General features: G+C 50.5%; 1 protein-coding gene and 1 long non-coding RNA gene across 2 annotated transcripts; one reads left to right on the plus strand and one right to left on the minus strand.

Moving 5' to 3' along the window:
* The first annotated feature begins 21,817 nt into the window (after positions 1 to 21,817).
* LOC109272644 (uncharacterized) lies at positions 21,818 to 23,582 on the plus strand. Its single transcript, XR_002082542.2, has 2 exons — positions 21,818 to 22,054; positions 22,801 to 23,582. It is a non-coding gene; the product is annotated as an uncharacterized LOC109272644 (long non-coding RNA).
* Positions 23,583 to 58,626: 35,044 nt separating this feature from the next.
* Positions 58,627 to 60,475, minus strand: LOC109272231 (protein FAM209). The gene is made up of 2 exons (XM_019458095.2): positions 60,147 to 60,475; positions 58,627 to 58,977 (listed from the first exon to the last, which is right to left on the minus strand). Exons 1-2 carry the CDS (start codon positions 60,393 to 60,395, stop codon positions 58,714 to 58,716), a joined length of 513 nt encoding a protein of 170 aa, XP_019313640.1. The 5' UTR covers positions 60,396 to 60,475; the 3' UTR covers positions 58,627 to 58,713.
* Between the last annotated feature and the right edge of the window lie 473 nt (positions 60,476 to 60,948).

The raw sequence follows: 60,948 nt of genomic DNA on the forward strand, positions 1-60,948 counted from the left end.
GAGGTTATATATATATGTATATATAAGAGGTTATATATATATATGAGTTTATATATATATATGAGTTTATATATATATATATATATGAGGTTATATATCTATATAAGAGGTTACTCACCTCTTATATGCCATATGTTACTCAGGCATATAAGAGGTGCTTAATGAATATCTGTTTTGTGACTGAAAACTCACCTGCTCTCTAAAATGTAAAACCCTTGGGGTACCTGGGTGCCTCAGGGGGTTGAGCGTCCGACTTTGGCTCAGGTCATGATCTCACAGTTCATGGGTTCGAGCCCCGCATCGGGCTCTGTGCTGACAGCTCGGAGCCTGGAGCCTGTTTCAGATTCTGTGTCTCCCTCTCTTTCTGCCCCTCCCCTGCTCATGCTCTGTCTCTCTCTGTCTCAAAAATAAATAAAAACATTAAAAAAAATTTTTTAATAAATAAAATAAAATAAAATGTAAAATTCTTGAGGGCCAAAGAATTTGTCTGTGCATTCCCTGCATACAGGGATTAGCCAGGGATTAGTCACATCATACATACTGGTTTACTTTTCCTATAAAATCTCTCTGGCTCTACAGTGTGCCCATGAGTCAGGTCTCAGTTCCCTGGCCACTGAGAGGGGGGTAGATCGAGGCTCAGAGAGGCTGCATAACTTGCCCAAGGCCACACAGCAAATGAAAACGGGAGCTGCAGCTTCGGGTTCTGAAAAGCCTGAGCTTAGCTGACACATTGAGCCTCCGGGGAAGGCTATACAGTCAGCCAGAGGAACAGAAAGAGGAAGTTTGGGGAGGAAGGTGAGGAGGGAAGAAATGGAGAGGAGGCTGAGGAGAAGGCCCCCGGGCCCCTGAGGCTGGTCGGGGACCCCCAGCCCCATCTGACCCTGCCGCCCTGCCCAAAACCAGACTGCAAGCTCCTGGAACCTGTCCCCTTAGCACACGAGTCCTTCTCAGAGGGTCATGAGGACACAACTATTTCATCACAGGTCATTTGCCGCTCTCACTCTGGGCAGTGGAATTTTCCAGAGGCTACATGCTGTGTGATACCACAGAGTGAAGACAGAAGCAGACGCGAGAGGGGAGTGGCAGAAAAGTAAAACGCAATACCACCGTTCTCATGAAAAAAAAAAAATTTTTTTTTGTAGTTTTGGAAAATTCGGTTATTTTTTCCGTGAATTGTTTTTAGGTTAATATGTAATGGGTTTATTGTTACTTCAAATACATGTTTTAAATGTCTCAGCAACTCCTAATACGGTAAGTATTGATAACCCACATCATCAAGAGCTTTTTGAGAATTTCAATAATTTTTTTAGGTTTATTTCTTTATTTTTGAGAGAGAGAGAGAGCGAGAGAGAGAGAGAGCACATGCACAGCACACATGAGCGGGGAAGGGGCAGAGAGAGAATCCCAAGCAGGTGCTGGACACGGGGCTCGAACTCACGAACCGTGAGATCATGACCTGAGCCAAAATCAAGAGTCGGACGCTTAACCGACTGAGGCACCCCAAGAAGTGCAGTAATTTTCAAAAATGTAAAGAGGTCTTTCGACCAAAACTTTGGGAATCTCTGCCCTTTGGTGTCTTTGGCCAGGCACCAAGCAGGTGCTCATCTACAGCCGGATGAAGCAAACGCATGAAGGACAAGTGAGTTCGTAAATGAATCAGGAGTTATGGTTTTGGATACATTTGAGGATAGATCTGCAGAAGGAAGAAAAGCAGAGAGGGAGGAGAGCATTCTCTCTCTCGATAGTTTCCTCCTCTGTGAGTGGACAGTAATTGGCCTCCTATCCGATGTTTTGCTTGGATTCTTTACTAAGAAGAAGAACATTGGAGAAGGAGACCAAGAGGAACCCTCTGGGTCGTCTGCTGTCTTGCGCCTGCTCTGGGTAGGCCTCCAGTAGAAGGCCCACATTCTGCTGGCCCCTCCCTCTCTCCCCATCCCCCCCAACCCCCTCCACCCCCCCACCCCCCCCCACCCCCCCACCCCCCCACCCCGATTTGAGGATCTCCCATATGACTGAAGGGGAGGAGATAGGTCAGGAACCATCGAAAGGAAACCCAGCAAGTTCTGGGGAGAACAAGGGGTCGGCTTCTTGGTCCCCCCAGACAGCGGGGAGGAGGGAGAAGGCAGGGGGAGGCAGGGTCTGGTCTCCAGTGCCTGGCTGATCGTGGTGGCCAGTGTCCTGGGGTTACTACCCAACCCCGCAGAGTTTTCCCTGTAGACGGGGGCTGGGGAGGAGGGTAGGACACTTCCTCACTTCCCAGTCCTAGGACTTGATGGGACCTGTGACACTGGGGGGCTTCGGTGCCCAATTCCACCAGGAAGGTCCGAGGTCAGACGGTGGAGGGAGCAGAGCGCCCAGTGCCGACAACGGGAGCTGAGACCTTCGCTGGGTATGAGGGGCCAGGCGTTCCCAACCTCTTGGGACCTGGGGGAAGGAGGAGTGAAAAGCGGTGTCTGCAAAGCCCTTGGGGCAGCGCCCGAAGGGAGAGCTTGGAGCTTGAAAGGGTCACTCTGCCGGGTGTCCAGCGTCCACGAGTCTCTGTGGCATCGCCGCCCGGCAAGGTCTGGCTCTAACTGGACGGTGTGTCAGTCATACAGGTCACACCTTCTCAAACTGGCCTTTCCCAGCCACCCGCGTCCACAAGGTCCCCTCCACCCTGTGATTCCTTATCTCTGCCCGGAGTTGTCTCTTTCGCATTCCTTCATTCCACAGGTATTTATCGATCGCCTGCCAAGTGCCAGGCTCCCTGCTGGGGAGCTCACGGTGGTCCAAACTGAGGCCCAAATCTCTGTCTTTGGTGCCCTCCTGTCGCCAGTGGCAGACAAACCTTGGCAAACGATTACACAGCCAACTGAAGCATTTACAGAGGGGGTGCTTGGAAGAAACCGGGGTTCTGCAGGGCCGGCAGCCTGGCCACGTCCAGGGATGGGACAGATGTCCACAGGAGGCAACACTGAAGTCACGAGGGTCTCGCAGGACAGACAGACCTTTAAAAAATCTGTTTCTTTAATGTTTATTTTTGAGAGAGGGAGAGAGAGAGTGCAAGCAGGGGACGGGCAGAGAGAGAGGGGAGACCCAGAATCTGAAACAGGCTCCGGGCTCCGAGCTGTCAGCACAGAGCCCCATGCGGGGCTCAGACTCACAAACTGTGAGATCATGACCTGAGCCGAAGCCGGACGCTCAACCGACTGAGCCACCCAGGCGCCCCAGGACAGACAGATCTTTAGAGGAAGCAGAGGAAAGGGAGCTCAGGGCCCTGGGACATCCTGAGCAGGAGCCCAGGTCCTGAATTGGAAGCGAAGGTGGGGTCGGGAGCTCAGTTATGCTGTCCACAGACACTCCTCCTGTTATCTATTATCTACAGGACTCAGCAAAGCACAGACCTGCAGCGGGTGTTTGGTAAAATAAGATGGTCTTCAACCGCATGGGCGGTGGACGAGGTCATCCTTCAAGCCCGGATGCGCTCGGAGTGCCCGGGTCCCCGGGGGTGGGGGTGGGGGGCCAGGTCCGGCCAGGGGGTGGCGCACAAGAAAAGGAGCAGCCCCCTCCCCCCACAGAGCTTACCAGGGCGGGTGGGGGACAGCGGAACACCCGCAAGCCTAACACCTAGGACAGGTCAGGCATGACCAAGAAGGAAAGGCAAGAGATCGGATGGGAAGGGGTGTGATGTCTCAGGGGCGACTCCCCTGAGGGATCCCAGGCACACGGAGGTTTCAGACTCCTGGCCCTCAGGGCCCGGCCTGCAGCTCGAGTGTGAGAATCTGACCCCCGGTGGCAAACTACTTGTTTTAAGGCGAAACCTTAATTGAGTCACCTTTTAACACAGTCAGTGGCCCAAGCAGAAGCCACCCACGGCCCTTGGAAGTCCTGGGTGACACGAGGATCTGGAAGATTCCGAGGTATGGAATTTAGTGGATCGCGCACCCCCACCCCCACCCGCCCCCGTAGGATCTATGGCACTTGCAGAATCACGCAGGTAGCAGCGTAAGTGCGAGAAGTCAAGGCGGGCGTCAAGGAGGCGGTAACCACTGCTTCTAGTCCCCCAAAAGCTTAATTAGACACCCCAACGGTGCAGAGAGGCCCCAAGTCCTCACAAGGTCACCTGCCATGGCCAGCCGACCCGGTACATCCTAAAGAGTAGCAGCTTCCTAGCTTCTCCCCAGAAGCAAGCCCGATGAAGAAGTCGGGTGAGTGTCTGCGGAGGCCTTTGTATTATAGATTTAAGTCCATACTTCTGCACGCAGCTTTGGTGAAGAAGATCTTACTGCTTTTGCTATTTTACGTGAACTGACCACGTAGCCACGATCTCCGCTATTTTTCTGCACGAGCGACCGTGCGTCTGTAGCCATCTCTCCCGGCCTCGGCACAGTCTCATGGCGGAGATGACACGACGGTCGGCAGCATTTCTCGACTCAGTGACCCCTTGTGTTTCTTCCCCCGTGAGCCGCCCGGCCGTGCTGTCTGCCCGCGTTTCTGTCACGCCAGCCTCTTACCTGTTTCGAGCCGTGTCTCGGAACCTGTTGAACCCACATGGGACTGTGCGTGTTTGAGCGGGAGACTCACGGGCAGCGTCCGAATGCAGGGAATCCCGCCAGTTGCCCCAATAGCATTTATTGTATTTTGTTTTCGTTTATTTTGTTTTCAATTAAAATTTTTAAAAAATCGTTAGGGAGAGAGAGGGAGTACGAGCAGGGGCGAAGGGAGAGGCAGAGAGCGAAAGAGAGAGGGACAGAGAAAGAGAGAATCCTAAGCAGGCTCCACACTCAGCAGGGAGCCCAACGTGGGACGCGATCCCATGTCCCTGGGATCATGACCTGAGCAGAAATCAAGAGTTGGATGCTCAACTCACCCTACCACCCAGGCGCCCCAGTAGCAAGTATTTTAAAATCCCTCCCATTTGAGGGGCGCCTGGGTGGCTCAGTCGGTTGAGCGTCCGACTTCGGCCCAGGTCATGATTTTGCGGTTCGTGAGTTCGAGCCCCACATCGGGCTCTGTGCTGACAGCTCGGGGCCTGGAGCCTGAGCTTCGGATTCTGGGTCTCCCTCTCTCTCTGCCCCTCCCCCGCTCGCACTCTGTCTCTCTCTCTCTGTAAATAAACATTAAAAAATATGTTTAAAAAAATCCCTCCCACTTGAACCTCTGCCTCTATCATCTGTTAGGCTCCCTCCCAGGCCTGGTTCTACTGTCTGTCCTGCCCATTTGGCCACACGGCATATTCCTACACGGGTACCAAGGGGTACACAAGGTGAGCAGCCTTGCGCTTTATCTTGCTGCCTTCATCCTGCCCAAGAGCTTCAGGGTCTCTTGGTTCTTCTCCAGCCCCCACCCCGGCTCTAGCCCCCCTCCCCCTCCCCACCCCCCAAAAATCTTGCCTTAATTTTGAGTGGAATTACTGTGAACGCATAGACTCATTTGACAATGCTTGGGATCGTTACACGAATGAGACCGGGATTAGGTCACTTTTAGGCCCAGAAGAGACAGAACAAAACAAAACAAAACAAAACCAGCTTCTGGATGCAGAGCCCTCAGGTTATAAACATAAAAATCCAGACCAGTGACCTGTAGTGTGGCCACAAGGGCATAGAGTCCTCAAAGGTCTGGCTTCTTCAACCTTGACACAGCTCGGGGGCAGGGGCGTGGCAGCACCCACTCCAGGGTCAGGGGCAGTTTCTTCTCTGAAGTTCAGGAGTTGTTTGGATCAGCCCCTTTCCTCAGAGTAACTGTTCCTATAAGTGGGGTCAAATAGATTTAAAAAAAAAAAAAAAAAAGCGAATTCACATATTGATCGCTATTAGGTATTTTCTTTTTCTGTTAAATTTTTCAATGTTTATTTTTGACAGAGAGAAGAGAGAGAGACAGAGCATGAGCGGGGGAGGGGCAGAGAGAGAGGGAGACACAGAATCCGAAGCAGGTTCCGGGCTCCGAGCTGTCGGCACAGAGCCTGACGCGGGGCTCGAACCCACAGACAATGAGATCATGACCTGAGCCGAAGTGGGAAGTTTAACCGACTGAGTCACCCAGGCGCCCCACTATTAAGTATTTCCATTGTTCAAAACATGTTAGTAGACTTTCGTTGAGCAAATATTTAGCCCCCACTTCACATCCTAGCCAGGGAGGAAAGCCATGAGCAAAAAAATCAACCACAGCCAGGTCCAACATCTGGAGATGAGGTCCACAGAACAAGGGAAGCAAGAGGAGGCAGGCAGGGTGCTGGGGTGGTGGGGACAGACCTTGGAGCCGATGCGATCAGAATCTGTCGTCAAAGGGAGGTGTCTCACCCAGGCGATATACTGAGCGAGCACAACTCGGATTAGCTTATTTATCTGCAAACTTACTCTCTGTCTCTTCCCCTGGTGTGAGAGGCTCAGAACCGCTGGGACCCCACATCTGTCCCCAGGAGCCTGGTGGACACCTGCTGCATGGTGGGCTGTCCCCGTTGGAAAGACTGGAAGGAGAAGCAGGATCTACGTCTCAGGGAAAAAGTGGGTTAATCCAGAGTGGGCTGGCTGCTGCGTTCCGTGCGGTGTAGATGGATAGCCTCGAACTTTACTTACCCTTGGTTTTCCTTAAACGGCCACTGTGGTCTCAGTGGGTCCGGGGCAGGGATTTTGTACTTTCTAACAAGCTCCCTGGGCGACATGGTGGCCTTAATCCCCGGATCTCGCTTGGCATTAAATGACAATGGCATTTGCCAGTTTTTCAAAGCTTTTCAGGTTTTCCTTCAGGTTTTCCTTCAGGAAGATTTGAAAACCACTCCATTGAAACGGGTCTGGTTATCAGATGATAGGAAATTATTAAATTCTTCTGGGAGTGACGATCCTGAGGGGTTAGAACAACAAATAAGCAAGCAAAAAAGTATCTGTTCGGGGCGCCTGGGTAGCTCAGTCAGGTAAACGTCTGACTCTTGATTTCGGCTCACGTCATGATCTCACGGTTTGTGAGTTCAAGCCCCGAGTCAAGCTCCACTCAGGCAGTGCAGAGCCTGCTTGGGATCCTCTCTCTCCGCCCCTCCCCCACTCAGGCGCGCGCTCTCTCTCTCTCTCTCTCTCTCTCTCTCGCATGCACGCTCTGTCTCTTAAAATAAATAAAATAAACTTTAAAAACTAAAGTATCTGTTAGAGACACACATTGAAGTAATTCTGGGTGAAATAATATGAAGTCTGGGGTTTGTTTTAAGACATTGGGGGCAGGGAGCACCTGGTGGCTCAGTCGGTTCAGCGTCCGACTTCTGCTCAGGTCACGATCTCGCAGTTCGTGGGTTCGAGCCCCGCGTGGGGCTCTGTGCTGACGGCTCAGACCCTGGAGCCTGCTTCGGATTCTGTGTCTCCCTCTCTCCCTGCTCTTCCCCTTCTCATGCTCTCTCTCTCTCCTTCAAAAATAAATAGACGTTTAAAACAAAAAAACAGCACAAAATAAAACATTGGGGGCAGGAGAGGGATGAGGCGTGGAGCTGTGGGAAGGGGCGGCAGAAACAGCAGAGGGTCCAGGGTGAAGGGTGGGTCGCTGGACAATTCCCTCCCCCTAAGGATGTGTTTGAAACATTCTATAATAATAATAACAACAACAACAAATAAAATGGAAATCAAATGTGAGCCCCATTCTCAAGCGCAGCAAGGCTGTTAGGCAGATTGAAGCCTGGCCAAGCACACAATAGCTTCTAGTATTATTCTAATGAACAGCATTATTATTTAAAAATCCGGTGGTCAGCAGTTGCGTCCGAGCTCCTGGGAGCAGATTCAGAAAGACGTGTTGGCTTCACCGGTTCTTTCCTCTCTTTTCTCTTTCCTTTTCTTTTTTTAACAAAAAATTTTAATGTTTATTACTTTTTGAGGGAGAGAGAGACAAAACATGAGGAGGGGAGGGTCAGAGAGAGAGGGGGACACAGAATCCAAAGCAGGCTCCAGGTTCTGAGCTGTCAGCACAGAGCCCGATGCGGGGCTCGAACTCACGAACTTTGAGATCTTGACCTGAGCTGAAGTCGGACACTCAACCGACTGAGCCACCCAGGCACCTTCTTTTCTTTCCTTTTCTTCCCTCCGGCCCCACTTACCCTCTCTGTCTCTCTCTCTCTCTCTGTAGGTGGTGTGTGATTTAATTCCCTTGTCCTGTGGCCGGACCCAAAGCAAGACCTACCAATTTTACTGCAGAAAACTGCTAATAACAATTTCCCTTAACACAAATATTCACTTACCAAGGAACAGTTACAGATCTAAGGAACCACACTGTTGGGGGTGGGGGGAAGGGAGGAGGGCAGGAGAAAGGGTGAGGACAGGGATTTGCATTTTTCTCACTTCACAACTTTCTGTTGGCTTTCTAGTTTAATGTACTTTTTTATTTTATTTATTTATTTATTTATTTATTTTTAATTTTTTTTTTAACATTTATTTATTTTTGAGACAGAGAGAGACAGAGCATGAACAGGGGAGGGGCAGAGAGAGAGGGAGACCACAGAATCCGAAACAGGCTCCAGGCTCTGAGCTGTCAGCACAGAGCCCGACGCGGGGCTCGAACTCATGGACCGTGAGATCATGACCTGAGCCGAAGCCGGACGGCCAACCGACTGAGCCACCCAGGCGCCCCAAATGTACTTTTTTAAATGGCCCAGAAACGCGTGGGTATATTTTAGCTTTAGAATGTTCCTGACATGTGTACAAATGTCCAGCTACAGAACACAGAAATGTCTGTCCCTTTCCCTCGCTTTTTCCCAGAAGCAAGCAGCAGTCCTGACGCTAACCAGTTCTCTTCCTCAGACTCTGCTTTTCAGTGCCCTCCCTGGGACGGTGTTGAGGAATTTTATTTTTGCTGCACAAGCAACCACGATTCAGAAGATGCTTGGAGTCCCTTTTCTATGTATCTGAGAGATCTCTGCAAACAGCTTTATACGTATCTTATTCTTTCCTATTTGACACATATCTACCACCCCGCGATATTCTAGGCCATTCCTCTACATCATTGTCTATAGCTAGATCTTACTTTCAAATATCTGCAGAACAGTATTTCCTCAATAAATACAGACACTAATTTTCTTCTGGGGGATAGAGGGGCCCAGGATGAAGACCAAGACTTGAAGGTTTTGTTATTCCAGTAACTGGGAAGCTATTCCAGAAGAATCCAGAAGTCTTATCTTCTGAGATGGAGGTGAATCTATGAGCCAGTCTTCACCCTGTATGTGTGGGGATTAAAGCAAAGCCCAGCCCGGAGGTGAATCAATGGAACGATGCACGTGAGCGGTGTCTGGGAGAGCCTGGCGTGTGGACGTGACCCCCTCCACCCCCGCTTCCCGGCTCTAGCTGACCTTGGCTGGTTACCAAAGTGTAGCCACAGTGATGAATGCTCTGTTACCCACTGACTCCGCGTTACTTACTCGTACAAACAGGATCGTGGCACCTAAGCGGACGGGGAAGTCTTGTCTGTAGACTGAAAGGCACCCCATGAAGCTATCATCTTGAACACCCTTGGAAGGAGGCTGTGGCAGCTACCTGCAGACTGCCTGCTAAGAGAAACTCTCGCAAATGTAATCATTAGCATGACTTAAGCCTTTCCTAGGCACCGGGCAGCAGGTGGAGGGTTACCCTACCGATCCCCCCCCACCCCCCAAATTCCACCGCCCATGATTCTAGGCATTGGGCGTAGAGCAGCGAACAAAACAGATCTCCTGTCTTCCCCCCCCCCCCCCCCACAAGGTTTCGGGTCTATTGGGACACACAGCCTCCGTCAAGTATCCAGAGCTGCAAGGTGTCAAAGTGTGATGGAACAGAGAAGATGCTCCCGGAAGACACAGCAAGGGCCCTGCTGTGCAACCCAACTTGAAGAACATCACCCACGGACCAGCAGGACGACCGGGACAAGACAACTAACTACTTAGCACTTCTTTTTGTCCTCTGTAAAGTAATAGCAGGCGCAGCTCATGTGAGTGCGAGCCCCAAAGGTATACCATCTTCAGCTCGAGCGTGGGGATCTCCCAAGAAGGTTGAGGTGACTCAGCCCCCCCCTGCCCCCCACTGCCGGTCAAAGGTCTGGGCACAGCTGCCTTTGAAATGCGGGCACCCCGGGCTGGGGCTGCGAACCCTAACCTAGACCTTTATCTCCGGGAGATGGAATCCGTGGTGGCGGTGGAATGACACTGTCCATGTGTCCTTCCGACATCCTTTACCATAAACATCTTCCGGCGACAATAACAGCAACTTAATTTTCTATTAAATGATCTGGTGTTGGCACGAGGGCAATCAAAAAACTTAACGGACCTGAATAAGACCTTTCATACCCTGTCCCGTATTATATGAGGGTTCGGTAAAGGGCAAAAGGTTTCCTTTCACATCAGTGGAGAGAGACCAGGTATTTCATAAGTGACATTTAAAAAAAGCATTTGAGGGCACCTGGGTGGCTCAGTCGGTTAAGCTCCTGACTTTGGCTCACGTCATGATCTCACAGTGCATGCGTTCCAGCCTTGTACTGGGCTCTGCACCAACAGCTCGGAGCCTGGAGCCTGCTTCGGATTCTGTGTCTCCCTCTCTCTCTGCTCCTCCCTGACTTGCACACTCTCTCTCTCTCTCTCTCTCAAAAATAGATAAACATTAAAAAACTAATAAAAAAAATGAAGCATTTTGCAGCAAAACCTTCACTCTTTATTCCAAAAACGAGTACAGTGGAGAGCAAAGAATTAAAAGTATAAAATGGGGGGCGCCTGGGTGGCTCAGTCAGTTAAGCGACCGACTTCGGCTCAGGTCACGATCTCGCGGTTCATGGGTTCAAGCCCCGCATCCCGCTCTGTGCTGACAGCTCGGAGCCTGGAGCATGCTTCGGATTCTGTGTCTCCCTTGCTCTCTGCCCCTCCCCTGCTTGCGCTCTGTCTTTCTCTGTCTCTCAAAAAATGAATAAAAACGCTAAAGGAATTTAAAAAAAAATAAAAGTATAAAATGGGAAATGAATTCACCAGTTCAGTAGTGGACGTGACTTTGACACCAAGACATGAAGGGTAATGCTGGCAAGATCTACTACGTAAAAATCTCAACTATGAGATATTTCAGATTTTTAAAAATGGAAGGAGGGGCGTCCCGGTGGCTCAGTCAGTTAAGTCTCTGACTTTGGCTCAGGTCACGATCTCAGGGTTGTGAGTTCGAGCCCCATGTCGGGGTCCATGCTGACAGCGTGGAGCCTGCTTGGGATTCTCTCTCCCTCCCTCGCTCGCTTCCCCTCCCCCACTCATGCTCACTCCCTCTCAAAATAAAATAAATAAATAAATAAATAAATAAATAAACGATAAAAAATATTTAAAAAATGGAAGGGGAGTAGTAGCCTAAGCACCTGCTTCCTGCTGGGACTGAGCCCACTCCCCTCACTGGCCCTGTTCCCGGACTCCAGAGCAGGCTGCCCAAAGCAGGGTTCCCCACAGGCAGCGTCCGCTGGGGACGTGAGAAGACGTGAGAAATGCAGGTTCCTGGGCCCCACCCTAGACCCCGAGTCGGACACCGGCCCGGGGTCCCATGAGGCCTGGAGATTCTGACGCAAGGTCGAGTTCACAGCCCTCGGCTCCGCCTGGAAGGGGAGCTCTGCGGGCCGCTTCCCGTCCAGGCCGGGCTCAGCGGCGAGCGGCACATCACAGGCTCTCGTGAAGTCAGTCATCGTGAGACAAGCCAGCAGGTGCTGCATAAATGTGGCTGATGAGTCCTTACACAGGCTTTTCCCGAACGCCCCCCACGTGCTAGGGGCTGTGTACGGGGCCCTCCTCCTGCACACCTGGAGGTCCGGTCCCTCTAGGACCAAGAGGTCCGGGGGGGGAGACCTGTGTGGCAAGCGGCCCATTCAGGCGCCTGGCTCGGACAGCAGGACCCTGACCCGGACGGAGTACAGCTCATGCATAGGGAGCAAGGAAACGGGTCAGACATGGAGGTGGGCTGCAGTTTCTGCCAGTCTGAAATGCCTGGTTTGTTTGTTTGTTTAGAAATGCTCATGTTTAAAAATATATATATTTACGCATAATAAAATAATTCATTTCTAATGATAAAAACAAGACATACGCATGCCCCGCCAAAAAAATGAGAATAGCACAGAAATGCAGAAAATAAAGGCTTGACTTCTCCATTCCCTAAGCCATTCACCTCCTCATGGTTATATTTTAAAATGTTGACATGTTTTATGGATTTGCAGAACAGAGGGCCTGCTCTGTCTAGCGTCCCCATGGCTGGAATGCCTTCTTCGTTGCTGTGTTAGTGTAACTTTGTGAACCAACCATGTCAAAGTACAAAGAAAGTTAGAATGCCCTTCCTCGGGCACCTGGGTGGCTCAGGCCGTTGAGTGTCTGACTCTTGATCTCAGCATCCAACTCTTGGTTTCAGCTCAGGTCATGACGTCGAAGTTCCTGAGTCTGAGCCCCACATCAGGCTCTGCATTGGCAGCACAAAGCCTGCTTGGGATCCTCTCTCTCTCTCTCTCTCTCTCTGCCCCTCCTCTGCTCACGCTGTCTCTGTGTCTCTCAAAATAAATAAGTACACTTTTAATAAATAAATAAATAACATTCATCGGGCAAAGGTACCATGCCGGGCACTGTTGCTGGGGTTCGGGGTGCAAGGGGGCCATCATCTCACAAGGTCCTCCCTTGACCATCCTTTCTCAAATAGCTTCTTCACAGACATTCCCACCCACCACCCTGTTTCCAAGTCTTAACAGCATAAGCATGACCTAAAATTACCTTATTAATTTATTTGTATCCGTTTACCCTCCTGGTAAGAGTTCTGGCTTCCCCTCATCCTGACCAGCAGTAGAGGTTTTCAGGCTCACTGGTTTGTGCCAATCTGATAAGTGAGAGGAATAGATTTGGGTTTTAATTTGTATCTCCCTGACCATCAGCAAGACTGAACACTTTTAAAGCTTTACAGGACATGGGGATTTTCTTTTCTGTGAATTCCTATTCATGTCTTTCGCTTATTTTTTCTACTTTCTCTGGTTCTATTGCTTGCCTTTTTTCTTGTCAATTTCTAGAATTTATTCTGAAGCATTGCATCTACCTGATCTTAATCTATGGATGGTCTTTTCACTTACAGTGTCTTATGTCTTGCCCTAAGAAACTTTTCTTGAACGCAGTTAAATGTGACAACATTGTAGGGGCACCTGGGTGGGGCAGTCGGTTAAGCATCCAACTTCGGCTCAGGTCATGATCTCACGGTTCGTGGGTTCGAGCCCCACGTCAGGCTCTGTGCTGACAGCTCAGAGCCTGGAGCCTGCTTCAGATTCTGTGTCTCCCTCTCTCTCTGCCCCTCCCCCATTTGCACTCTGTCTCTCTCTGTCTCTTAAAAATAAATAAGCATTAAAAAAATTTTTTTGAAATGCATCAACATTTTCTTTCATGGTTTTGTTATTTTATCTTGATTAGGAGTCCTTCCCTTCCGTGATATCATGATGCTATTTCCTGTTTTCTTCTAAAACTTTTCGGTACTGTGTCTTCACACTTACTTTTTTTTTTTTCTTAATTTTTTAAATGTTTATTTATTTTTGAGAGAGGGAGACAGAGTGTGGGTGAGGGAGGGGCAGAGAGAGAGGGAGACACAGAATCCGAAGCAGGCTCCAGGCTCTGAGCCATCAGCACAGAGCCCGATGCAGAACTCAAATTCATGAACCATGAGATCATGACCTGAGCCGAACTCGGACGCTTCACTGACGGAGCCCCCCAGGCGCCCCAACATTTACTTCTTTAATCCATCTGAAATTCATTTTGTGGATGATCTAATAATAAGGATTTAACTTAACTTCTTGTGATAGCCAGTTTCCCAGAACCACTTGTTGACTGATTCGTTTCTTCTCCAGCAGGTTGGCAGCCCACCCCCGCCCCACACGTCCCCACGGGACAGTGGTCTTCTCCGAGCTCCCTTCTAACACTTCGGTCTGGTGCCACACTGTTTTGCTTGTCACCGTTTTAGAGGAACAGTTAAAATCTTTTAAGGTATATCCCCTTTCATTTTAGTTTGCAAAACTGTCTTGGCTTTCCCTGATCTTTTACAAAATGACGAGTTCCAAAGTCTAAAAGCCAGACTCCAAAATCTGAAATCCATAGAGAGCATATGGGTTTTAAAATCATCCTTGCTAGGCTTATTGGTCAACCCTTTATTTATTTTTTTTAATTAGCTTCCAGTGAGTTTAAAAATTAACTTGAGGGGCGCCTGGGTGGCGCAGTCGGTTAAGCGTCCGACTTCAGCCAGGTCACGATCTCGAGGTCTGTGAGTTCGAGCCCCGCGTCAGGCTCTGGGCTGATGGCTCGGAGCCTGGAGCCTGTTTCCGATTCTGTGTCTCCCTCTCTCTCTGCCCCTCCCCCGTTCATGCTCTGTCTCTCTCTGTCCCAAAAATAAATAAAAAAAAAACGTTGAAAAAATTAACTTGAGTAAAATTGACCTTTATGTAAAACTACCTTATAGGTTTTTAGTAAACCGCTATAAATTTATCCCAAAAATTGCACATTGTTAGATTAGATTTGTTCCTTATCATTTTTTTCTTGCTTTTATATACCTTTATTTTAACTATAAGTTAAGTTCTTATTTCCTTGTGTATAGAAGCTCCATTGCTTTTTAAATATGAATCTTTTCTCCAGTAATCTTACTGAATATCTTTATTTGTTGTAACAGTTTGTTGAATCTCTTGGATTTTCGATTTAGTAATATCATCAATGAATAATGACAGTTTTGTTTCTTTCCTTTTAAACCTTAAATTCTCTCAATTTCTTTTTCTTAAAAAAAAATTTTTTTTTTAAGTTTATTCATTTTTGAGAGACAGAGAGTGACAGAGCATGAACAGGGGAGGGGCAGAGAGAGAGGGAGACACAGAATCTGAAGCAGGCTCCAGGCTCCGAGCTGTCAGCACAGTGCCTGACGCGGGGCTCGAACTCACAAACCATGAGATCATGACCTGAGCCGAAGTTGGCTCCTTAACCGACTGAGCCACCCAGGGGCTTCCAGATACATTTTTTAATGTACTTTCTAGAGTCTTGATGGAGATTTGAACACAGCTTTATAAAGGAGCCTCCCTCTGGGGCGCCTGGGTGGCTCAGTCGGTTAAGCATCCGACTTCAGCTCAGGTCACGATCTCACGGTCCGTGAGTTCGAGCCCTGCGTCAGGCTTTGGCCTGATGGCTCAGAGCCTCGAGCCTGCTTCGGATTCTGTGTCTCCCTCTCTCTCTGCCCCTCCCCCGTTCATGCTCTGTCTCTCTCTGTCTCAAAAATAAAAAAATAAACGTTAAAAAAAATTAAAAAAAAATAAATAAAGGAGCCTCCCTCACGCCCGGGTGTGGGGATAAGGATAGTGTGCCATCACCCATTTGCAAATTAGCTAATAAGATACTTGAAAATTTACAAAATCATAGGAAATAAAATCAGGGGGTGAATGACGTAGGATAGAACTTACCTTTTATTTTCGACCTTTGTGTGCCCTTGGATTTGATTTATTTGGATCACGGGCATATCTTGCTTTTATATCTGAAAAACAATTATTTCATTAAAACTAAGACCAGGGGCACCTGGGCGGCTCAGTCGGTTAAGTGTCCGACTCTTGGTTTTGGCTCAGGTCACGATCTCACGGTGTGGGAGTTCAAGCCCCGAGTTGAGCTCTGTGCTGACGGTGTGGAGCCTACTTGACATGCTCCGTCTCCTCTCTCTCTGCCTCTCCCCTGCTCTCGCTCTCTCAAAATAAACTTTCAATAAATAAATGGGACACCTGGGTGGCTCAGTCGGTTAAGCGTCCGACTTCAGCTCAGGTCATGATCTCCCGGTTTGTGAGTTCGAGCCCTGCGTCGGGCTCTGTGCTGACAGCTCGGAGCCTGGAGCCTGCTTGGGATTCTGTGTCTCCCTCTCTCTGCTCCTCCCCCACTTGCACTCTCTCTCTCTCAATAATAAAGATTAAAAAAAAATTTTAAAAATAAAATAAAACTAAGACTAAAGAGACCAATCACAAGGGCATAAGAACCCATCAGAAATGGCCTTAGCACATGCCCTTCCCCGAGCCCCAGGCATGCTCAGACTCAGGCAAGCGCCCACTTTTGGGCGGGGGGGGGGGGGTGGCAGGAAAACGCACCTTTGTGCTCCTGAGTCTCCCCCTTAGGTCCCAGCTTCCCTGAGTACAGAGAGGGTCTCTTCTTCCTCGTTTCCGTAAGGACCTACTTCATGCCAGAACCTGTGCTAAAAGGCATCTGGGCTTGTCCTGTCGAGAGGTACACTCAGAGAGTACTGGGTGAGTGTCCGCACAGACTGGGTCCTCAGGTCAGGTAAATGGGCTAATTCCCAGCAGCAGGGCTCCGTTCCTGCCTTTTCCCGGCTGACTCCGCCCACTGCTGGTCCCATCACCCACCCGGGAGCACGTCCTGCTGAGCCCTGTTTTCCCCAAATCTCTCAGATTAAAAAAAATACATATATATATAAAACATTAACCTATACACAACTTAGGACAAAGCCTTTAGCTTTGATGCAGGTTTTAGGAGAAAAAATGATTATTGATGAGTGAGGGGCAGGGGCTGCCTCTTCGAATGGAGTTTCCAGTTGACATCTTGGCCTCAGTCACTGCGTCTGTCAAATGGGGAGCACGAGGGCACCAGCATCACCGAATGGGTGTGAGCAGTCAAAGTGAAGTGACGTACGTGGGGAGCTGGGCACAGGGCTGGCAGGTGCTTCTTCTGACACCCCCAGCTACTATTGAGGCTGGAGGCGACGAGAAAACCTTCCTCACCTTCGGAGGGTCTCCGGCTGAGCTTGAGAATTCTTCTGACCTAAGGCAGATGATCAGGAGACAGACACAAGAGTTCCAGGAAATTTTTCCATGTCCTTGGGGGGTCTTCATCAGGGAATGAAGGCCCCCTAAGAAGGGACCAGAGCAGGAAGCTTTTACACCGTTGTAATAAACGATAGAGTCAGGAACAGATGACAAGACAAAGAGGTTCGAGCCAGCCAGCTGCAGGAAGTCGCTGGGAGGTACACGGGGAGGAGGGGCCCGCAGAAGATAAGCTGATGTTAGTAGGCTTGTTTGAACAGATCCATTTCGGCACTGATTCCTAGCCTCCGGAATGTTCTCCTCTTCCTAGTACAGGGACGGTACCTTCCTTATGGGAAATTTCACGGCCTGTTTTCAGGTAGGAAGGAGGAGGTCAGGGAGCCCTGCCTGCATCTGATTCTCTAAGTGCCGACAGCTCAAAAGAATCAATAGGCCAAAGCAGCGTATTTTGGGGCGGCACGTTCCGAACTCTATCAAGGCCTTACGTGCTTCTGTGGCAAAGCCACACATAGGAACACAGACACTGGTAAGGCAGATCGTTGCTAAGAAAAACGTTTTCAACGACTTTGCACGCGTCCCCCAGGGCGGTGAGGACTGGACTCTTTGGGACCCTCCTTGTTGCCGGTGGGAACGCAGAACGCTGCAGCCACCGTGGAAAAGCCTGGAGGCTCCTGAAAAAGTCAAACACGGAACCACCGTGGGACTCAGCGATTCCGCTTTTAGGTATATACCCCAAAGAATTACAAACAGGCATTCAGGGGCCTGTGGGGGGCTCAGCCGGGTGAGCGTCTGACTTTGGCTCAGGTCATGATCTCACCGTTCTTGGGTTCGAGCCCCACGTCGGGCTCTGTGCTGACAATTCAGAGTCTGGAGCCTGCTTCGGATTCTGTGTCTCCCTCCCTCTCCTCTCTCTGCCCCTTCCCGGCTCGCACTCTGTCTGTCTGTCTCTCTCTAAAAAGAAATAAACATTAATAATAATAAATAAATAAAAACAGGCATTCAAACAAAAACGTGTACACAAAAGTTCATAGCAGCACTATGCACAACAGCCAAAGGTGGGAACAACCCAAATGACCGTCAGCGGAGGGATACACAAAATGTGGCACATCCATCCAAGGAAACGAAGCGTGAAGAATGGCTACCATAGGGATGCACCTCAACAACATAACAGCGAGTGCCAGAAGCCAGTCACTTGTGCTATCATTCCATTTACAGGAAATATTCAGAATAGGCAAATCCACAGGGTGACTGCTTAATGGGCCCAGCGTTCCGTTTCAGGGTGACGGAATGTTCTGGAACTAGGGTTGCCCCACATTGCGAACGTATTACACGCCACAGAATCGTACACTTTAACATCGTTAACATGGTGGATTTTATGTTACATGAATTTTACCTCAATGTAAAAATGTGATATCCGTATGATAGCGTTTTTATCAATTTTATTTTTTTTTTAAGCTTATTTTTTTGAGACAGAGGGAGAGAGAGAGAGAGAGGAAGGAGCAGAGAGAGAAGGAGAGAGAGAGAACTCCAAGCAGGCTCCACACTTCCAGACTCGGGGCTCAAACCCGCGAACCCTGAGATCATGACCTGAGACCTTAACCAACTGAGCCACCCAGGTGCCCCTATGGCAATTTTATTTTTTTTATTATTTTTTTTAACGTTTATTCATTTTTTTGAGAGACAGAGACAAAGTGTGAGCAGGGGAGGGGCAGAGAGAGAGGGAGACACAGAATCCGAAGCGGGCTCCAGGCTCCGAACCGTCAGCACAGCGCCCGACGCGGGGCTTGAACCCGCGAACTGCGAGATCGTGACCCGAGCTCAAGTCGGACGCTTAACCGACTGAGCCCCCCAGGCGCCCTGCCCAATAGCACTTTTAAAACCTGCAGAAGAGGCATCAGTACCTCCGCAGGAAACACAAGGACAAAAACAGGAAGGGGAAGAAAACTCCAAATTCAGTCTGCAGCGGGAAGGCTGGGCAGACGGTGTAGGGTGTGGAGCTCGCAGGGTTTTGGGGGTGGCCTCTGTCGGGAGCCGGGAGCTGAGCAGACAGCAAGTCACGCTGTGTATCGTTCCCTCGTCTTGCTTCCTGCCTGAAATATTTCACATTTGAAATCCTTCTGGAGTGAAATGGGCCAGCCTTTCCCTTCCCCTTCCTGGTGTTTCTGTGATCGCTTCTCTTTTCTTCCTACCATTTTCCTAGGGAGATTTTGCATCACGCATTTACAAACTTGCCCAACCTATCCTTTCTTTGGGACTAATGAATAAAGTGTCTTTTCTTTTCTTTCTTTCTTTCTTTTTTTTTTTTTGATGTCTTTCAACATTACCTTTTCAAATCACCAATTCTCCACTGACACGAAATGACACCTTTTACCCTTTACCAACCCCCCCACTGCGTTGTCTGCTTTTCCTTTTACTAACAACCACATTATGTTCCTTTCGATCAAACACTGGAATGATCGGTATTATTACCAAAAGGACATATGCTCAGGGGCGCCTGGGTGGCTCAGCTGGTCGAGCGTCTGACTTCGGCTCAGGGCATGATCTCGCACTTTGAGAGGTCAAGCCCCGCGTCGGGCTCTGTGCTGACAGCTCGGAGCCTGGAGCCTGCTTTGGATTCTGTGTCTCCCTCTCTCTCTGCCCCTCCCCTGCTCGCGCTCTGTCTCTCAAAAATAAATAAACATTAAAGAAAAAATAATTAAAAAAAAAAGACATATGTTTGTAGTACACAAGGTTGAAACAACACATAAAGGGTGCATAGTTTCCCACTGCCTGTGTAATCCCTTCTCCAGGAGCTCTGGGTTAGGGTTTACAGCAGGATTAGGGAGCAAGAGGTTAGCTGGGGCACCAGCCAGCAATTTCGTGGAACTTCTAGGTGGTTCTGACTCCTTCACTGGAGAAGAGGGCCTCTTGGACAGCTGTCTCCCAGTCTGAACGCCACATCTCTTCCTCCTTCATCCAGTCCACTTGTACTCAGGGACCGCAGGTCAGGGGACTTGGTGGGGGTCCAAGCCAGCAAAAGTCTGCATGGACCCGGGACATTGGCCCCCATGATACCCAGAACCGATCGAGTGTGCAGGGATTCAAACCCCATTTTCGGCCCTCACTGGCAACTTAGCTAAAGTCTCCATGCCTCAGTTTCCACACATCTAGAAAGGAAATGACATTCGCAAGCTCTTGGGGTTTGGGCGAGGGAGACGTGAAAGGCAATGTCTGCAAAGCCCTTGGGGAGCATCCAGAGGGGAAGCCGTGACCTTAAAGAGGGAGTCAGTTTGTGGGGAGCTCGGAGCCCACGTTTCTGGGGCCCTGGCCCTGGAGAAGGCCTGACTAACTCTCAGAGTGGCGTTGAGTCATATCTGTCACCTTCTCAACCTGGCCTTCCCCAGCCGAGGTCCCTCACCCTGTGATTCCCTATCTCTGCCCCGAGTTGTCCCTTCTGCATGCACTCATTCCACAAATATTTATGGAGCACGTCCTACGTGCCCAGTGCTGTTCCAGGCATTGGGGATTCAGCAGTGAACAGAACGGACTAAAAATCCTGTTCTGTGGAGCGTCCCTTTGGCTGAATGAACCAAGTAAAGAGTCGGATACATAGTGTCAGAACCTGCCAAGAACCCAGGAGAAGGATAGGCAGGTGAGAGGGGCAGGGACAGTCATGGGCTGGCATTTCAACAGGAGAGTTTCGAGGGCCTCCCAGGAGGCATTTGAGTTATTACAATTTGCAGTATTTCTTTTATTTGTCACGTTCTTATCGCCTGTTGGGTCACTGTCAACACCCACGCCCACTGGCCTCCACGGCAGCATAAGAGCCCCTGGGGGGCGGGGAGGGGATCTGTTAAGTGGTTCACTACTGTGTCCTTAGGGATCACCTCAGTCCCGGGAACAGTCACGCACTCCATACTTACTGATACAAGGGCAAGGGAGAAACCACCCTTCTAGCAATGGTCAGATCTTGAAAAACAATTCTGTTCAAGTGGAAAAATCCAGAACTGGCTGACAGCCCCTGGGGAGAATCTCATTCAAATACCTTCCGGGGCTTTGCCCACTGCCCACAGCTTCCCAGTTTTATTTTGGCCTTAAGGAAAAGCTGGGAAATACAAGTGGACCACGGAAAGAAGAATGCTGGGTGCCTAGATTTCACCAAAAGTGGCAATTAAGCTGCAAAGGCATGTGATTCAGGCTCACGGTGTTAGTTATTACGGGTGTTAATATATATATATATATATATTTTTTTTTTTTTAATGTTTATTTATTTTTGAGAGAGAGAGAGAGAGCTAGTAGGGAAGGGGCAGAGAGAGAGGGAGACGGAATCAGTAGCAGGCTCCAGGCTCCGAGCTGTCAGCACAAAACCCGACACGGGGCTGGAACCTACAAACCGTGAAATCATGACCTGAGCTGAAGTCGACGCCTAACCGACTGAGCCACCCAGGCGCCCCTGGGTGAAATTTTTATCGTAATTTTAATTTCCTTCTGCAGCCGCCTAGCCCTGGAAAAACGACAACAGCGACAACAACAGCAACAACCAAACCAAAAAACCATCTAACTGAACCCGGGAAGCTCCCGAGTTGGTTACACCCGCATTTACCCCGGATGGAAGGCTGCCGAGCTAAGCGCCCCCCCACCCCCCTCCGCCCCCCGATTTAAGGTTGCCACCTTCCCGTTCGTTTCAATGCTGTGTGTTTTTCAAGTGACCGAGTCGTACCTGAATACAATCTTTTTTGTTACTGCCGAGGAGGTAACAGATTCAGCGAATTTGCATTTCTAGGCCCTCGTCGGGGCAGTTCCATGAATATCAATGCGCCAACGCTCGCTTTGTTCTCTGCGCTCGGCCCGGGACGTCGTCTTCCCTGGGCCTCCTTATTTTTGGCCCCGGGGAGGCCCTCCATTGTGTGCATATACCCTGATGTTCGGTCATTAGCCCCTTCCCCCCTTAAGGGACCTGAGGTTCTTCCAGTTTTTCCTGTTATTACAAATAAAAGATAAAAGGGGCGCCCTCGCGCACACCTGCTGGTCCGGAGCGTTTCTGCCGCGGACCGTCGGGGACGGAAACTGCCGAGTCACGGGGTCTGCTCAGATTTTAGACTGTTTAAAAACTCTGCGCGGTGGTTGAAGTTGCAATACCAGAGCCGTCTATTATCTTAGCCTAAATAAATGCATACGTATGCGGGTTAATTTCCTCCTGGGAGTCAAAGGAAGACCAGGCATTAAGCATTCCTTAACGTCTGTTACTATTAAGGAGAGAGACACTGTTTTATCAGAGCCCAAACCTCCCGTCTGATTGCACGGCGATAACTTTGTGAGGGCCAAGCCTAAGGTATGGTAATTACAGGAAAAAATCCTGTTTGCTGGGGACACTGGGGTCAGGCCCCAGCCCGGCACATACACCGCGCCCGAGAGAGCCCAGCGTGTGGGCGCTTTTCTCCTGCTTCCTGTGTCTACCCGACTGTGGAGGGTGGATGGTTATCAGAGCCCCGTCGGGTGGAGGATGGTCGCCAACTCCCGGGTGCTCACTGGGAGGCGGCTGGTGGGTGATGGGACAGCTCTTGACTACTGTGGAGTGTCCGGGCCGGGGTGGTGGACCCTCCCAGAACTTTTGGGGCGGCACCTCTGAGGCTGGGTCTGTCTCTAAGGGGAGAGCTGCCCCTGTTAAGTTACACCCTTTCTTTTGAACACTTACCGGGCAGCAGGCTGAACGTTTGCATGCAAATGACAAGCATCTGGGGAGGACAAGAGCTGTCCTGGGCACCCTGTACTGTCAGGATGACACAGTTTTCGCACTCGTGCGGGGCTCCTGATCGAATAGGAAACATGGATTTAATATAAAAATCACACAAATATGTAGTCACAAAGTGTGGCGTGGGGGAGGGGGGGGACCCATCACTCCCAGCAAGAATGGCACTTGACCTACAAATGCACCTTTACTTGGGCAAATTCTGCCCCCTCAGACCTGGAAGCAGGGCACCGGACCTCTCTGCCCCTTCCCCTTGTCACCTACAGAGTAGAAATAATGACCATAGCTTCACTGTACTGACCTGTGCCCGTATAATTTATCATCTACAGAAGAACACTTTTGAGAATCATACCAAGGCACTATTGATAATGAAGCCAGAAGGGTAGGCGTGAACCAGGTCTCCTGCAGGCAGACGGGGTGCGTGGCCCCCCCATTCATGCGGACCCACGCTGTGCACCCAGCCAGAGCCCCTGGATACATGCCTTCATCCTGGGAGCAGGAAGTACCATCCCGATTTTACAGATGAAGAAATGGAGCCTGGCCCAGAGAATTCACCTGTCCATATCCCCCCTGGAAAGTGGGTGGACGAGCCACGAGTTTTATGCAGGAGCTTTTGACTCCCGGAATCCAAGGAGGGAATTACTATACCGACCTGAGGCTGAAATGCTTGCCTTTAGGGTTGTTTAGTTGCTGAAAGGTAATCGAGCTGTCTGGCCTGCAGGAGGTGCTTCAAAAAATAAGAACTATTATTATAGCGTAAATAGTGAGAACTGCAGCCACCGTGATCCTTTGGTTAAGCAATCCTGGGATCAGGCAAAAGTCACCACACTGCTTGTTCCAGGAAATGCCTGCTCCTGGGAGATAAGATGATGCCTCAGCTCTCACTTCCAAACCCCACCTCCCTGGCCCACCATTCCAATGCTCTTATGTCAGAAACTCTGCCCGGTCCCCACCTGTTCCTTGCTGTGCAAGACCCACTTCAAAATCCCCCAGCCAGGGCCCTAAAACCCTATAAATACCATCCCTAATTTTCCTAATTTGAGACTCTGTGGAAGCCAGTGTTGTCCTTTACTGCAGGAGGTCTAATAAACCCAGTTTTGCTTGATCAACAGGTTTTTCTGGTGGAATCAAAGTCTAGGAAAGCATTTGAAAATGTTTCTTGTTATTTCACTCAATATAAATCACTAAATGTGCTAGACGTGATCATGCCCCCCCCCCCAAAAAAACATTCACATCCAAACCCCTGGAACCTTGAATAAAGACACTTTGCAGACGTGATTACGTTAAGGATTTTGAGATGGGGAGATCATCCCGGATTATCCAGGGTGGGCCTGGTGTCATCACAAGAATCCTTACAGGAGGAGATCAGAGTCAGAGTCAGGTGGGATGGAATCAGAGGCTGGTAACTTTAAAGGTGGAGGCAGGGACCCTGTGCCAAGCATGCAGGCAGCATCCAGAAGCTGGAAAGGGCACAGAAATGGGTCTTCCCCTAAAGCTTCCAGAAGGAGCCCTGCAACTCATTTTATTTTATTTTATTTTATTATTTTATTTTATTTTTGGGTTTTTTTTTTTTAATCTTTAAAAAATGTTTATTTTTGAGAGAGACACAGAGACAGAGCATGAGCAAGGGAGGAGGAGGGGTAGAGAGAGAGGGAGATCCAGAATCCGAAGCAGGCTCCAGGCTCTGAGCTGTCAGCACAGAGCCCCACACGGGGCTCGAACCCACCAACCATGAGATCGTGACTGAGCCAGAATCAAGAGCCAGACGCCCGACTGACTGAGCCACCCAGGCACTCTAATCCTTTTCCAATTCTAAGTCAGTTCCATGGGATTCTTTGTAGCAATTCCTTTCTTCCGTTTTGGACCTCTTTTCCTTAATAGTAAGAAACATGGATCCCCTGGTTCTCAGTGTATTCATTTATTTTCCCAATCCCCTGTTGTGCAGTGAATCTCCTGAACCACTGGCCCTGACTCTCAGGCACCCTCCTTAAGTGGACACCACCCCCTGCTGGGCTGCCTCCCCACCCTGTTCCAAGGCATCTGCAGGAGGTCTCCACCCATTTTCTCCTATGTTCTACACCCTTAGTTCCAGTTGACGTGATGACACTTTATGTAGGATTTTTGAACCTATTGGACATAGTTTTTATTTCTTATAGTTTCTTCTCTGGTGTCACATCCAGGTAAATCTAGCCTCAGCAAAAGAGATGGGCAGTTTTCTTTCATTTTTTTAATCTTCTGGAGCCATACAAGGATTATCTTGGGTTTGGTAGAACTTTCTCTGGAAATCATTGGGGTCCTGTGCAGCCTCCACTGGCTGGATGTTAAGCTACTGGCACAAGTGGATACAGTAACGGATAATGTAATGGACACAGTAATGTAATGGATACAGGTTTATTGTAGTCCTCTTAGGTGATTCCAGAAGGTTCTATTTTCCCAGAAAATTGTCTATTTCCCCTAAGTTTTCACATGTGTTGGTATAAGTCTGACTCACAGTGTTCTCTTATTTTTAACCCCTAGAGTATCTGTACTGCTCCTTTTTTCATTCCTAAAATTTCTATTTCCTTTTTATTTAATTTTTTTAAATTTAATTTTTTTTTAAATTGACATCCAAATTAGTTAGCATCTAGTGCAACAATGATTTCAGGAGTAGATTCCTTAGTGCCCCTGACCCATTTAGCCCATCCCCTCTCCCACAACCCCTCCAGTAACCTTCAGTTTGTTCTCCATATTTAACAGTCTCTTCTGTTTTGTCCCCCTCCCTGCTTTTATATTATTTTAGCTTTCCTTCCCTTACGTTCATCTGTTCTCTGTCTTAAAGTCCTCATATGAGTGAAGTCATATATTTGTCTTTCTCTAACTGACTCATTTCACTTAGCATAATACCCTCCAGTTCCATCCACATAGTTGCCAATGGCAGGATTTCATTCTTTTTGATTGCCAAGTAATACTCCATTGTATATATACCACATCTTCTTTATCCATTCATCCATCGGTGGACATTTGGGCTCTTTCCATACTTTGGGCTACTGTTGATGGTGCTGCTATAAACATGGGGGTGCATGTGTCCCTTCGAAACAGCACCCCTGTATCTTGTGGATAAATGCCTAGTAGTGCAATTGTTGGACCGTAGGGTAGTTCTATTTTTAATTTTTTGAGGAACCTCCATACTGTTTTCCAGAGTGGCTGCACCAGCTTGCATTCCCACCAACAACGCAAAAGAGATCCTCTCTGCATCCTCACCAACATCTGTTGTTGCCTGAGTTGTTAATGTGAGTCATTCTGACAGGTGTGAGGTGCTATCTCATTGTGGTTTTGATTTGTATTTCCCCGATGATGAGTGATGTTGAGCATATTTCTTCATGTGTCGGTTGGCCATCTGGATGTCTTCTTTGGAGAAGTGTCTATTCATGTCTTTTGCCCATTTCTTCATTGGATTATTTGTTTTTTGACTGTTGAGTTTGATAAGTTCTTTATGTATTTTGGAAACTAACCCTTTATCGGATATGTCATTTGCAAATATCTATTTTCTTTTTAAACAATAAATGGTATCATTGAAGTTTTATCTATTTGTGGGTTTTTTTTAAGTTTATTTATTTATTTTGAGAGAGACAAAGTGCGTGAGCTGGGGAGAGGAACAGAGAGAGAGAGAGAGAGAGAGAGAATTTTAAGCAGGCTCCATGCTCAGTGCAGAGCCCAATGTGGGGCTCGATCCCACAACCCCGGGATCATGACCTGAGCCAACATCAAGATTCGGATGCTTAATAAACTGAGCCACCCGGGTGCCCCTATCTATTTGTTTTTATTTTGGGAGAGTCAACTTTTGGTTTGTTGATACTCAGAATTGATTCTAATTAATTTTTATTATTTTTTCATTCTCTTCTTCCCATTTTCTTTGGGTTTACTCTGATATTCTTCCTCTGATTTGTTGAATAGAAATCTAGCTCATTAATGTGCATTTAAGGGCATCTACCCCCCGCATAGGGACTTAGCTGCACCCACCAGGATAAGGAGGCGGGTTTTCATTGTTGTTCAGTTGTAATATTTTCTCATTGACATTATGATTTCCTTTTTTTTTTTTAATGTTTATTTTTGAGTGAGAGAGAGAGAGACAGACCGTGAGTGGGGAAGGGGCAGAGGGAGAGGAAGACACAGAATCCGAAGCAGGCTTCCGGCTCCGAGCTGTCAGCACAGAGCCTGATGCGGGGCTCAAACCCATGAACTGTGAGATCATGACCTGAGCCAAAGCTGGATGCTTAACCAACTGAGCCACTCAGGTGCCCCTATGATTTCCTTTTTAACTCGTGAATTATTTAGAGGTTTCTCGTCACATTGCCAAACATACAGGAGGTTTGGGGGTTTTTTATACAGTGTTCCATATAAACATAATAAATTTGAAACCCAAAGACAAAGTGAACAATGTGTCCTAGCAAAACTCAGGGATCCATTTCTTTTCTCATTTGCACCAAGGAAAATGTTTTAAACGTGTGCAGCAGGTGCATTTCAACATGCCTTCTACTCTGCGGTGTGGCAGTAACTGAAGCGTCAATGCCTGGGCCCTACGAAGACCTTTAACTGGCCCCGCAGAGGTCGACATGGTCTAAGGTGGACACGAGGTGCTGGGGGGACAGAAAAGATGCCTCCTGGTTCCAAGGAACCTGGAGACCACGGGGACCAGGAAGGAAGCATGCAAGTTCATCATCCATCACATATTCAGCCACTGAAAACCTTTCTCCCACGTCCAGTCTGCTCTCTTCGAAAGGATGCCTGAAGTTACTGATCTTCGGGCGTGGTCAGAAATACTTCCGAGGACACACAAAGACAATGGCAGAGTCAAACAGGGACTTTCCCATCCACAGGGTTGAGGATGACATTAGGCATAGGCCGTGACATGGAGTAGCCCAGCAGCCAAACGCTCGGGAAGGCCAGTGTGTGGTTTGGGACCTGCCTGTGTTGGGGGTTCCGGCCCAAAGAGCCTCAGATGGCCTCTGCCCCCGTCCCCCGCTCCCTCCCCAGGCTCTCCCAGGACTCCCAGGACAGATTTGTGTTCTCCATTAGTGATGGGGCTGCCATCATCCCTCAGGGAACTGGGGTATTTCCAGCGAGGGATGCCCCTACTCCTTTTCCCAAGGGTATACTGTTCAGGGGGTAGGAAGAAATCCCCGGAGGCATTCACGCTTCATACCTTCTTAATTTTGGAGGCTTCCTTCACGGGGCTCCTAAAGCAGGTGGGAGCTGGGTTGGATGAGTGGAGGAAATGTCTTTATTTGGGCACTGGGTTTGCATCAAGGCACTGAGGCAGGAGCGTCATGCCCCCCATTTTGTAATTTCCTTCCTCAAGAAGTGATGAGTGAGAAGAGAAGATCTCAATAACCTGTGAGACAACACGTCCCTCCTCATCAGCTCTTTATACCCACCCCCAAAGAGCTCAAAGCCTCTTCTTCGCTGTACACTTTAGTGAACATGAACCCAGTTTCTAGAGTTAGGCAGAGAAGGGTTCCTTTCTGGACCCACCACTCACTAGTCTTGTGCACCTCACGACATTTCCCTGAGCCTCAGCTTCCTCATCGGTAAAATGGGAATAAACCTATTCGCAAGGCTGCTGGGAAGGTTTAACAGGATAATAAGGTTATAAGGTGCCTTGTTTGGGGTGCCTGGGTGGCTCAGTTGGTTGAGCACCTGACTTGGGCTCAGGTCATGATCTCCTGGTTCTTGGGTTTGAGCCCCGCATCAGGCTCTGTGCTGATGTCTCGGAGTCTGGAGCCTGCTTTGGATTCTGTGCCCCCTCCTCTCTCTGCTCCTCCCCTGCTCGTGCTGTGTCTCTCTCTCTCAAAAATAAAAATAAACATTCAAAAAGTGTTTATAGAGTGCCTTGTGCCACGAGCCCTCTAAGAAAAAGGGTCAGAATTAGACAAAGGGTCACAACGGCAGCCACACAGTTTGCTGGGATGGAGAAGCCACTGAAACCACAGAGTGCCCTGGGCTGCCCCTGCCTCCAGCCGCGTCTCACTTTCCTCTTCTGTAACATGATGCAAAGTGACCAGTGTGGGGCAGGAGTTTTCCCTAAATGCCAGAAATTCTGCACAGCTGGGAGCCAGGAGCCCCACTCACGCTTGCAGGTTCTCCGGACGCCTCTTCCACGGCCCAAAGACGGACTCGGCCCCCGAAGGGCCACGATCTCCATGATGTCTGTCCTCTCCGGCCTGGTTCCCGAACCCCATTCTGGGTGCCCACCTGGGGCCTTCTGTCCCCGCCCAGCGAACTTGCCTGAAGCCAGCGGAGCAGCAAACCCACATCCTGAAGTGGCGGCAGCCTTGAAAAGTCTTGACTTCTGCTTCCCTCTCTTCGTGAGGCTGTTTCTTCCTTCGTCTCTAAAATAAGGTCACCCTAATGCCCCCCAAGACCCTTCCGGTGCAAAACATCCAAACCACCGAGGCATCTTACTTTCTCGTTTTAAGGTAACACTGAAGAAAGATGCTGGAATTTCATCCTCAGAAAAACCATATCCAGCTACCAAACCAGGAGAGCTTATAAAAGCCTCTGATAACAAGAATCTATTTCTCACTGGGTCTTTACAGGGAGACAAGAGAGGGTGGCAGTTCCCACAATTCAGATAAGAAACCTGAGTGGGGCCTGGGCGGCTCAGTCAGTCAAGCAACCGACTCTCGGTTTCGGCTCAGGTCACGATCTCACCGTTTGTGAGTTTGAGCCCTGTGTCAGGCTGTGCTCTGATAGCATGGATAGCTTGGGATTCTCTCTTCCTCTCTCTCTCTCTCTCTCTCTCTCTCTGCCCCCTCTCCAATTAAACATTGGGGGAAAAAAAAAGGAACCTGAATCCTCTTTGGTTATATGTCTGGGGATGGTAAAACCAAGACTTGAACATAGACCTTTAGACCCCAGACTCCGGTGGGGCCGCGGACCGGGGTCCAAATCCTGACTCCTCCATTCCAGGGGCCCTGGAGTGCAGGATGGGAAGTGTGTGGTCCCTAGGTTTGACCACAAGATGGCAAGCTGACTCAAGGCATTGCCATTACTGGTGGCAGCGGGTGGGTCATCCGGTATCACAAATGTGTGTGACACTCTCAGCTGATCATTTACTTTCTGTCTCCGGGCCTGGATCCGGCTTTCCAGAGGCTTGCAACCAACAAAAAAGAAGGAAATCAGATCAGGTGGTATGTTTAATTTCCAAGGGGCTTCTCACCATACTGAGAATAAAATTCATAAGTTCAGGTAAGACCCGGCCCCTTGTCCCTCCTCCGACACTTTCTCAGCCAGCTCAACCGACACCTTCGGAGAAGGGGCTGTGGTGGCTCCAGGAACCCTGCTTCCTGTCACTCGATGGCCCCACGGCTCGGAGAGTGGGTGCCACACCTGGTCTGTTTGTGCTGCTGGAATTGGCTGGAGGTCGATAATGTAAAGCCTGCAACTCCTATTTGGGAGCCATTTCATTCATTCCCTCGTTCGTTCGCTCGATCGTTCCATTGTTCATCAGTTCATCGGTATTGATCCAGCCTCTGCTAAGTGCCAAACGCTTGCAGTTCAAGTAACAGTGAAGCCACAGGGCATCGAAAATTGCCACAGCCAGCCTCCTATTTCATTAGACACCTCGAGGCATCCCAAGTATCAATAATGGTAATAATAATGTAAAGGCAACAGAATTAGCCAAGGATGTATTGAAAATTCCAGAAGGTGGCGTTAGTGTGATTTCATATGCGAAAGGCAGAAACCAATTCTATAACACGTCATTGGAACAAAAGACCACCCGTCGGGGAAAAAGGAAAAACCTGGTTTCTATAAAACCCAGGTAAGCGTCTTTTTATGTGAGCAAAGTATAATTTCATTAATCAAGTCTCTGCTTTGAGTATTTCATTTATTGATGACCTGTCCCAATCAGCTGATCACATTAGTCACGTATCAGTAGACTTTTGGGTGTTTCTAGTGCTATGTAATTATTTATATTTAGATGCGATCCTTACTCCTTTCCACTAAGCTGTAACAAAGAAGTCAAGTAAAAATGTAAAAATGGTGTGTTTGTTTATGCAAACCCGGCTTTCTTGATCTCTCCTGAGGGAAGAGAGAGATTATGACTCAGTTTTTTAGCCTGATTGGATTTTGTTTTGTTTTCAGAGGATGAGTCAGAGAAGGCTTCCTGGAGGAAATGACATCTAAGCCAAGACAAGGACAGAGGGATAAGTAGGAGCTAACCAGACGTGGGGAGTAGGGCAGGGTAGGGAAGGGTACCCAAGAAAGAAGCATCAAGTACGAAGGCCTGGAAGGGAAGAACATTCCAGGACCTGAGCACCTGTCCCCGTATCTGGGACGAGGAGGGTGCCCTGCCCGGGGGTTGGGGGTGGGGGGTGTGGGGGGGAGTGGGGCAGCCCTGAAGGTGAGAGAGGCAGGGAGGGGCAGTGTAAAGTCTTAAGGATGCCAGACTTCACCTTAGGAGCAGTAAAGAGCATGAAATGGTTTTAAGCAAAGGACTGACCTGATTCAACTTTCGTTCTAGAAAGATCTCAGCAGCAGCTCAGAAGGCTCAGAAGCCAAGGCTGGCAGTCACGTAGGACATGGCTACAGGTGGGAGCTGCTGGGGGCCTGGCCTAGGGTAGCCAAGTGGGGGTGAAGAGGTGGGACCGGAGGGGCATCTGCACATCAGGATGGGAGTTGGAGGTGGAGGGTTTCGGGGCAGGACCCCAGGGATGCGGCTCCAGCCACCTGTCCTGCAGGTGAGGAATCCTGGGGTGGAAACGAGCGGAAGACAGCGGAAAGCTTTGTTCTGGACACGTGAAGCGTGGGATGCCCCAGGGATGTTCCTGGAGGGTGTCCAGCGGGCAGTCGGTTGTGAGGGGACAGCAAGACGGGACCCCCAGCCCCTAGATCCCGGGGGAGAGCCACCAGAGACCGGCCCTGCAGAAGCCAGCATCGAGAGGGCCGGCAGGGGAGGAGGCAGTGGTGAAGGCAGGGGAGGAGGCAGGAAAGCAGGGAAGGAGTTTCGGGAAGGAGACCGTGGTCGGCTGGGTCAAATGCACCTAAGAAGCCCCATGACAGAGGACCTGAAGGCATTCATGAGACCGGTGGCCCTGGCAGGGGCGAGTTCGGGGGGCTAAGTGGGCAGGAGAAGGGTGGGAGTTGAGGAAACAGCGGCGGTGGGTGTAGACAAGCTCGCTTCTGAAGGGAAGCAGAGGAGTGTGGATGGACGCTGGCCGGGCGCACAGAGGTCAGAGGGTTTCTGCCCTTGTTAGTGTGGGAGCAGCTCCGTGGCTGATGAGGCGGTAGGAGAGGGAGGGATGGATAAGTCAGGAGGCGAGGTGGAGAGAGAATTAAAGGCTTGAAGTCCTGGAGCGGGTTGGAAAGGGCGGGCCCGGGGCCAAGCGACTGGCCTTGTGTAAGAGCGGCTTGTATGTTTCCTCCATAAACCAGGAGAGACAAGGGAAGGGAACACACAGGGAGGGGCAGGAGGGGTGACCACAGGACCACACCCCTGGGCGCTGGAACCGGGGAGCGAGTCTCTGGGCAGGATGCGGCTTGTCTCCAAGGTCTGAGGCAACTGGCCCGGGAGGGGAGTCGACTTGGCCCTGGAGTGCGGACCCAACCCAATGCAAATGCCCTGGCTCCCCCGCACCGGGGTTGGCAGCCATGGGCTCCCTTCCCCGGAAGCCTGAAGCCTGCGTGCAGGGGGAGCTCCACCCAGCCCGAGGCGATCCAAACAGGGCTCGGAGAAAGTCGTTACCAAGGGAATTCTTCGGCAATACCTCAGGTCTTGTCTCTGCAGAGCGGAGATGAGTAATTGACACAGGGCCCTAATCTTCTCTTAATCCTGGGCAGCCCACAAGCCTCACGCCGCCCCTCCTGCTTCCTTACCTACTCAGGCGTCCATGACTTAGCGTAAAGAAAAAGGAAGGGAGGGAAGTGGGGAGGTGGGAAGGAAGAAAGAGGAGAGAAAGAGGAAGATTCCTTAATGTCGATGAGCTTTTTTTTTTTTTTTTTTTTAGTTTATTTTGAGAGGGAGGGCGTGCACAGGGGAGGGGCAGAGGGAGAGGGAGAGAGAGGATCCCAAGCAGGCTCTGTGCTGTGTAGAGGGCCTAGAACCCACGAACCGGGAGGATCACGCCCTGAGTCAAAATCAAGAGTGGGACACTTAACCCACTGAGCCACCCAGGTGCCCCCTTAACGTCGAGCAGCGTCAAGGGGAGAAGTTACTGAATGGCTCATCGCGTCCTCCCAGGCTGAGGCTCGGGCTGCTGCTCTCTGGCACGAAGGAGCCTCGTCCCCAACCGGGCTCACTCGGAGGGCAGCACTAGGGGAGTCCTGGCACAAAGCCTGCGTAAGTCAGCTGGAACCATAAGTCGGGAACAGCTCTCACGACTGCCCTCCGTGGGCACCGAGGTCAGCTGCTCTACGTGCGTCCCAACAGCTCCGAACCACCCTTGTTCTGCAGGTGGGGACCCAAGGCTCAAAGAAGATAAACGCCCGGGCTTGCCCGGCAGTGAGCCGCAAATCCAGAACCTGAGCGTCTCCCAAGGCAGGGAGGCAGGGTGGCATCGCGGTTGCAGGAACCCTACTCGCTGTGGGATCTGCAGAGGGTTGCAAGGACCTACCTTACGGGCTTGTTGTAAGGTTCAGATGGGCTCGTATTCACAAAGTACGCAGAAAATGGAAGTGCTGTGTTCTGTTTGGCCATTGCAATTTGGGGGTCATCTCACCCCCCATCGCCATCAGCACCCCAATATCAAGGCAGTCCAAATAAGCATATAATCTGAATAAAAAGGGTGAGCCTCCTTAGACTCTGCTTCAAACCAAATGTCTCCATTTCAAGTGGATTTCCACTCCTAACCCTCTTTCTCCTTCCTGCAGAATTTCACAAGCCGTTGCTCTATTTTTTTTTTCTTTTTGGTTGTTATGGTTATTTTTTATTTTATATTATTTTATTTTTATTTTACTTTACTTTACTTTATTTTACTTTATCTTCATCGGGCTCTGTGCTGACAGCTCAGAGCCTGGAGCCTGCTTTGGATTCTGTGTCTCCCTCTCTCTCTGTCCCTCCCCTGCTTCCACTCTCTCTCTTTCAAACATAAATAAACGTTTTTATTTGTTTATTTTTCTTTTCTTTCTTTATTTAGATTTTTATTTTTTTAAAAATTTACACCCAAGTTAGTTAGCATATAGTGCAACAATGATTTCAGGAGTGGATTCCTTAGTGCCCCTTCCCCATTTAGCCCATCCCCCTTCCCACAACCCCTCCTGTAACCATCACTTTGTTCTCCATATTTATGAGTCTCTTCTGTTTTGTCCCCCTCCTTGTTTTTATATTATTTTTGTTTCCCTTCCCTTATGTTCATCTGTTTTGTCTCTCAAAGTCCTCCTATGAGTGAAGTCATAGGATTTTTGTCTTTCTCTGACTGACTCATTTCACTTAGCATAATACCCTCCAGTTCCATCCACGTAGTTGCAAATGGCAAGATTTCATTCTTTTTGATCGCCGGGTAATACTCCATTGTATATATAGACCACATCTTCTTTATCCATTCATCCATCGATGGACATGTGGGCTCTTTCCATACTTTGGCTACTGTTGATCGTGCTGCTATAAACATGGGGGTGCATGTGTCCCTTGGAAACAGCACCCCTGTATCTCGTGGATAAAGGCCTAGTAGTGCAATTGGTGGGTCGTAGGGTAGTTCTGTTTTTAATCTTTGAGGAACCTCCATACTGTTTTCCAGAGTGGCTGCACCAGCTTGCATTCCCATAAACATTTTAAAAAATTTATTTTATTTTACCTTACGTAGGTTCCACACCCAACATGGGGCTCGAACTCACAACCCTGAGATCAAGAGTCCCATGCTCTACCGACTGGGCCAGCCAGGTGTCCCTGTTGTGGTTATTTTAATTAAAATCATTTTGGATCAAAGCAGGAGCTATCTGAAGATACTCTTTGGAGAAACCTTAACCTCCTGAACAGCAAAAAGAAAATAATAAAAGATAGTAGCCACATTTCTAGGTCACCACTCGGGCAAAGCTGTCTTTTTAGCTGCACACGAATAAAATGGGGACCAAAGATGAGCCAAGTTTGCCTCACTGAGTATAATTTCATTCTCTTTGCTCTGTTGGCTTTCACCCCTGTTGCCATCCTTACTGCAAAACCCTTTGAAAGATTTCGTTCTTCTATTAAATTAAAGGCTTTAATACTTTTAAAGGAGGGGAAGAGAAGAGCATCCAAAATGAAAAAAATAAAAACTAAAAACATAGTTTTTTCTCCTAGTACTACACTCGACTTACACCAGATATATGGCAGTGTGGGGGTTCCCACACCAACCAATCTCCAACCCCTGGACATCGGTTGGGTGCTCCACGATCCAATTCAATTATGACGCTCCCTCCCAGAATTAGTGCAGACCCCTCCCCCGCCGCCCCGGGTTAAGGGCCCAGCCCTGTAAGTCTCCCTCCCCACTTCAGATGCTGGGCATCCAGGATCTCTGACCAAGTAGCTATAAACTGGGATTCCCATGACCCACTCTTTGCCTTCCGTAATTTGCCAGAAGGCTCAAGGAACTCAGGAAACCCGTGCAGTTACTAAATTACTAGTTTATCATGAAGGACACAACTCTGAGACAGCCAGAGGGCAAATATGTCTAGGGCGGGGTATGGCGGAAAGGGCACAGAGCTTTGGTGTTCTCTCCAGACCTGCCATCCCGCCAGTACCGTCCATCTGTTCACCAGCCCGGGAGCTCCCTGAAGCCTGCCGTTCAGGGCTGTTTACAGAGGGCCCGTTACATAGACAAGACTGAGTAACTCATTGGCCTTTAGGGATTAACTCAGCTTCCAGCCCCTCTCTGCTCCCTAAGGGTCCGTGGGAGGGGCTGAAAGCCCCCTAAGCAGGAGGTTGGTTCCCTTGGCAAGGGAGCCCCAACCTCCAGTCATCTCATTAGCGTACAAAAAGACACACGACTTTGGACATTCCAAGGATTTCAGGAGCTCTGAGCCTGGAAATAGGGGCAGAGACCAAATACATAGTTATTATGCCACAGCGTCTCAACATGAGTGAGGAGGTATTTGGGAGTGTTGTTTGTGTACCTGGAACCCTCCGGGCGGGAGGCCCCACCGGACCCAAGCTGAGCCCAGCAGAGCCCTTCGCTGGGATCTTTCGGCTTAGAATCTTGTTCCTCTTACCTGTCCTTCGGGGAGGAAGACAGGAATCTGATTGGGTCAAATTCTAACACCACCGAGGAGAAGGCCGCTGTCACTCCCGGTGGCAGCTCTGACCACGAGGAGGTCCAGCCTTCAAGCTCTTGGCCTGGCTGGGTCATCTCTGGGCACGATGCCCCCTGGTGCCCGGGTGACAGTTGGCTGGCCGTTGGCAAGCGACCCCTCCCTCTTCACCTCTAAGCCAAGAGATACAGTCCGCTTTCGAGTTTCGCCCAAAGCCCAGCGAATACTAAGGAAGCCGACTGTTAGTTTGCCTTCGCCTCTTGACCTAAAATAAGACTCAGGCATTCTGGGAATGGCATGCCCAGCATGGCCCCCAGCACTTCCTGCGAGGAAACACTTGCGCCTGAGTCCATCGTTCGGTTCAGCATAGCTGTCGGTCACACCACCCCCTCTCAGGATCGCTTGGTCTGGGAGAGGAGCGGACGACCCGGATCCGGCCAATTGTGGCGCCCCATGTCACCAGCCACGGGGAACGGCCCAGGGCTGGGACATGTGAGCCAAGTGAAGCCCGTCAAATTTCTTGAAACGGGAGGAAAAGGGGATGTGACTTTGAGGTAGAGACCCGGAAAGATCGAGAGGTGGAACCTTGGCACTCCGTCTGGGCCCACCCCCTGTCCTGTTGTAAGCAGCATCACCTCGTGAGCGTGTGAGAAAACACAGGTTCCCAGGTGAGAGTTGCTGAAGCAGAGTCTCAGGCGAGGAAGGAAGTGGGAATCCAGAAGTTTTCATCAGCAACATGAAAAAAAAGTGGTTTTCGTGCAGCCTGCCTGGGTTGACCCGGGAATTTGGAATTTATGATACAAAGAAGCCTAGATATAAGGCGAAGAGTTCCATCAGCTGGCAGAATAGTTTTCTTATCAGGCACTGAATATCCGTATATCCCAGAACACGCTGTGTCTCCTCCTCGTTCGCGTTTTATTGAATAATAATTTTAAAACGTTTGCATGCAGGTTGATTTACGCGGGTTGCTTCTCGGGCACACTTTGCACTGACAAGAAATAATATATCGGCTGTTTTTAATGAGTCTTAGGAGACTCTGTGTCTTTCAGTGTCACCTTGGGGCCCCTGGGTGGCTCGGTCGGTTGAGCAGCCGACTTCAGCTCAGGTCACCATCTCACTGCTTGTGAGTTCGAGCCCCACATCCAGCTCTGTGCTGACAGCTCGGAGCCTGGACCCGGCCTCGGAGTCTGTGTCTCCCTCTCTCTCTGCCCCTCCCCCGCTTGTACTCTGTCTCTCTCTCTCTCTCTCTATCTCTCTCTCAAAAATAAATAAACATTAAAAACATTTTTTTGAATGTCACATGACATGGAGAATGGATGATATGGGGCCCAACTTTTTATTCAAGTTTGGTTTTATTTATTTATTTACTTATTCATTTATTTAGAGAGAGAGAGAGAGAGTGAGCAGGGGAGAAGGGCAGAGGGAGAGAGAGAATGAGAGAGAATCTCCACGCTCAGCACAGAGCCTGACGCAGGGCTCGATCCCACAACCCCAGGATCATGACCTGAGCCAAAATCAAGAGTCAGATGCTCAACCGACTGAGCCATCCAGGCGCCCCTGTTCAGGTTTTGTATCTATATTTTCTGTATTTCCCTCACAGCCCGGGGAAGTGAGAGGGGCCTCGCTGGCGACCAGGCCACCGTGTTTCCACCACACCATAGACGGCACGCGGAGCAGGTCTCGGACGAGGCCACAGAGACACCATAAAGATAATGAAACAGCCCTCTCCTCTCTCGTGAGTAACTGCGAACTCATCAGCCTCCGATCCGACCCTGCTTTGCTCCAATCTGGTCCTGCTTCACTTGTTAACATAGATGCCAAATGGCCCAGCGTTTCGGCAGTGCCCGGGGGGCGGAACCAGCCTGTTTCTCACATCCCTCCTTAGAATCTTCCAGGGCAAGCTCCAACTCCCCCCAGCCCCCTTTTCCTAGAATCTCCCGAAGCCTCCTCTGGTCCTTGCAGCAGCAGTTAAAGGAGCCCGTCTTTATTCGACTGCAGGAATGGTCCTCGCGGGGCCCGGTCGGTCCGCTTCGACGACATACCACGCACACGCGTGTGCGCACACACACGAGCTACTCGGTTCGCACACAGTGACAGAATCACAAGTCGGCCTGGCTTAGAATTTGGGAGCGTCTTCTGCAGGGGCGCGGCAGGCACGAGGCACTGGGGGCACCTGCTCTATTTCTGATTCTCTGGGCTCCATTTTCTTCCCCACGTGCTCTTCCTTCTCAGGTTGAGGGCAAGCCGGCCATCGTGGTTGCAAGTGTCCTGTCTAGTCTCCCGAAAGAACAGCAGAAGGGCATTTCCTTCTGTGCGTCTCACTTAGGAGGAAGGAAACCTTCTCCAGGAGGAGCCCCTCAGCAGATAGCTGCCTTCTTACCTCATCGCCCATAGTTGCGTCCCTTCCCCGGGCCCAAGCCACCTGATGGGAGGGAAATGGCCACCATGACAAATTAATCTCAAATTGATAACCCCCCCTCAAAACACTCGTCCAGAGGGGTGCCTGGGCGGCTCCGTCGGTTAAGCATCCGACTTCGGCTCGGGTCATGATCTCCTGGTTCTTGGGATTAGGCCCCGAGTCGGGCTCTGTGCTGACAGTGTGAAGTCTGCTTGGCATTCTCTCTCTCTCTTCCTCTCTCTCTGCCCCGTCCCCACTTTTGCTCTTTCTCTCTCTCAAAGTAAGTAAATAAACTTAAAAAAAAAATACTTGTTCCAGAGTGGATGCCAGAACAAAACCAAGGGTCTCTTAGGGAAGGGGGAAGAGAATGGATGTTGACTGGACAACCTGTAGAGCCCAGTCGGGCTGAGGGCTGGAGGAGTCTCTCCTATAGAGAGTTGCTTATATGTACCTCTTTGAACATGGGCTGCTGGCTAAGACAAGACAGCACATGTGTCCAGGCTAAGATTTCTCAATTCTCTAATGGCCATGGATCATTTCATAATAAGAAAATAAAGAATTTCAAGTAAATTTCAAATAAACTTCAAAGTCCAGAATTTAAAAAAAAATTTTTTTTAATGTTTATTTTTGAGACAGAGAGACACAGAGCATGAGTGGGAGAGGGGCAGAGAGAGAGGGAGACACAGAATTTGAAGCAGGCTCCAGGCTCCAAGCCATCAGCACAGAGCCCCATGCGGGGCTCGAACTCGTCAACCACGAGATTGTGACCTGAGCCAAAGTCAGATGCTCAACCAACTGAGCCCCCCCCAGGTGCCCCCAGAATTTTTCTTTTTTGAAGGAAGTCCTATCAATTTGAAAAATGAGCAGACTGATTGCCTCTTATTTCTTTCTGGCTTTTCCAATTCATCTGAAAGTTGGTTGGAAAGTGACATGTGCATTTGGAGTGTTGAACGTGATAAACCCAGGGATACAACCAGGCTTGAGATGGTTGGCTTTTCAAACTCCACTATTGGTACATGAAACACCCTCCTGGCTCAGGTTCATATTGATCAAGTGAAAAATACTACCAAGAAAACCTGGCAGAAATCCAAGCTTATAGGGAGCAAAGACTATAATTCCTCTTTTATAAAAAAGGAAAAGCCTAGGAGGCAACACTTTTCAAATGATTGACTTCTTCAGGGGTTCCTGAGGGAACTCGGGTGACAAAGAGCCCCATGTCATCTGCAAATCCAGGCAGAGTTTCTGCCTGAGAAAAGAAAACCCACAGAAGGATCTGGAGAGTGCTTGGAACCAGAGAACCTGGCTCAAGGCTCCGTCTCAAGTCCTCTCCGTTGATCCAGCGGGAAGACCCCCAGCCCGGCTTGATGTACAGCGTTACCCAGCAAGCAGGGAATCCTTCCCCCCCAATAAGACAAAGTTTAAGCTGCAATTAAGCGGGGGAGGGAAAGATTTCAAGATGCTCCTTGTATACTGCTGAAAAATAGCTCGGTGTGAATGAGACCATGTTTCGGGGAACCGAGGGACCGTCCTAGACTATCAGGTCAGGGTCAGCGGGTGTTCCTCAGCAGGGGGCTTAACTTGTGGGTTTGCAACGTTGCAAAAAGATCCAGAGGAGATCAGAGTCATGAGAAGTGACTCGGAAAATGCCCCCTTTTCAGCCCGTCAGAGCTTAGACACCAGGGCTAGGCTACCCGTCGCTTCCCAAGCTCAGAAGGGAGCTTCCCCTGGCAGACTCAGTTCCCAGGACGTTTTGCCAGGGAAACGAACGGCCTCAGTAGAGGAGCTTTGGAAACGTTGGTGGAAGGGAAGCAAAATACAGTCATTAAAAAGTGTGGGAAGGAAGGGTATGGATTGACTTGAAAGATATTCATAGTACAGGACGAGCTTGGCAAACTCTGTAACGGGCCAGATAGAAATTTTAGGCGTTGCGGTCCATATGGTCTCAAAAGCAGCCACAGGCAATATGTAAATAATGTGGGCGCTGTCACCGCAACAGCAGAGTTGAGCAGTTGTCACAGAGACCATATGCCCACAGAGCCCCAAATATTTACTATTTCTGGCCAATTAAAGGAAAAGTGTGTGGACCTCTAAGTATATCGGGTGGATTAGGAGCCTGTTGAAGGAAGGAACTCAGGACCAGCAACCTCCTCGAAGAATCCGAACCCTCATCATCATCAAAATGAGAGAAGGGAGCGCCGGGGTGGCTCAGTCGGTTAAGCATCCGACGCCTCAGTTGGGCTCCAATCCTGAGCTCACGGTTTGTGGGTTTGGGCTCCATGTCGGGCTCTGCACTGACAGCACACGGCCTGCTTGGGATTCTCTCCCCCTCTCTCTGCCCCTCCCCCCCAACATAAATAAATAAACTTAAAAAAAAATGAGAGAATGGACTGAGAGACAGAAACCGCCAGTCGCCCAACCACGTGAGCCAGGGAGTTCTGGCAGGTGTCCCTTCATGGGAAGAAGCTTAGATCTGGGGCCAGGCGACCTTGGATGTGACTTACTCCCTCTGGGACGCTGATTCATATTCCCCAGCTGCCTCTAAGCAGCAAGCCTGTCACCCTTCGAGTCCTCTGGGATCTGGTCAAAGTCACCCTTTGAGCCCTCTGGGATCTGGTCCCACCCACCTGACCCTGAACCCCACCGATTCAAGCTGTCATGTACATTCCCATAAAGACAGCGTTCGGTGTTCCCCTGCTCCAATTTCCATTCATTCTTCCCCTAAAGAGGAGCGCCCCCCGGTTCTCTCCCCAACCCCCGACAGGTGCCTCCCCAAGTTTACCCACCCAGAGGAAGGATGGGGCATGGGACCTCGGGCTCGGCCATTCAGCAGTCTGCAGCACCTTAGCTGCAGTGATGGGTCCGGGATGGGCAGATGATCTAGAAAGGGCCAAGGAGAGGTCAGGAGACATTTGACGAGGAAGTCGAAGGAAAGCCTCCGGGGCTGTGGCCCCAGGGGCTCCTGGGAGCCAGCTTGCAAGCACAGGGGGACCTGTCTGAGAAGGGCGTCGAGAAAGTGAAGCCAGCAAGACAGAAAGAAAGAGACCCTGCGGACATCATTTGATAACTTAGCCGCATGCCTACCCCCATTTGAACTTCTTCGTCTTTCTTTAAAAAAGATTCTTTTTACTGTTTATTTATTTCTAGAGAGAGAGAGAGAGAGAGAGAGACGGAGTGCAAGCAGGGGAGGGGCAGAGAGAGAGGGAGACACAGAATCCAAAGCAGGCTCCAGGCTCCAAGCTGTCGGCACAGCGCCTGACGCGGGGCTTGAACTCACAAACCGTGAGATCCTGACCTGAGCCAAAGTCGGACGCTTAACCGACTGAACCACCCAGGTGCCCGTCACCTTCCTTTAAAAAAATTTTTTTTAATATTTATTTATTTGGGGGAGAGACAGAAAGAGACAGAGCATGAGCAGGGGAGGGGCAGACAGAGAGGGAGACAGAATCGGAAGCAGGCTCCAGGCTCCGAGCTGTCAGCACAGAGCCTGATGCAGGGCTTGAACTCACGGAGGGTGAGATCATGACCTGAGCCAAAGTCGGACGCTCAACCAACCGAGCCACCGGTGTTGTGCAAAGTGCTCAAGGCAGTGGAAGGATTTTAGATGTGGTTTAAACACACACACACACACGCACACACACACACACACATACACACACATACACACACACAGACACACACACACGGCTCTTCGTCAGCAGAAATGGTCTCTGGTTGATTTAGGCCAGAAAGGAATGTATTTGGAAGGCTAAAAAATATCAAAGGAAAACTTCACTAGCTGGCCTTAGGCAGGACGTCGGCCAAGGTGTCAGGGTTCCGGGCCGTGTCGTCTGCGGGCTCCAGGCTCCGTGAGCAGCCAACATGTTGGGCCTTGGACTCGAGAGTCAGAGTTGGAGGGGAGCCCCAGCCTGGCCGCCCGGGCGCTCGGCTGCCGTTGCCACGGCAGGGCAGAGTGTGAGGATGGTGCCACCAAGAAGATGCACAGTGCGGGTGTGGGCGGGGGCGGCGAGGGGCCGGCTGTGGCTCCCCGGGGCAAAGTGGGCTCTGCCATGAAACGGACACGGATGCCGGCGAGTAACCCCCCAAACACGACCGTTTCCTCTCACCAGGAGCCAGAGGTCCTTGCCGGGCGTCCTCCAGGCCTGGGCCGTGTCTCCGCACCGGGGCCCGGCTTCGAAAGCCACACCGGCCGAGTCTGAGCTCCTCGCTTGTTTTTGCGTTAAGTTTTTGCCTTAACTACGTTCGATTGTATTTGTGAGTCGTACTTCAATAAAACCTCCTCGGTGCGGCCTCTTCTCTGCCGTCAGCGTTTCTATCAGGCTTCGGGGCGGCGTCTCCCCAGGGATTCACGCGGATGAGGGTGTCAAGCCGGTTGTCTCCGTGGGAGGAGGTGAGCTTCGGGCCCCCATCTCCCGCGAACTCTTCTGTTTTTGTGTTGACTTAAAAAATTAAGTTCCTCTGAACATGCCCAGCAAATATAAATGTAAATATACACATTTGTATGTGTGCGCTTGCCTAAACGTGGCTGTGCCATAACGATTTTGGATTTGGGGGAGAGTCTTTCTTCTTTTCTTGCTTGAATGCCTTCGGCCCTCCTCCCCTCTTGCCTCCACGTTGACCCCCGAGCCTGGAAGCGGCCCCGCCAGGCAATCTAACATTCTGTCCCTCCCTGTGACCGTAGAATCACGGCTCACGTGTGCCCTCATCCGCACTTACTGCCTTCTTCCTCATGCTTTTCCCAGACCGAGATTCCATTCCTCATCCGCACGTCTTATTCTCCTCACTTAACACTACCATGTGGGGGGCCGCCTGGTGGCTCAGTCGGTTGAGCGTCGGCTCTTGGTATCGCCTCAGGTCATGATCTCAGGGTTCACGGGTTCGAGCCCCGCGTCGGGCTCTGTGCTGACAGTGCAGAGCCTGCTTGGGATTCTCTCTCTCTCTCTTTCTCTCTCTTCCCCTGCCCTGCTGCTACTCTCTCTCTCTCTCAAAATAAATAAACACTTAAAAAAAGAGAGATTTTGTTTAGGTGGCTGGGTTCAAGATAAATACATAAAAATAAGACATTCCACAAAATAGGAACAAAGAAGGAGACGTGCCATGTGTTTGAGTAAGAACAGGTAAAAAAATTGTCATATAAATTGAATACAATTCCAATTAAAATTCCAATAAAGTTTACTTTTTCTCAGAGAAAGTGTGTTGTGAGTTGAATTCCGTTTCCCAAGAAGATATGTTGTGATCCTAGTTCCCGGCACTTGTGACCTTGAGAACTTGTGACGTTGAAAACAGAGTCTGGGCAGATGCCATTGGGTTGTAAGTGAAGATGGGGTCCTAGTGAGTAGGGTGGGCCCTTGATTCAACCTGCCTGGTGTCCCTGTAAAATGGGGACCAGAGGGGCACCTGGTGGCTCAGTCGGTTGAGCATCTGCCTCTTGATTTCGGTTCAGGTCATGATCTCCTGGTTCGTGGGCTCTGTGCTGACAGCATGGAGCCTTCTTGGGATTCCCTCTCTTCTCTCTCTCTCTGTCCCCCTCCAAAACAAAAACAAAAGCAAGGGAAAGAGACCCAGGGAGGAGACCACCATGTGAGGTAGAGAAGATTGGAGCGCCTATCTACGAGCCAGGGAACAACAAGGATTTCCCGCAACCACCAGAAAATGGGACAGATTCTCCCAGGGAGCCTGCAGAGAGAGCACGGCCCTGCTGACTCCTTGGGTCTGGACCTCTGGCCTCCAGGACCATGAGAGAAATAAATGTTGAATGAATGAATAACGTTTAAGGTCATGACTCAGAAGGGCAGATAGGAATTTCCTTGGCCAGGAGAGGGTGTACTTGGAAAATTCCCCCAAACTGCAAAAAAAGACAGATAAGATGATAAGATAAGATAAGATAAGATAAGATAAAAAGCTGGGCCGAGGGGATTGGGCAGGGAATCAGTTAAGATAGGGAGCTCTCTTGGGGCACCTGGCTGACTCAGTCCGTAGAGCATGTAACTCTTGATCTTGAGGTTGTGAGTTCAAGCCCCATGTTGGGTGTAGAAATGACTTAAATAAAGATTTTTTTTAGAGTTTATTTATTTTAAGACAGAGAGAGAGAGAGAGGGTGTGTGCGAGCAAGGGAGGGGCAGAGAGAGAGAGAATCCCATCTGAGCTGTCAGTGCAGAGCCCGACGTGGGGCTCAATCCCATGACCCATGAGATCATGACCTGAGCTGAAATCAAGAGTCAGATGCTTAACCAATGGAGCCATCCAGGCACCTCAATAAATAAATAGTTTTTTTTGGTTTTGTTTTTTTTAAATCTCCCCAGGGTAGCAGCTCTTAGACCTGGGGAGAACCTGCATCTGGCTGGAAGCTCGGGGTCTCAGGAATTGGTCCCCAGAGGCTGGTGGCTCCTCCCGCCCCAGCTGCCCTATGTCCCCTCACACACCCACCTCCACCACCTGTCCCAACACCCCCTTTCACGTGAAAGATTCAGAGGTGGATAGAGTTGACCCCACAGGCTCTCAGAGCAGAGAGCTGTGGTCAAGAGGAATGCAGCCTTCCAGGCCACACTAAAGGGTTTTTCCTACCTGGAAACTTTGAGAACCTTCTCCTTCTGCTCATGAGGCTCTGACTTCCCGGGGGCCTGAATCCGTGGGAAGAAGCCCATTTCTTACCACTCTCTCCTCAGCGGTGGGCCAGGCATGTGGCAGTAGGATGCCAGGTAACAATACAAAATGCCTGGTTAAATTAGAATTTCAGATGAATAAGGAATACATTTTTAGCATAAGTATATCTCAAAGATTGCATGGGATATACTTATGCCAAAAATTATTCATTGAGCATCTGAAATTCAAATTTAAGTGGGCCTCCAGGCCTTTTATTTGCTGATTCCGGCGCCCCTAAGTGGAGGGCCACTGGAATCTAGAATCAGCTCCTGGTTCAAAGCCTCGTTCACACAAGCTCCAGATGTGTGACCTTAGACTTGCTAATCACCCTCAATCCTGGTGACTAGGATGGGATCACACGCCTGGGGCCCTGGGGCATCTGGAGTTTTACCCCACAGCAGATCAGAAACAGCAATGTGCTGGTGGTGTGGCCACGTCAAGCCTGTCCTTGTTTCTACAAAGAGTGGCTGCTGGCTGGGCTTCAGTCATTCTTTTTTTTTTAATGTTTATTTTTGAGAGAGAGACAGAGCACAAGCAGGGCAGGGCGGGGGAGGGACAGAGAGAGAGGGAGGCACAGAATCCGAAGCAGGCTCCAGGCTCCGAGCTGTCAGCACAGAGCCCGACACGGGGCTCAAACCTACGAACCATGAGATCATGACCCGAGCCGAAGTCGGACGCTCAACCGACTGAGCCCCCCAGGTGCCCCCCCTTATTAAAAAATTGTTGAAACTACAGATGAGGTAGAACCTCCTCCCCCCGGGGGCCTGGAGCCCCTCAAACAAGCCGGGAACCTGAACCCCGGTCCGTGGGGCTGGTCACCCCTCAAGCCCGAAAGCACGGAGCCACCGTGATTGGGCTGCATGAAGATACGCAGGCAGGAGCGAGGGGCAGGGCAGGTCCTGAGGGCCCCTGCCATCACCTCCATTTCAGCCATGATGGAAGGCAGATTCGAGAAGGTGGGTCGCTAGTCCCAGGTCCCAAGGCAGGAAGTGATGGCGACCCAGAGCCCAGGGCTCTTTGCCGGAAGAGCTGTGGGGTGAGGTCAATGGGATGAACTTTGTGGAGCCCGTGAGCCTGGCTCACGGGAGGATGTGAGTAGATGGTGATGACGGTGTGTCAGCAGGGAGCAGGGGCGGGGAGGGGACACTGGGCGGGTCAAGGGCAGCCATGACTTCGGTGGAATGGCTTTTGGCGAGTGAGACGAGCAGAAGCCTGTGGGACATTCCCGTTCCCTCCACACGCTGACCACCCGGGAAGCTGCCAGTTTCAGCGGTGGCCTCAGGATGCTGCTGGAGGGGGTGCTGAGCTGACCACCAAGACACTTTGGCGAAACGGTCACCGAGCCGCACTTCCTGGGCTGCTCCCCAGACCGTCCCTTGTGAAGGCATCCCCTCTCCCAAACCAAGAAGAGGAGTGATGCCCATCCCCAGAGACGGAGCTGGCATAGAGGTGAGTCTGCGTGAACAAAGTTCACTAGCCTGACCTGTACCTTCCGTCAGTTTCCCCCATAAATCCCCGGTGCACATCCCCGTCTGAGCCTTGCTCGGAGCTCAGACCTTCTCTGTCTTTTGTTAAAATGGCATCTAACCCCCAAGTCGATACTCGCCCCTGACTTTCACTTTTTTCCCTGTGAACTCCAGTACATGCAACTATTAATAAGAATCGCATGCCTTTCCCCCTGTTGAGCGATCTTTTGCTAGTTTAATTCACAGGCCCACATGACTAGAACCTAAGAGGGTGGAGGAGAAATTTTTCCCTCAAACAGGGATCATGTACCAGGTGGTCATTTGCGCCTGGCTTCTTTCACTCAGCATAGCTTTCCAGGTCCATCCATTCTGTAGCGTCTGTCAGGCTGCGTTCCTTTCTATGGCCGAATAATGTCACGGACGGACCACATTTTATGAATCTGTGTATCGTTTGTAACGGGCATTTGAGTTGTTTCTGCTTTTTGGCTGTTATGAATAACAGTGCTGTGAGCATTCATGTGCAAGTTTTTTTTTTTTATTATTGTCTATTTTTTAGAGAGAGAGAGAGAGACAGAGATAGAGCGAGCAGGCGTGGGGCAGAGAGAGAGAGAGGGAGACACAGAATCTGAAGGAGGCTCCAAACTCCAAGCTGTCAGCAGAGAGCCCAATGCGGGGCTTGAACTCACGAACCGCAAGATCATGACCTGAGCCGCAGTCGGACATTTAACCGACTGAGCCCCCCAGGTGCCCCCATGTACAAGTTTTTGTGTGGACATTTTCTTTCCTTTTTCTCAGGTAAACATACAGGAATGGAGTTGGGGGATCATATGGTGACTGTACGTTTAACACTTTGAGGAAACGCCACACTGTGTTCAAAAGTAACTGCATAATTTTACGTTTCCAGAGGCAGTGGGTGAGGGCTCCAATTTCTCTACGTTTTCCCCAGCACTCGCCATCGTCAGGCCTTTTAATCCTAGCCGTCCTCGTGAGCAGACACGGCGTCTTATTGTGGTTTTGACTTGCACTTGACGGCTTAATGATGTCGAGCATCTTTTCACGTAACTACTGGCCATTCGTACATCTTCTTTGCAGAAAGGTCTATTTATGTCCTTTGCCCATTTTTAGTTGGGTTATTTGTCTTTGTATTGTTGAGTTGTAAGGTCTTCATAGATTCTCAGTATTAGACCCTGGTCAGATATGTGATTTGCAAATATTTTCCCTCCTTTACCCGGGATCTCTTCTCGCTTTCTTATCGTTTCCTTTGAAGTGCGAAAGCTTTTAATTTTGATAAAGTCTTAATTTGTCTATTTTTCTTCGGTTACTTGTGCTTTGGGTTGCTTTGCTTTCGTAATCAGAAAAAAAGACAGGGGCACCTGGGTGGCTCAGTCAGAAAAATATCTGACTCTTGATTTTGGCTCAGGTCACCGTCTCATGGTTCATGAGTTCGAGCCCTGCGTGGGGCTCTGTGCTGGCATTGTGGAGCCTGCTTGGGATTTTCTGCCTCCCTCTCTCTCTCTGCCCCTCCCCTGCTTGCTCTCTCTCTCTCTCTCTCTCTCTCTAAATAAACACTAAAAAAATTTTTTTAGGAGCACCTGGGTGTCTCAGTCGGTTAAGCGTCCGACTTTGGCTTAGGTCATGATCTCACCGAGCCCCGTGTCGGGCTCTGTGCTGACAGCTCAGAGCCTGGAGCCTGTTTCGGATTCTGTGTCTCCCTTTCTCTCTGCTTCTCCTCTGCCCATTCTCTGTCTCTCAAATATGAATAAATTAAAAAAAAATTTTTTAAAGGCATTGTTTTACAGAAAAATAGGCCCAGATGAAATGCAGTTTATTTATTCAACCATATCCCTGTCCTCAGGGAGCTAACACTCAGCTGACATTTCAGAGGGACTTCCCCTCAGTGGTTAAGAATGTTTTTTTTTTTTTAATCTTCTTCTTGGGTTCTTTTCTAGGTTGCTGGGCAAAGTCTTTCATATTCTGATGAACCAGATGGCCCATTAAACAGCTTTGAATTTAAGTGGGATGAGTCATCATATAACTGTACTTAGGAGTTCTAAAATTAGTGACACGTAAGCCATTTCAGGCTTTTTGTTTTCCGCGTCTTGACTGGCTCTGGCGGCAGTGTTTGCTGACTGTAGAAGAAACCCAAACACTGGCAGATGGTGAGTTGTGCTGATTGTTGTGAACATCACCAAATCCTGCCCAATCTGGAGCTGTGTGTTCGTAATAACAAAACACTGGGGAGAATCTAGGCTTCAGTACAGAACTGGTTAAATTATGATACATCCAAACTCTAGAATGATAAGAGCCAAAATGTGTTGAGGGTAGCGAATTGAAAATGTTGAGGGAGGAAAAGCTTTTCCTCTACCCTCTTCTGTTATGTGCCTGGGGGCTGTGAATTAAACTACAAAGGACAGAATAACAGAAGAAAAGATGTACGCTTTTTATTAATATTTATGCGCATGGGGGTTCACAGAAAAGAAGGGAAATTCAAAGAAATGGTTAGAATTGAGACTTACACAGCATTTTTGCAAAAGTAAAAGGGTTAAATTGTGGGGAAGCGGCTGGGACATCTGTAGGGCACTGATGGAAGAAGAGAACTATGTTATAAGGTCTGTGTATGCAAAGTCATCCTGGTTTCAACTTCTGTCTCTGGTGGCTTAGAGTCCCTCTTCTCTCCCTGGAATGGGGCAGGAGGGGACACCTTCGTCATCAGGAAATTTATGTCCTGCTTTGAGGCAGAAAAGGGGAGAGCAGAGAAGTCTTTCTGCCTCAATTGCCTTCAGCTCAAAATAGTCCTTAGGCCAAAGCAGCATATTTAGGTGATAACCTCCTGATGGCCTTCACGGGGATCTAATTATAGCACCGGGAAGCTATAAATAAGGATGACGATCCTCCGGAGGGAGGAGTGTTGCTAGGAGAGCTTCGGGACTTCGCACCTGCTGTTCCACCGGCCCAGAGGCTCTCCCCATAGCTGTGCCCTCACCTCCTACAGATCCAAGGTGTCCCCTGAAAAGTCTTCCCCGGCCACCGCCCCTCCTCTGCTGCATTTTTCTCCCGGCGCTTGCCCACGCCCGACATTCATGTGTTTATTTCCATGTCTCTCCCCCGTAATCGTCTATAGCCCCCAATCGAACTGCAGACTTTGACGACCTCTGTGCTCCCAGGGCCCACACGGTGCCGGCCTTTTGAAGTCTAACGCGCCAGCACGCACCAGCCCCGTTTCGTTCATCCAGCCACCCCTCTGTGGACGTTTGGTTGCTTCTGCGCCCTGGCCGTCGTGAATCGCGCAGCGATGAGCACGGGTGTGCGAACGTGTCTCCAGGATCCTGAAATTGCAATTCTTTTGGGTTTACTCTCCGAAGAGGAGTTGCCGGATCGCACGCTAATTCTGTTCTTCAGCGTCTGGGGAACCTCCGTGCTGTCGTCCGCAGAAGGTTCTCACGAGCAGGACATGAGGTTGCAGTTTCTCCACAGCCACGCCAACGCTTGTTATTTTCTGGGGTTGGTTGTGGTGGCGGTGGTTTTTTGTTTTGGTTTTCAATGTTTTTTTATTTATTTTTGGGACAGAGAGAGACAGAGCATGAACGGGGGAGGGGCAGAGAGAGAGGGAGACCCAGAATCGGAAGCAGGCTCCGGGCTCTGAGCTGTCAGCAGCTGGAGGCTGGGGGTCACGATCTCACGGTTCCTGAGTTCGAGCCCCGCGTCGGGCTCTGTGCTCACAGTGTGGAACCTGCTTGGGATTCTCTCTTTCCTGCTCTCTCTGTTCCTCCAAGGCTCATGCTCGCTCTCTCTCTCTCAAAAATAAATGCACTTAAAAAAATAAATAGATGCACGCAGGGAGGTCATGGCGCAGCCTCCTGGCCCCCCAAGTCCCTCCTCAGCCTTGCAAGGTCTGCCCAAGCCCAAGCCCCATTGCCCACCAGGGGCTGGGCTGCTTCCTGAGAGGCCAGGAGTGAACCTGGCGGGGCCTCTGTCTCACGGAGACCTCAGGCCTGGGGGGAGAGCAGAGGAAGGACAAGGGGACGCAGGAGGGGGTGGGACCCCAGGGAGCTTAGAGCCTCCTGAGAGCCACCTCCCAAGCAGAAGGGCATCCAGCTCACCTCCCAGAGCAAGGTGCAGTCTCCGTGGAGGGGACCTGAACCGGCACGACGGGTGGTTGTCCCAGATGTCAAACGATGATGTGTTAAAGATTCCCCCCAGCTCATTAGTCAAGGAGGAGTCCGGGAGGCATTCCGGCAGGTTCCAGAGACACCTGGAAGAACCACGGCGGGGCCTGCAGTGGGGACGGCCGCAGACACAGCTGCACCAGCGAGCCCCGCTCGGCGCTTTTCTCATGCGTGTTTACGAACAAGGGTGCTTCCGTATTATACATTTCGCAACAGTTTACAGGATCGTTAAGTAGCTCGAAGACAGGGAGGCAGGGGTGACCCGGAAGGGCCCTCTGGAAGATGCCTGGTTTCCCAGGGGAAGGCTGCTCACAGGGGTTTCCGGGCAGCAGGATCCCAACCCGTCCAGGGCCTAAAGTATGCGCCCCCCCCCCCCCCACCGTGGTATGACACCGGCTGCCCACAGATATCTGGGGAGGGGTGAATTACTGGCTTGGGGGGTGGGGAGGAGGGAGCCCTCTCTCCGGGGCCCTGAGCATCTGATATTCTCTCCCATGGCTCTCATCTATCACGGAGGAAAAGTCCAGATCCTGTGGATGGCCTGCAAAGCCTCCATGGCCCGCACCCTGCCGTCTCTTACCTCTTCTCACTCGCTGGGCCCCCCCCACCCCCCAGTACACTGAGCACCCCTCATCCTGCCGCAGGTGCCTGCCTCAGGGCCTTTGCACTTCCCGTTATGTCTGTCCTCCACACCCTTCTGCCAGATTGCCCTCAGCGAGTTCCTCCCCGACCTCGACCGTAAACCAACCACCCCGCTCACTGACCCCACCCCTGCACGCATACCTCCTCCCTTACTTATCTGTCTCCTTAGTACATGCGTGCACCTGACAGGCTATGTGTTGGGCTTATGTATTTGTTTATTGCCTCTCCCCCCCGAGGCGGGATGTTTGGGTTGTTTTCCATTTTCACATCCCCAGGGCCCCAACAGGGCACAGAATAAGCCCTTGAGTGAGTAAATAGTCACACAGCAAATGTCACTTGTTGCTAAAATGATGGCATTGCTCCTGCTAGTACCGTGAATGCTGGTTGCTGTTAGCAATAAAAACATCAGGGCTACCCTTCACCTTCCGCGGTGTTGTTGCCAAGGGCCCTCGAAGACAGAAATCGTGGAAATCGAGGGCGCCCTGTTCTCTGAGGTGGGCGTTGTCTGCCACCTGGTGGTGATCTCTGGAACCGCAGGCCGTACAACAGGTTCCAAGAGGCCTTTCAGCAGCCGTTGCCCGCATTCGTTTATAAATCTGCACTGGCGTCCCCGGCGAGGGTGCGAACTGGCACAACCACCCCCCCCCGCCCCCCCCGAGGGAAATCTGGCAAGACCTAACACAACTACATGTGCACTGCCTTTTGACCCAGCAATCCCACGTCTGGGCATCTACGCCCAGCTAACCCTCCGACAGCACAAACATGCTTCCGTAAGCCAGGTTATTCATTGCACCACTACTTGTCTTTGCAAACTGTTGGAAACCACTTATATGTCCACATGGAGTGGCTGGACAGGCTACTCTCGGCTTTCGCATGCCCACCCAGTGGGGTACTCTGCGGGTGGAAAAAAAGAATGACGAAGGTCTCTGTGAACCACCACAGAGCCATATGCAGGGCTCGCTGTTAAACAAGAAAAGCAAAGCCCCGAAGCATATTGATAACAGGGTATCCTTCCGTGAGAAAGAGGGGCTACAAGAAAACACACGTCTCTGTTCATTTGTGCAAGAGACACGCAGGAAGGGTAAAACAGGAACCGACGAGGCTCCTGCCACGGGGGTCTGGGGGCTGTGACGGTCCGGGGCAGACCAGCACCTTCCAGCTGCCAGAGCCTGGTCGCTGAGTGCCGGTCTCCAATCCAAGGAACGAGGGCTCTTTGGAGAAGTGGTTGATCCCGCCCCCCCCTCCCCGGCTGAGGCAGGGAATAAACAAGATGATCCTGGAACGTCTTGGGTTTCCAGACAGTAAGAAACCACTCAAAAGAAGATGGGGCTTGTTCAAGGTAGGAGGGAGCCGACCCGGGGGCACTGGCAAAGTTTGAGCAAGAAAAGAAATACAAAAATACTGGAGTTTAGCACGAGGAAATAAGTACCTATGTGTCTATCCTGATATAAATAAATAATCAAATAAACGGGGGAGAAAACACAGGTCTTCCTTCCAGTAGAACTCCAGTGAATAACAGTAGAAGGAAAGAGGAAAATCGGCATCAGGCAAATACCAACACCACGGAAATAATTATCGCAGGAAACACCCACTGATCGGGGCTCACACTAGTGGGTGAAAGTTTGAAGGGCAGATTGGCATAGACACCATAGTATCCTCTAAGATATTTATTTATTTTGGGTGGAGAGGGACGGAGAGAGAGAGAGGGAGAGAGAATCTCAAGCAGGCTCCCCACTGTCAGCCCAGGGCCCAACCCAGGGCTCAAACCCACGACCGTGAGATCATGACTTGAGCCGAAATCAAGAGTCAGACACTTAATTGACTGAGCTCCCCCCTCCCTGGTGCCCCACATTTCTGGTGTTGTTGCCAAAAGCGCATAACCTTATTCCTATCCTGAGAAAACAAACACCCAAATGGATATCCTACTAAACAGTTGATCGCCATTCTTTAAAGTTGCCAAGGTCACGATAGATGAAGCTGTTCCACTTCGGAGGACAACGAAGCAGATGGCCGCACGCGTGGGCCACTGGCCGGGATCCCAGAACAGAGAGAAATGAAATGAACTTCATAGTGAACAAACAGTATTGCAGCCCTATTATCATTTTTGGTTGTCACGATTCTCCCACGGTTACTAAGAGGCCAACGTCCTGGGAAACGGGGGGGAGGAGGGAACTTTCTGTGCTACTGTTGTCTGTAAATCTGAAACGAGTTCCAAGTAGATTTTTCGAAATCTGTGTGGAGTGCCCACGATGTGCCAAGCTCCGTTCTGACGCTCAGGACACCGCAGTAACCACAGCAGACAACCACCCTTGTCCGCATGAAGCAGGACAAACAAGAAACAGGTCCGTAAAAAGCATAATGTCACGCAGTGGTGGTATTGCAGAGAAAATAAGTGAAGTGGGTGATACGGCTGGAGAGGTAGGGGAGGTCAGCCGAGCGGTCAGTGGAGGCCTCCCCGAGCAGGTGGCCCTCTGGGCAAAGAGCAGAAGGACGAACATAGCAGTCAGCGCTGTGACATCTGGAGGAAAAACTTACCCCAGGGAGAGAAGCCATGTGCAAAGGACCTGAGGCAGAAATGGGCTTGGTGTGGCATAGCTGGGAGGAGACAGGTCAAAGGGCTCAGAGGCCGGTTGGCTGCCTCTGTAGGTTTCAGGGGAGGGCACACGTCCAGCAGATTTACGTGTAAGAGCCCAACCTATAGCGGGTGGACGGTTCCAGATCCTCAGCAGGACGTGGGCGCAGAGAGTCACGTGGAGGGAACTCAGCGCGTTATGCTGAGTGAAAAAGCCAACCTCAGGGGCCACAGGCTGGACGACTCCAGTCACGTGACATCTTCAAAACGACCAAGTCCTAGAGATGGAAATAGATCGGTGATGGCCGGGGGGCGGGATGGTGGGGCAGGCCGTTCTGGTGCCCTTGCAAGGAGGCCTCCCAAGCTGGGCCAGCCCTGGGTCTTGGCTGCGAGGGGGCTTCCTGCAAGCTGCACGTGGGACAAAGTGGCACAGAACTGTCCACACACGCGGTCCCGACGTCAGGCCCCTGGTTACACCCGCCGCAACCACCGGGGAAACCGGGTGAAGGGTACGAGGAGAGTTTCTGTTCTACCTTTTCAACTTCCTGGGGATCTGTCATTATTTCAAAGTAAAATCTTCAGAGGATGACTGGGGGCCAAGCAGACGTGACGGGGCGGGGGGGGGGGGGGGCAGGGAGAGGGTTGGTCCCCGAGCCAGCAGATTGGATCCTCTGGTGTCAGGGGACGGGACATTCGCATGCCGGATCCTTTGGCCACATGCCTCTGGTCCCAGCTCTCCGATTCCGAGGCCGATGCCGAGGTCTGACTGCGGGCATCAGAAACGGCAGGTGGAAAAATGCAGCTGCGTTAACGCTCTATTTCTGTGTAATAAATTGCTACCAACTCAGTGACCGAAAGCTTAACACGCATTTATTACCGCACGCTTTCTGCGAGTCAAGAGCATGAGTTCGGGCAGCAGGCTTCTCTGCTCAGGGTGTCACCAGGCTGAACTCCCAGCGCCAGCTGGGGTCTCGTCCGACGCGGGGGGCCTCTCCCAGGCCACTGGTTGCTGCTAGAATCCGTGCGGCCGCGGTGTGACCGCGAGAGCCCGAGGAGGGCGTCTTGGCGAGGATGGAGCCTCACGGACACGCCGCGACCATGGGGTGACCGCCCCGTCACAGTCCTGGCCCCCGTCCACGCTCGAGGGAGAGCCTGACCACACGAGCCCCTCTGGGTTCTGCCCACCAGCCACGCGCAGGTCCCCAAGAAAGGCCTTGCGGTGACCATGCCAAGCAGGGCACTGGCTGTCCTCTCACTCCTTGGTTAGTGTCCCCGTGAAGTCCCCATCCCCTGCGCGGGAGCGGCCTCCCTCTCTGCGGCGGGGTCTGCCGTGGGGCCCGTGCCTGGTGTCATCCCCTCCCTTGCAGGGACTTGTTTCTAACCAGTAGGTTACGTGGCTGCTGTCGCTCCTCTGATTTCCTTGCGTCACGTGAGACTGGACGCTTCCTCCTCCTCCTGCTGGCCTTGAGGAAGGAAGCCACCGTGAGTCCCACAGCCACGACCCCTGGGGGGCGAGCCCCTCTGACCAGGGTGTCAGCGATACGTGACCACGGTGAGTCGGCATTTACAGTTGGCCTGTCGACTCCTCTTTTCACACCCCAGAGCGTAGCGATGCTAGGAGTTTATGCCATAACAGCAGAATTCAGGGGCGCCCGGGTGGCTCAGACGGTTGGGCTTCCGACTTCGGCTCAGGTCATGATCTCACAGTTCGTGAGTTCGAGCCCCGCGTCGGGCTCTGTGCTGACATCTCGGAGCCTGGAGCCTGCTTCGGATTCTGTGTCTCCCTCTCTCTGCCCCTTCCCTGCTCATGCTCTGTCTCTCTCTCTTTCTCAATAATAAATAAACATTAAAAAAAAAATTTTTTTTAAGAAAAAAAAAAACCCAGCAGAATTCAGTAGCTTCCTTAAGGTCGAGTTCCTGAATCTACTGCATTTTTACATGAAAATATTGCATGGAAATGACTGGGCTGAGAAAATACTGTTGTCTAGGCAAAACCGTGGGCTGCAAAGCTCTGTATGAGACTAGGCAAAGACTCAGAGACGCTATTTTGTAGAAATTGCTGAATCCAAATGCAGAGCAGATTGTGCTCTAATTTATATCCTCTGCCAACTTGCTATCTATAAGGAATTGTGATGTTTTGCCTTTTCTTACGGTCCCCATCTCTAATGGCTAGTGACCTGGGCAGAACTACAATAAATAGGAATTATAAAATTACATTTTTGGGGGTGCCTGGGTGGCTCAGTTCGTTAAGTGTCCGACTTTGGCTCAGGTCATGATCTCACAGTTCGTGAGTTCCAGCCCCACATCGGGCTCTGTGCTGACAGCTCAGAGCCTGGAGGCTGCTTCAGAGTCTGTATCTCCCTCTCTCTCTCTCTCTCTCTGCCCCTCCTCAGCTCACGCTCTCTCTTTCGCTCTCAAAAATAAATAAACCTTAAAATTACATTTTTGCCTATCAGACAAATGTGGGATGTTTGTGAGGGTTACAGGTGACTATATCTACTCCTCTTGAACACTCTTCCTGGTTCTTAACATGTAACTAAGATTAGAATAAACTAGGGGTTGGCAAACTTCCTATAAAGGGCCGGTCAGTAAACATTTTCAGCTTTGTGGGTCATAGGGTTTCGGTTGCAATAATTCAACACTGCCATTGAGCACAAAACCAGCCCTAGGCGATATGGAAATGAACAGGTGTTGCTGTGTGCCGATAAAAGTTATGAACGGAAATTTGAATTTCGTGTTACCTTCGTGTCATGAAATATTACTCATCTTTTTTTCCATCATTTAAAAATATAAAAACCAAGAGCGCCTGGGGGGCTCAGTCGGTTGAGCGTCTGACTCTCGATTTCAGCTCATCTGGATCTGCCCTGAGCGTGGAGTCTGCTCGAGGTTCTCTCCCTCTCCCTCTGCCCTTCTCCCCAGTTGAGCGCGTGTCCTCTCTCTCCAAAAATTAAAAAATTAAAAAAATATGAAAGCCAGGGGCACCTTGGTGGCTGAGTCGGTTAAGCTCAGGTCTTGATCTCAGCATTGTGAGTTCAAGCCCCACACTGGGCTCCATGCTTGTGTGAAAAAATGAAACAAAACAGAACCCCCCCAAAAAGAAAGGTGCTTAAAAATATAGCAATAAATAAACAAATAGATAAATAAATGCCATTATTAGCTCATGGGTAGTATGGAAACAGGCAGCAGGCTCGATTTGGCCTGTGAGCCATGGTTCGTTGACCCCTGGCTTTTTAGATTACCTCCACAGTCTGTGCCATATTGAGATCACAGGTTAAAACCCAAATATTTTTTGCTTATCTGAATGTCCTCAGTGTGCCACGAAAATAACTCATATAGTCCCAGTTGCTTGAAAAACTCAGACTACTGGAGTCATCCCAGCTCCTTCCATTTCTCCCCGTCCTGTTAGGTCAAGACGAGAAAAGTAAAGTGTCAGGAATGACAAGACGGGAAGACATGGGCGGGCAGCTTTTGTCTGAGGTCTGACTCCCACCTGAAGAGCCTGAAGACTTTGCCCCAACGATGGGGATTCACTGATGGAGATTCAGGACTCCTCTGTCAGGCACACATTAATTTGGACTGAACTAGGAATACAGAATCTCCATGGTCTTCCCCAGCTAGCTTCTCTCTCCTGGGCTGCACCTGCACATCTATAAAACTATGTGCTGACCTAGATTAGGGGGTCAGTAAGCTAACTGAACAGCCTCAGGTACATGTAGTTTCCATTAGCTACCCTAACATGCGAAAATATCCATATTTTTAATAAGTATCATAATTTTTTTTTCATTTATCAAGTTTTGAGAGACAGAGTGAGACAGCAAAAGTTGGGGAGGGGCAGAGAGACAGGGAGACACAGAATCCAAAGCAGGCTCCAGGCTCCGAACTGTCAGCACAGAACCCAACGCGGGGCTCAAACTCACGGACCGCGAGATCGTGACCTGAGCCGAAGTCGGACGCTTAACCAACTGAGCCACCCAGGCGCCCCTAATAAGTATTATAAACATTCATATCAACTAATTTGGGAATCTCTGCTTAGCTCGTCTGAAGCTTATTCAAATTACCCTGAAAATATAGATCAATTCTCTGTTTTTCTTAATCCAATTAGACATATATAACTGCTAGTTTGGTAGAAGAAAAAGTCAGTATGTGTAATCCATGAGATGGAATGAATAAAAAGACTTTCCTGGTGGTAAGAAAATCAAATGATTCTAGAATCCACCATTCCCTGACATATGCACGCACACACACACACCCCTTAATTCAATCATGTTCTCTCTTTTTTTTAATGTCTGTGTATTCATTTATTTATTTAGAGGGAGATTGCGAGGGGTGGGGGTGGGGCGCAGAGAGGGAGGGAGAAAGAATCCCAAGCAGGTTCCCCGCTGTCAGCGCAGAGCCCGACGTGGGGCTCAAACCAAGGAACCGCGAGATCATGACCGGAGCCGAAATCGAGACTTGGACTCCCAGCCGACTGAGCCCCCCGGGCGCCCCCCCAGCACTTTCTTTTACATCCGTAACTGAAGTTGGACTTTGTAATAAATTAGGAAGATAAAGTTTGGCTCCGTCTTTTGCGCAAACAGCTCCTGGAAAGACAGCAGCTCTGAAAACGGTATCGGCAGCTCATTCCACATTTCCCCCAAGCCCGTCATCCCATCGGGGTCCCAGTGACGCAGCCACACACGCCACCCTCTGCTGCCACGTCGCCGTGTTCTGCCTGCTCTCGAGGAGGCGAGGAGAGCAAAAACAACACAGGAACTGCTGTGGCCCCTGGTCTCACATTTATTCCCCCCCCCCCAGTTTAAAAAAAAAGAAAGGAGGGGGGCGCCTGGGGGGCTCAGTCAGTTGAGCGTCCGACTTCAGCTCAGGTCACGATCTCGCGGTCCGTGAGTTCGAGCCCCGCATTGGGATCTGTGCTGATGGCTCGGAGCCTGGAGCCCGCTTCGGATTCTGTGTCTCCCTCTCTCTCTGCCCCTCCCCAACTTTTGCTGTCTCTCTCTGTCTCAAAAATAAATAAACGTTAAAAAAAAATTTTTTTTTTAAAGAAAGGAGGGGGGAAGGTGTCACATTCGAGAATATCCTTTTTCTTCAGAATAGTTTTATTAGTTTACATAGGGTCTGCCAACACTCAGCTTTTTCTCTCCTCCTCTGACACATAAGTCCATTCATTCAGAGTCTTCTTCCCCCCATATCTCATAGATGGTGATGTTATTGTGAGGGTCCGCAGGCGCCTCCAGGTTCTGAAGCTTGGGGTTACCGCCAGCTGCCATGGCGACTTTCAGGTTGCGCACCTTGGACACAAATTTCACAAGGTCCACCTCGAGCTGGGTTAAGGTATTGAACGCATAGTCTTTGCTGGGGGAAGTATTTTGAGTCTTCTTCAGCGGAGAGCGAAATGAGCAGCCTCGAAGCCCAGAAGGATTCTGCTCCTGTCAAGAAAGAGATGCGGGGTGAATGATACCGTTGACTTTGCTGGCTTCCACTCGGTTCCAAGAGAGTCGGTCTGGCCTCAGTAAGGATGGTTCCAGCATGGCACTCGAGGCCAGGGATTGGCCAACTGGGGCCCAATCCGTACCTCCCGTTGTTTTTGCTTTGTTTCTAAATATGTGAAATTTATTGTCAAACTCGTTTCCATACAACACCCAGTGCTCATCCCAACAGGTGCCCTCCTCGATGCCCCTCACCCCCCCTCCCCTCCCTCCCACCCCCCATCAGCCCTCAGTTTGTTCTCAGTTTTTAAGAGTCTCTTATGCTGTGGCTCTCTCCCACTCTAACCTCTCTCTCTCTCTTTTTTTTCCTCCCCTTGTTTTTGTAAATAAAACTTTATTGGGACACAGCCTTGCCAATTTAGTTACACATTACACAAGGCTGCTTTCAGGCCAACGCGGCAGAGTTGAGGAGTTACGACGGGGACCGTACAGGCTCCGGAGCTGAAAACATCGACCAGCTGGCCCTTTCCAGAAAAGGGTTGCCAACCGCTGCTCTACTGGTCTGGACGCAGTGCGACGAAGTGTTGGGGCTGTCTAGCAGAGAACGTGCCGTGTTTCTGTCCTTCTCCCCAACTGAGAGCTAGCTGTTCAGCCACTGTAGGAAGGACCTGTTACTTCTTCACAGCTTTACCCCTTCACGACCGGCCTTGTCCTTTACTGGGGACAATGACGCCACCTGCCCCCAGCTCAGCAACTTGTAAGAAGTCAGACGCTAGGGAAATCAAGAATCAGGGAACGAACCCGGCGGTGAAGGTGTCTCTGAGAGTAACTTTGACCCGAAACACGCCAAGTTCCCGACTCTATCCTTACTTTGAAAAGACTCACTTGACCGGATGAGTATCAGGCCAAGCTTTCATTCGCCCCATGAGCAGGAGGCCGTCCTCAATCGGTAGCCCATCCCCCCGGGGGTCTGGGGACTGCCATCCTCCCTAAGGACACGTCAGGACATGGATGTGCCCACGTCTCGCAGGACCGTGAGGTGGGCGCCCCGCCTCCGGCTCGGTTCCGCCTCACGACCCGGAGCGGAACCTACTAGAAGGCGTGCCTCTCCGGGGCGGACGCGTCTTGAGACCGAATCGGTGCGATGGAAACCCTTCCCACCCTTTTACCTTAGTCTTCTCGCGATCCCCTCGAAACTTTAGTATCACATACAGCACGACGACAAAAAAAAGCCAGAGCCATTTTCTCCCAAGCCAGCCTTGGGCGTGCTCTGGTAGATTCTGCCTGATCCGGAAGTGCCCTCCGCAAGGCACCTTGCCCTGGGGTTCCTTGGCTTTCTCTCTCAGAGACGTGAACATGAAGGCACAGCCGCAGGAGAGGCACAGAGGCAAGAACAAGACCCATGTCAGCGTCCGCATGGTGAGCAGAGGCGGGGGAGGGAATAGCTCATGGTGGGTCTGTGTGCCTGCACCTGGAGACTGGGTGCCCAGGGCTGGGCCGTTGGTGATGTCACAGAGGCGGGGTCCGCCCTGGCCATTGTGACGGCTCCAGGCTAGGCGATGAGGAGGCTCGCAGCGGTTGCCCGGGAGTGAGGCCTGAAGGAGGCGGGGAACTTTCCGAGGGGCGGTCAAGAGCGAGAAGACGGGCAGCCGGGGGACGCCAGCTCCCTGCCAGAACATTCCTTCCGAGCCCAGGGCTCCACCGGGAGAGGCCCTCACCTGTTTCTGTCTCTTGCCTCGCGGATCCAGACGCGGTGGTGAGCAGGGCAGACCCAGCACGTGCCCCTGTGGCACCGAGAGGCGACCGGGGAAGGTATTGAACCAGAGGCCACGAACTGGGGGCCGCTGATGTGTTTCGTTTGGCCTCCGCGGCGTTTCTAGCAGTAAGTATTTGCCACTATTTAAATGTTGGGAGGGGCTCCGCTTTTAGAGCCGAGATTTCTGGCTCCCTTTGAAAATAGGGATGATCTGG

Source organism: Panthera pardus, unplaced genomic scaffold (genome assembly GCF_024362965.1).
Source record: "Panthera pardus isolate Hobbes unplaced genomic scaffold, ASM2436296v1 HiC_scaffold_25, whole genome shotgun sequence".
Lineage (NCBI taxonomy): Eukaryota > Metazoa > Chordata > Mammalia > Carnivora > Felidae > Panthera > Panthera pardus.

Bases quoted from the DNA above. Each gene is read 5' to 3' on its own strand.
- LOC109272231 (XM_019458095.2), bottom strand. From the start codon at position 60,395: ATGCGGACGCTGACATGGGTCTTGTTCTTGCCTCTGTGCCTCTCCTGC. The intron at 58,978-60,146 runs GTAAAAGGGTGG...CTTTCTTGACAG, and splicing joins GGGATCGCGAGAAGACTAAG to GAGCAGAATCCTTCTGGGCT.